General features: G+C 40.9%; 4 protein-coding genes, 2 long non-coding RNA genes and 1 pseudogene across 7 annotated transcripts; 3 read left to right on the top strand and 4 right to left on the bottom strand.

The window, feature by feature from the left end:
* Positions 1 to 16,971: 16,971 nt before the first annotated feature.
* Positions 16,972 to 19,882, bottom strand: LOC115663834 (desmethyl-deoxy-podophyllotoxin synthase-like; annotated as a pseudogene).
* Positions 19,883 to 27,624: 7,742 nt separating this feature from the next.
* Positions 27,625 to 33,498, top strand: LOC115692559 (CBS domain-containing protein CBSX1, chloroplastic-like). The gene is made up of 8 exons (XM_030619458.2): positions 27,625 to 27,959; positions 30,050 to 30,137; positions 30,207 to 30,271; positions 30,802 to 30,850; positions 32,504 to 32,556; positions 32,937 to 33,052; positions 33,140 to 33,197; positions 33,279 to 33,498. The coding sequence occupies exons 1-8, from the start codon at positions 27,744 to 27,746 to the stop codon at positions 33,345 to 33,347; spliced, it is 714 nt and encodes a 237-aa protein (XP_030475318.1). The 5' UTR covers positions 27,625 to 27,743; the 3' UTR covers positions 33,348 to 33,498.
* On the top strand, positions 27,966 to 28,487 carry LOC130138195 (uncharacterized). The gene is made up of 2 exons (XR_008816617.1): positions 27,966 to 28,286; positions 28,386 to 28,487. It is a non-coding gene; the product is annotated as an uncharacterized LOC130138195 (long non-coding RNA).
* Positions 33,499 to 36,077: 2,579 nt separating the features above from the next.
* On the bottom strand, positions 36,078 to 37,458 carry LOC115692541 (ethylene-responsive transcription factor ERF008). The gene has a single exon (XM_030619428.2). It carries the CDS (start codon positions 36,921 to 36,923, stop codon positions 36,441 to 36,443), a length of 483 nt encoding a protein of 160 aa, XP_030475288.1. The 5' UTR covers positions 36,924 to 37,458; the 3' UTR covers positions 36,078 to 36,440.
* Positions 37,459 to 44,211: 6,753 nt separating this feature from the next.
* LOC115692540 (RNA-binding protein L) lies at positions 44,212 to 50,563 on the bottom strand. 2 transcript variants are annotated; one of them, XM_030619426.2, is made up of 10 exons: positions 50,103 to 50,563; positions 48,174 to 48,236; positions 46,794 to 46,875; positions 46,622 to 46,693; positions 46,346 to 46,421; positions 46,067 to 46,118; positions 45,178 to 45,269; positions 45,017 to 45,086; positions 44,647 to 44,732; positions 44,212 to 44,508 (listed from the first exon to the last, which is right to left on the bottom strand). In XM_030619426.2, the coding sequence occupies exons 1-10, from the start codon at positions 50,424 to 50,426 to the stop codon at positions 44,466 to 44,468; spliced, it is 960 nt and encodes a 319-aa protein (XP_030475286.2). In that variant the 5' UTR covers positions 50,427 to 50,563; the 3' UTR covers positions 44,212 to 44,465. The 2 variants fall into 2 exon arrangements, with proteins under 2 accessions (XP_030475286.2, XP_030475287.2); XM_030619427.2 differs by having other exon boundaries at positions 46,346 to 46,418; positions 50,103 to 50,560.
* Positions 50,564 to 55,889: 5,326 nt separating this feature from the next.
* Positions 55,890 to 59,417, bottom strand: LOC115692543 (SUMO-conjugating enzyme SCE1). Its single transcript, XM_056320255.1, has 5 exons — positions 59,254 to 59,417; positions 59,025 to 59,108; positions 56,943 to 57,095; positions 56,723 to 56,836; positions 55,890 to 56,317 (listed from the first exon to the last, which is right to left on the bottom strand). Exons 1-5 carry the CDS (start codon positions 59,317 to 59,319, stop codon positions 56,255 to 56,257), a joined length of 480 nt encoding a protein of 159 aa, XP_056176230.1. The 5' UTR covers positions 59,320 to 59,417; the 3' UTR covers positions 55,890 to 56,254.
* A 1,720-nt stretch (positions 59,418 to 61,137) lies between these two features.
* LOC130140227 (uncharacterized) lies at positions 61,138 to 63,293 on the top strand. The gene is made up of 2 exons (XR_008818246.1): positions 61,138 to 61,718; positions 62,680 to 63,293. It is a non-coding gene; the product is annotated as an uncharacterized LOC130140227 (long non-coding RNA).
* The last annotated feature ends 1,881 nt before the right edge of the window (positions 63,294 to 65,174 follow it).

Genomic DNA, 65,174 nt, shown 5'->3' with positions numbered 1-65,174 from the left:
ATATACACGAGTCAATCGCACACGAGATTCTAGGAAAGCAAATCCCAAAATAAATTTCCCTCAATTCTCAAACTAAATTTCTCCGTACCACCGTATCTTTGCCGAAAGATTATTGAGTCATCACCTCCTCAGTCAAGTCACTTTGATCACACCCCTTAAAATTATTTTTTGTTTTTGACATTTTACATTTATTTTATACTTTCAATGTCACATTTAGAATTTCTCGGTTAACAGGATCGTGGAATACTTTTTTCCTTATTATTTCATTTTTGTCGAACCTTCTATTCTATGTTGACTGTTGACACTCTTTTTTTTCTTAACATTTTAGTAAATATTATCACTTATTCATCTGAAGGTGTTTGTCATTAGTGATAGGATATTATGAAATGAACCAACTATATTACAATATCAGCTTTATCTTCCAATAAAAACTGGAGCCTTACGACTTTGAATAGCAATGACATGTAGAGGATTCGTGGAATGGGATCTTCTGCTTCAATGTCTCAGTTATATTATTTAGTGCATGCATAGCTGCCTTTCGACGACGTTCTCATTCAGGAGCTTTTGGACACTTCTTGCGATAAAAGGAATGTGAAAGGTTGAGATTTCTATTTTCCATGGGTTTTGACTCGTGGATGATGTTATGAGAACATGCAATCTATGAGTGATTTGCCTTTTTTTCACCTTTCATATCAGATGAGACTTACTGAATCCTTTGGCATAAAGTTTGTGCATTCTCTCCCTTGGGTTGAATTGCTGAATTCAACTAGTACCATTAGGTGCGTTTGGTTGTCCGGATTTAAACATGATAGATCTGATAGATAGGATAAAAAATCATGGGATTTCTTTATATCCTATCTATTGTTTGATGGACTACGGATTTAAAGTCGGATAGGATAATTTTTTTTTGCTATTCATGGGTCCGGAGGAGTCGGTGAAGGAAAAAAAGCCGAGAAATTTTTATAGCGTTTTGGTGCTCCGTAGAGGGCCTTATGGAGAGTTGAGATGTGGCTCATTTGACGGTCGCCACCTCACTTTCGTTTGCTTTAATTTATTCTTTCCTCCTTTTCTCTTCATTTCCAAGAAATGGCTTATTAACAATAAATAGTACTTTGTCTAATATGTGGATGTTGAGATACACGTGATGAGTCGTGTTAGAAAGGTTTCATATAAGAGAATTTGTATGTTGTTGAGTAGTTAATATATCATAATTAATATATTCTAATTGGCTCATAACTCATTTGCTCAAGCTAATGAGTGAAACTGGATCCAATTAGATATGTTGATGGGCTCGGACGTGGACTCTCTCTTGGTGATCTCTCTAGCTAAAGGTATCCGACTTCTACTACGGCCCAACAAATGGTGTTAAAGCTGTTGATTGATTAGTGGCCTGCTCCCAATGTGTATCAATGTATGGTGCATATCTCAATGAAAGAATCTTGTAACTAACGTGGTTTCCGGATAGTCTTCATGTTCCAGTTTGGTGAAAGAAACTTAGAGTGAAGGTGAATGTTATGGTATCGTCATGCAGTTTTGATGGTAGCTTTTATGGTTCGGTCCAGAGAAAGAGACTAGGGATGAAGGGGTTGTCGGAGATTTAAGTTGAGATATGTTGAAGGATATTTGAATCTAGGGGGAGTAGACCTAATATTGAATTCACATGCGAGGGGGATAAGAACACCGATTGTTTGCGATCTCTCGGAAAGTTTTCGAATGCTAGAAGTCCCAAACTCACGAGAACTTCGTGGAGATCAACTCCCTTTGGAGAAATGCTACTAACATTGTCACCCAAAGGTGCCATCGTTTGATATGACTTGCTCGTTACCAAATAATATGCTCCATCAACAACACAAATGTCTTGGGTATAACAAAATGTTAAAATATGTCTCGAGTTTGAGTTCAAAACGAAAATCTGAATATTTCGAATTGATATTTTGTGGACATCCGAAATCGAGCGAAAGGAAATATTTGGAAGTTTACTTTCCTAATGATCAAGAGTTGGCAGCTAACAAAAGAAGGAAAAAAATAAACGCAAAAGGAGAAAAAGGAAAGTTGACTTGTTGACCGAATTTTAGTGGGACTCCTCGGTAGGGGTGTGCAACCAAACCGGATTTACCCGGGAACCGGGCCGGCCCACCCAAAAAACAGGTCCGGGAACCGATTCCTGTTTGAATCGGTCCGGGAAACGATTTTATTTTTTCGGAACTGGTTGGAACCGGTCCGGTTCCCGGGTCTAAGTGAAAACCCACCCGAACCGGTTTTAGAACTGGTTTTAAGTTACTGTAAAAAAACCCTAGCATTTGTTACTCTCAGTCGCTCCCTCCTTTTCCAGTTTGCGAGTCCCCTTTCTTCTGATCCTTCTCAGTCTGCTCGCGAGAACTCGTCGCTGCAACTGCTCGCCGCTCATCGCCGCGGCTGCTCGTCGCCTCTCGTCGCTGCAACCCAGCTCGTCGTCGCGGTTGCTCATCGCAACCCAGCTCGTAGCATCTCGTCGCTGCGGCTGCTCGCCGCAACCCAACTCGTCGCCACAGCTGCTTGCTACCTGAGTCGCCGTAACGCCGCTCGTTGCCGCTCGTCGTCGGAACCCAGCTTGTCGCCCCTCGTCATCGCCTCAGTCGCCACAACCCAACTCGTCGCTGCGGCTGCTCGCCACCTCAGTCGCCGCAACCCAGCTCATCCAACCCTTACGCCGCCGCGAAGGTCAGCTCACGGTTCCTCCCCCCGCCGATCCCGCTCCCACTACTACTGTTGTTTTTAGAGCGCGCGATTTCTGTGTGACGGCGAATCGATGTGGAAAAGAGACGAGAACGATCGAATCGCTTGTGACGAGAAAGTGTCGTGAAAGAGCTTGAAAAGGGAAGGGAATTGAATGTTCTGTGCACGTTGCATATTGTATTTCGATACTTTCCCCTTGCCTAAGTTCGAGTTTCAGTGACCCCAGACCTTGGATTATTTGTCGCCGCTTGAAATCTTGTGCTCTGGTTATGTTCTCAAAGTGAATCGGCAACGGTGGCTGATGTTCCCATCTTCCCCTTTGCCAAAAAAGCAGTTGAGATGACCTTAGACCAGCCCCTTCTTTGATTAACCAAGCCTTGTGTTTGAATAGCCTGGCTGGTGAGGATGATTTGCAGGATTGGAGAGGGACAACATGGATCTTTAGATCTGTTGTCACTGCCTATCGTGTCCTTCATCAAAGCCACGCTTTTACTTCGAGAAGTTTCCGAGGGGATGGGTTGGGATTTTGGTGTTTAGGAAGAAGGTGCTTGTGGATTGTTTATTTTGCTCCAAATTTCTGAAACCAGAAAAAAAAAACAGGTTATCGGGTAGACCTTGGAACTGGACCGGAAAAACAGAGTAGGTTCTAAAACAGGGTATAGAAAAAACAGGGTAGGTTTCAGGTTCCAAAAACTGGGAACTGGTTGTAACAGGGTAGGTTTCAGGTTTCAGGTCTGGACCCTACCCACCCTGGAACCGGTCACCCCTACTCCTCGGCCAAGTGGACTCCTTGCATAAATATATAAGAAGTTAATGTTTTTGTGCCTAGTGTGACAAAGGATTAGGAGATTTTTTTGCCCAATATGACCCTCTAACAAAGGATTAGGAGATTTTTGTGCTCAGTATGACCCATCTTTTGAATCTTTTGAAAAACCCAAATGCTCAGGAAAATGTTTTTCTAATCTTAAACAAAAGGATCAAAAGAAATCTTATAAAAAACCCTATAAGAGGAAATTTGATAAAAGGTTTTCTAAGAAAAAAGAGAATGAAAGTTTTGATAAAACCAAGAAACCAAGAAAGAATTTTAAAAACATTACTTGCTATAATTGTGGCAAGAAAGGCCACACTTCTCGATATTGTAAAATTAGCAAAAAGGTTAATGAGTTAGGTTTGGACGAAGAAACTATTAATCAACTCAACCAAATGATGGCCGAAACTGACAGTAGTTCTTATGATAAATCTAGTTTTGAAAAAGGTCTTTAAATTTGTGATTTAGAAACCTCTTCACCATCGACTTCAGAAAGTAAAGATGAAGAAGCCACCAATTTTGAAATAAATGTTTTAACAAAAGAAGAAGAAATTCTTTTGCAAATGATTGATCAAATCATTGATCCGGAAACAAAAATAAAATATTTAAATAGTTTCCAAAATTCCAAGCCAGTTTTCCATTCTGATAATCCTCATAATATTTCTACCATACTTAGTAAGGAAAAGAAAACAAGTTTTAAACCTATTTTTATAAGTGATCTTAATCACGAAATCAATAAACAAAAGCAAGAAATCCAAAATCTCAAAGCTGCTCGGATAATTATGCAACGAGAAATTTTAGATATTAAAATGAAGACTCTAAGAGGAAAACAAAAGGAAGAAGATTTTGAGGAAAATAAAAATTATGAACTCCTTTCTCCTTCTGATACGAACTTCCTTTTGATGCTTTCTGAAATAACATGTAATGTCCTGAATTCGACCCACTTCCGGGATTAATAATTAATAAAATAGATGATTATTTCTCATTTCATTTTAGTGAGTCTCGCCCGGAACTGATCATTCTCGGGATACTGACCATTAGGGAATGGCTAACTAGGAAAATGGTGCGTGGACCCGAAAACTCGATCGTGAATCGAACCCGATTCCGAGAAGCGACAAGGGAGTATTTTGTGCCGACAGGGGCCGGTCCAAGGAGAGTGACGGATTCGGTTCGACCGACGGCGTACGATCGGATAGCGGATGATTCCGCACGACCAAGAGTACGCGCGGCGAACGATTCCGAACTTATTCCGAACGATCGTGACCCTTGGGACTAGCGATAAACCCCCGTTCTCTTAGAAATCGAGACCGACACGACTCAGGTAGCCTTAGGTCGATACGCGTAACCCCTAAACAGCCGTCCGTTAGTAAGAGACGCTAAAACTGCAATTTGAGTCAAATCGATCATGGAATTGAGTCTGAACTTCGGTGTCGAATTTCGTGGGCATGCGCGACTATTTTTGCAAGGACGACGTCATTTTTATGTGGCCACTCATATTTGGGATCAGTAGAGCCGAAAATTGGAAAATTGACACGGGACCGGAAAATTACCGTTTTGCCCCTAGGCCTAATTGAAGTGTTCCGAATTTTGGGGGTTATTTGGGGATTATTTTAGGCTCTGTTCGTTTGGCGAAAAATATTCTCCTTTTGGAAAATATTTTCCCGAAAGTCATTTTCCTCGAAAATATTTTCCCGGAACATAATTTTCTGGTGTTCGGCGATCAATATGAAAAAGTTTCGGAAAATAATTTTTGTCGGCGGCGGGCGGGCGACGACCAGCGACCGGCGGCGGGCGGCGACCAACGTCCGGCGGCGGCGGTGTCCGGCGGCGGCCGGTGGCCGGCGGCCGGCGTCCGATGGCGACCTTAGTGAAGAAGAAGAAGAAGCTCCGGAAAATGATTTCCGCTTTTGAAGAAGCGGAAGTCATTTTCCATAGACTTAGGCTATTTTGTGAGGGGGGAAGGAAAATATTTTCCCACGGAAAACGTTTTCCGCCCCCCGAACACCGGAAAACTCGGAAAATATTTTCCGGGAGAATATTTTCCGCCAAACGAACGGAGCCTTAGAGTTTTATATTAGTGTATCTCAGCCCAATAATGCCGGTTATGTTGGTCCATAATGCCCCCAAGAATTTTAGCAAGCTTTGATTTTAGCCCTTGGATTAGGGGCAAGATTGTCCTTATTGCATAGTTGGTCACCAACCCCACTCACCACTTTGGTTAAGCCTTCCACTCACTCTCTCTCTCCTCTGATTTTTTTTTCACCATTTCATCCGGCCATTTCCTCTCCCCCACAACAACTCCCCCCCTCTTCCATTTCCTCTTCATTTGGCCGTGAAAGGCCAAGCTCGCCGGAGGAGCTCCGCCGCCGCCGGAGCCGATTCGCCGCCACCACCACCTCGCCTAGCACCATCCAGCCGTCCCACTCCCCTCTCTCTCTCGTCCATCGTGACCAGAACCCCCCTCCCCTTCGCCGCATTGGATCGCCGTCCGTCGGGGAGTCGCACGCCGCCGCCGTTAGCGCCGCCGGGAACCGCCGCTCGCCGCCACTATTCAGCTGCCCTCGCCTTCTGTCCAGCCTTGTTGGGAGCTTAGGAAATCCAAGTGAGTACAACCCTAAACCCTAATTAGGCTAATTTACATTTCTAAATGGGTTTTAGGGGTTAATTAGGGTAATTTAGGGGTTAGCGTGTGGAGGCTATTAGGGGCTGATTTTGTGGAGCATTTGGTGACCGAGAGTGATGATTTAATCGAGGTTTAGTGGTCTATAGAGTGCTGTGATGTGGCGAAGCATAGATGCCTTGATTTGGACGAAATTGTGGACTTGGCGGATGAAATTTGTGGACCGTATGGTGGCTGATTTTGTGGCTATTTTACGGGCTTAGTGTGACAATTTAATTGAGGTTTAGTGGCCCGTAATGTGCTGTACGATGGCTGGAAGTATTGGATTGAATTGGCCCGAGTTCGGTTAAGTTCGGGTTCAATTGTGGATCATAGTGCACGCCTAGTTTGGTCCTCATGGTGGCTGATTCGGGTGATGCTTTGGGGAGTCTAATAGAGTATTTTGAGGATATTTATTGGCCTAGAATGACCTGCTTGGTGGCTGTCCATACCGGGATTTAATTGGACAAGGCGCGATCAATTTGAGGCTTAATTGTGTGATTACCGGGAATGGTTGAATTAACTGATGGACTGGCTGAATTGTCATTGGTTGTGATCAATTTGCGATGCCTTGTTGAGTATTTATATGGTCGAGAAAGGGTAGACTTGGTGGACCTTAGACTTGTGCGAGTTTAATGGCTTAATTGCGTGATTTCCGTGTGCCGATGATGTACCATGGCTGAGTTGAATTGATTGACTGATTGGGCATATCGATTCATTAAATTGAATATGTGTGGTGTACGTTGGGCATATTGCGTTGTGAATTGAACAAGTGGTGTTGTGCAATTGAATGCTCATTGTGAATTTCTTGAATGCCCAAGTGTGAACGTTATGGCCATGAGTGTGCATCTCAAGCATTGGCACGGCATGTGCATATACGAGTGTGCATGAATGATATGAGCATGTGATCACCTAAAATTCCCTAATGCGTTTTACGCGGGGTATTGAACCCGTCCTGAGGTGTGTTATGCGGGATGATGCCCGGACTACCGGAAGATGGCCAAACCTGATGCGTTTTACGCAGGTGTTGTGCCACGAGCCTGATGCGTTTTACGCGGGCTAGAGATCGATCTTGAAGTGATGGACCTAATGCGTTTTACGCGGGTCGGACCTAATGCGTTTAACGCGGGTCGGAGGAGAATTGATAAATTGCAAGTGTGCAAGAGTGCAAGCGTGCGAAAATGCATTGATGAGACGTGAGCACGCGTATGAGCACGAGCATAAGCATGACATGCGTTGTGACCAAGTGATGTGTGTATGTACCTTGGTTGAGTTCTGTGCTATTGTTGCAATTATATCGAATATGCCTAACCTGCAGGGTCAGTTAAGTGTTGGATTTGGGCCCGAGGGCCTAAATCATTCATTATTTGAACTGTGTGTTGTTTGGTGCTCGTCATGAGGTGTATGTTAGCCTAGCTTAGATTTAGGGAACCTACTCGCTGAGATTTATTCTCATTGTCGTTGAAAATCAATTTTTCAGACCCCCGGCCTTGAGATGTCGACCGTTCCTGTTCGTTTTGGGATTCCTTACCGGATAGACCGGGAGGAGTCGGTGTACCCCGCAGGGAACGGGGATTTTTGGGTTAGATATCTGTCTACAGTTCGGGTGGATGCGGGCGAAGATGTTGACCAGGTCCATAGATATATAGTGTGGTGTATCAGGGACTATGAGGGGACCTACGGGCCTCTTCGATCTTTTGAGGTTCTGCTTATCGATGCCGGGGATGTGGACCCTCAGTGTCCCGATGGTGAGTTGCTGAGCCCTGATCGTGTACCGGAGGATGGGGATTCAGGTCCGGAGCCGATGGATTCAGAGGGCGAGGAGCCAGAGGCCATGGAGCAAGATATGGAGCCGGAGGGCGAGGCCGAGCCGATGGATTCCGAGGAGGAGTCAGTTGGGGCCGAGTCCGAGCAGGATTCCCTAGACTCGGAGGTTGAGATGTCTGACACCTCTTCCGAGTCATCGGGATCCGACTCGGACTGGGTTCCGTAGGTTTAGGCTTGACTTTAGATAGAGAGGGCCAGTACCTTTTTGACCGGAGCCCTTCTAGTCTTAGTAACCCTGATCGCCCGGGCCACTTACCCCTTTTTGTTAGTAGTGGCCATTGACCCGCTTTTGATTTTTGAGCAAGGGTTGTAAATGGATATTGTATATGGTTCCCAGTATTAATGCAAGTGTATATTTGTTCAAGTTGGTTGTTGTGCGGCTATCCTTGGTCATGTGTTATTTCATTGTTCGAGTGTTTTATTACTTCCGCATGTGCTTGTTTCTCTGTGTTGGGCGTTGGGTCGGCGACGCGTCTTGGGACGTCGCACTTAAAGTCGACCTTTGCGAGGGATGTGGCGCGCCGTAGGGTGCGGGGCGTGACATAACAACCAGAAAATGGATTATTAATATTACTATAAAAGTCCATAATGAATTTATTTTGAAAACAACGGCCCTTTTTGACACTGGTGCAGATCTCAATTGTATAAAAGAAGGTCTTATACCAACTAAATATTTTGAAAAAACTTCCTAGTCCCCCAAATCAGCATCCAGGAATAAGCTAAATATAAGCTTTAAAATCCCCGAAGCCGAAGTTATGAAAGACCAAATTTCTTATAAGACTCATTTTCTTCTTGTTAAAAACATCAAACAAAATGTTATTCTAGGGTCACCGTTTATTAATTTAATACAACCTTTTAAAGTTTCTGAAAAAGGAATTGAAACAAAAACATTAGGCAAAAGGATATGTTTTGATTTCATTTCAAAACCTCATACCAGAAATTTAAATAACCTTCAACAACATTCTATTTCTAAAATAAATTGTATTATTCAAGACAAAGAGACTCATCTTCAATTTCTTAAAGAAGATATTGAATACAAAAAGATTGACAAAAATCTCTCTGAACCAAGTCTTCGGAAAAGGATTTCTAGTCTTGAAAATCAAATCAAAGATTCCATATGTTCAAATATTTCCAATGCTTTTAGGTCACGAAAATGCCATATAGTTGATTTACCTTATGAACCAGGATTTTCAGAAAAAGACATTCTTACTAAAGCTGGGCCTTCTCAAATGAATCATGAAGTTCTAAATTTCTGTCAAAAAGAAATACAGGAAGTTCTCGAGAAGAAGCTTATTAGAAAAAGCGAATCCCCTTGGAGTTGCTCAGCTTTCTATGTCAACAAAAATGCTGAACTAGAAAGAGGAGTTCCAAGATTGATAATAAATTATAAACCTTTAAATACAGCTTTAAAATGGATAAGATATCCAATACCTAATAGGAAGGATTTGTTGAATAGACTTCATGATGCAAAAATCTTTTCAAAATTTGATATGAAATCAGGCTTCTGGCAAATTCAAATTAGCGAAAACGATAGGTACAAAACAGCTTTTATTATTCCTTTTGGCCAATATGAATGGAATGTCATGCCTTTTGGATTAAAAAATGCCCCTTCTGAATTCCAAAAGATAATGAACGATATTTTTAATTCTTGTTCTAATTACATTATAGTTTACATAGATGATGTTTTAATATTTTCTACATCCATAGAAAAACATTTTAAACATATCAATCATTTTATCAATATTGTGAAAAAGAAGGGTTTAGTAGTTTCACCTACTAAAATATCTTTTTTCAAAACAAAGATACGCTTCCTAGGACATTACATTCATGTAGGAACCATCATACCCATTGAAAGATCGATAATATTTTCTGAAAAATTTCTTGATGAAATCAGAAACAAAAATCAATTGCAAAGATTTCTTGGAAGTTTGAATTATATCATTGAATTTTTTCCTCGAATCAACATAATTTGCAAACCACTCCATCAGAGGCTTAAAAAAGATCCTCCACCATGGACCTAGGTTCACACTGATATTATAAAGCAAATCAAACGTATCGTCAAGGAAATCCCTTGTTTACATCTTGCTGATCCTTTTGCATATAAAATTATTGAAACTGATGCTTCCGGTATTGGCTATGGAGGAATTCTCAAACAATCCAAAGACAATAAAGAACAAATTGTTCAATTTGTCTTCACACATTGGAATGATTGTCAAAAGAATTACTCTACTATTAAAAAGGAAATTCTTGCTATTGTCCTTTTCTATTTCAAAGTTTCAAGGAGATCTTTTAAATTAAAAGTTTTTGCTAAAAATTGATTGCAAATCTGCAAAAGATGTTTTGCAGAAAGATGTTCAAAATATTGCTTCTAAACAAATCTTTACTAGATGGCAAGCGATTTTATCTGTTTTTGATTTTGATATAGAATTTATAAATGGTTCTTCGAATTCTCTCCCAGACTTTCTCACAAGAGAATTTTTACAGGGAAAATGCCTCCTAAACCTCCCAACAAACCCACTAGGAGAGATAAAGGTAAAGAAATTGCCGAACCATCCTCAGAACAAAAGCCTTCTGAAAAATTAACCAACATCAGGAGTTGGCTTCAAGCAACTCAACCATTGTTGAATATCACCACCATTTCTAACCAGGCTAAACAAGAACCAGGTACTTCTTTTGATATTACAAAATTGTCCCATGAAGAAGCACTATAACTTCTTCAACAGGCCTTCAATAATCAGCCCCAGCCTTCCATGGCAATGGTAAGTCCTGATCCTTCTCCCATAGCCACTCAAAAGGCGAGGGGAAAAAGAATTTCTAGTGAGGTGGTCATTCAATTGACACAGGCAACCCCTCCAACAACCAAATTCTTCCATAAAACAATATTCCAAAATATTTGCAATGTCGAAAATGGATTTTATAATGAAGACCCATACCTTTTTGCAAAAAATATGTTTTCTGAAAAATTTAATTACACTCCTCATGATATTTATAAAACAATGGAGTTTAATGAAAAAATTTTGACAGAAACAAAATCTGTCACCTTTCGACACTTTTCTGATAAGGGTCATACAAACTACACTACGGTCAGAATCCATAGGGTCATTCACCCTTCTCAATGGAAACCTGATCTATTATCCTTGAAAAAATTCGATATCAAGATGACTAAATCTCTACCGTACAGGTCATCTTTTTCATACTTTGACTACAAACAAGCCTGGTGGAACACCTTCTGGAGATAAAATGCCAATAACTGTCATACATGGTTATTTTTCTTCGAAAATTTTGATATTAAACAAGTTCCATACTGGTTCATCAGATGGTGGGAACATCTTGGACCCACTGATGAAATACTTCACCCAAAGATCCAGTTCAGTTACAAAATATTTCTCAGTAAATTTACTCCTCTTCCATACGAGAAAAATTTTCCTAAACTGATGCTGTTTTTCTACCATTTCGGAATATCATGGGTTTTCGGTTGGCATTTTAATTACCGAAAATCCATTGAAACAGGCATTCCCATTTTAATAAGAAGATTCAAAGTCAAATGGTGGAATGGCTTCAAATTCTTTGATAGAGTGACTGAACAAGCCGTTACCCAATGGCTTATTTCTAGAGGATCGGAACCTATAAAATCCCATGATATTACCTCATTCTCACATGATAAAGGGTTTGTTTTGTCCAAATTAGCATCTGCTAAATCCCATCAGTAATTAATAGGAATGCTAAAGTAGGCCCTTTCTCAAATTGAAGATTCTAGCTCTTCTCATTCTCATCACAGCGGAAATTTCAATGAGGATGACTGTTATGGCATCCCAAGAATACCACCTATTCCATGGGGAGATGTAAAGGATGAAGAAGAAGAAGAGGAGCCACCAGAAGATCTCTTCAAATTTTCCTAGCCAAAAGGCGTCGAAAGATTCATGCTCATTTCATAATTTGATACAAGACCAAAAGGAGTCTGTCTGTCCTTTTACTTTTCTTTTCATAAGCTTTCATAATTGTGTCTGTTCACTGTAACACTGTGCACTTATTATTATCTGTTATAGTGCTACCCGTAAATCATTTCTACATGATGCCAGTCTGCTTATATATTCAGACATCATTCCTTGGTAAAAGACACACAATTCTTCTCTCAGAACTCCATACCACTCAGAAACCTATCCAATCTTTTCGGATCTCTCCAATCCTTTCTCGAATAAATAAGAGATCATTCATCTCATAATTTTTTCATATCTCTTGCATAACCAATAAGTCTCAATACTTCATGGAGATTCTATAACATCCCCGACTCACCTTATATTCCAGATCTTGCTCATGATCTGAAAATACAAAGGCTTTTATTTACTTTTGCATTTGTACTTCAATATCTATATTTCAGTTGTAATCTTTCAATACTGTTATTGTAATCTTTCCATCTTGTTTAAATAACAGTAATCTCTTCTTGATTTCTTTCTTGCAATTCTAATTACATACTCCACAATCGGCAGGTCGAACCGCCTGTAGTTGGTCTGTCTTTTACTTTAAGGCAATTTACTGCATTCGTTATATATCCTTACTGTTTTGCCCTTTTCATTTCTGCTTATCAATACCACCTACATGGTTAGTTTAGTGATTCTACTTCTCGTTTTATATATTGCTTATGGTCTCTAAGCTATCTTATAATGCTCGCTATTTTATTTAATTTCATTTATAACATAGTCTTTTGTGTAGAAATAATCACTTTTATATTAGAATTTGTTGTTTCTATTGCAAGATCAAGAGACTTACTTGATATTTCCATAAGAATTTCTCAATATATAGATTACTTCCTCTATCTAGAATGGCGTTTAAGTGATATTTATAAACTCCTTGTACTCTTCTATCTCTATTTCTTCCTCCATTTATAATCCCCCAGATCCTAGGCTATTTATGGTATCAGAGCCAAGGGGTAGATAAAGGTATTCTTTATAAGATCATTAGTAGAAAAGGCAATTTCCTTCGTGGAGATCTTTTCTATTGATTTGTGGATGTGGTCCCGGCAGTGAAACCCAATGGGGTGGTGAGTCCGTTGGTGAGCATGGTCGAGATCAATTGAAAAGAAGAAAGTAATCTTTTGTAATGAACTTATTAAGAAGATCTGAGTCTTCCCCTAGTTCTTTATCACAAATGTCCTCAGATCAAGGACCTATAAATAGAGAAGAAATTAGCATAGAAGATTTTAATAAATCTATTGAAAATTGGATCATTCTAAAAATCAAGCTTAATCAAATTTATGAGCATTCAAAGTTTAAAATTTTTGGCCATAATGATTATGTCATTGTTACCGAAGAAAGAGACATACTACTTTCTAATTCTTTTGCTTCAATACAACTTTTGAATAAAGATTCTATAAAAAAACATTCCCAGAAATGGAATTATATGCATATAGGTTTGGTACAGGTTGATGCAAAACCTCTTACTAAAGAAGGTTTAGATACTTCTTTGCTCCTTGTTTTAAGAGATGTGAGACTTTTAAATATGATGAATCTATTCTTGGAGCCGTAGAAACAAGTCTTTGTAGTGGACCAATTCATTTTGATAATCATCCTGGTCTTACTGTTTCTTTCAAAGACAAAAATATTTAAAATCTCCGACTCTTCAAATTAAAACCCATAATTATTCTATAGCTGAAGGTTCTATCCCCATAGCTCTTATTTACAGAGTTTATTACAAAGTAATGAATTTTGCTTGTGGTAGCAAAGCTTTTAAACTAAATTCCAATGGAGAAACTCTTCTTTTATAAACGGATATTTCTAAAGCAAATATTACCATTCCCAGGACCATTCTTTGGAACCAAATAACTCTTCCTGATCAATGGGAATTAGAAAACCGAATTCTCCAGCAAATTATTCAAAATTCTGATCCTACTAATATTATTCAACACCTTGAATGAAGAATAACTATTTAATTTTCCAGAAGATCTGTTGATATTCCTAGGAGGTCTTGTGACATCATATCAATTCCTTCTTGGCATTCCACTTCTTCTCGAAGATCTATAGATACTATTCCTAATGTTCCTTTGAATAATCCTGAGGAAGCATATGCAAGTGCTCCCCCTCTTCCTAACATCAGTGGAATAGATAGCAGGTTATGAATTTCCAGGCCAGTTTATCAACATACTCCTGATTTCCCTGATCCAACTCCTTCTGAAATGGAAGATCCTGAAATCAACGTTTTAGAATTGGTTTTTGAACCAGATAAAATAATTTTAAATCAAGAACTTAATTCTTTTGAAAACAAACAAATCAAAGAATGGTTCTTTGAGAATTTTCGAAACCAAGCACTCAAAATCAAAAAAGAGTATTATGATTACATGTACCGACATGAAATCCAAGTATTCTTCTTTGATTGGTTTGAAAATAAATTTCTAAAAGAAAAACAAAATTTTGTTTTGGACCAATTTTACAAATGGAGATTAGACAATGACCAGGTCATCGAGTCTAATCATCCTCCTCTTAGGAAAATTAAATTTGAACATCGAGAAACTGAAATAATAGCTTTCAAAACGGCTTCTGAAATAGATGGCATAGGAATCAAAAAAACTGTTGAACAAAATAATTTTTCAAACCAACATCTTCATACTATAGGAAAACAATTAGACCGAATAGAAAATTTTACCCAAAATAGCTTTTCATCCTCTTCTATATTAACCCCAAAAAGGGATTTCAAACCACAACTCTTTAAGAATTTTGAACTTCCAAAAAATCCCAGCCTTGAATTTGCTAAAGCTTTAGAAGATAGAAGAAAACTCCTCAGAGGAAAAATAGTTTTAATTCCTAAAAATCTTTTGATTTTAGATACTCCTTTAATCCAAAACTTGAGTGTCAAAGACACTCCTGATTGTATTGAATCCTCTAATCAAATCAATCTTTTGGATAAATCAGATACAGAATCAATTCCTGAAATAAATCGTATTTGTTGGAAAGAGCCTAAAAAATTATATTATTCTCGTGCTTCTCCTCCTGACATTCTTACAGAAGAAACTTTTTCAAAAACCCAAAACAAATATTCTTCTGGTGCAATTTATGAATGGAATATAGATGGTGTTTCTGAACAAAACCTCATAAATGTTCTGACTCAAATGGTTATACTTGCTAATACTTATAAAACTATTCCTGACACTTCTGATCATTCTGTTGCCTATCTTTTAATAGCCGGATTTGCAGGCCAGCTCAAAGGATGGTGGGATAACTACCTGAATGATGAGCAAAGATCCCAAATTTTAAATGCTTATAAACTTGACCCTTTTGGCCAAAGTAAAGTTGATGAAAATGACCAACCCATTCAAGATGCTGTTAATACTTTGATATTTTCTATATTCCAACATTTTCTAGGAGATTCTTCTCATATTCTTGATAAAAACCAAGATCTTTTATCCAATATGAACTGTAGATTTTTAGGAGAATTTAGTGAATATAAAGAAATACTTTTATCAAGAGTTTTTCAAAGAACAGATGGTAACCAACCATTTTGGAAAGAAAAATTTCTTGCTGGTTTACCAAAACTCATATGAGAGCAAATTCGCAATAAGATAAGAGAAGAATATGGAAACCAAATTCCATATGACCATCTTTCTTATGGTGAATTAACTTCTTATGTTTATAAAATAGGAACACAATTATATGCCACCCCCTTATTTGTTTCGCTGGCTTAATGATTTGCTTCCTCAAGAGCTGCAATGCAAGTCAACACTACTCCACTTGCCACTTCCCATTTAATCTGTTTCACCGTCACTGGCTTCCTCTATTTCCTCTTTTCAGCGCGGGAGAAATTGACATAAGAATTCTCTTAACTCCGTTTCACAGAGTGAAGCTGGATCCACTAGTTGATCTTCTTCAACCACAACCTTCAAATCATCCTCTTGTTGCCTGTATCTAATCACATATCCTCACCTTTTTCACGGTTCCACCCGTAAATAATTCTTCGTCAAATTCAAAAAAATCAACTACTCCCTCCAACACTCCCCACAGCACATTCGGTTTGAGATACTGAACCCACATGTGATTTGAATCATATGAACCTAGAGTTCGTGACAACGCAATAGTGAGATTGTGCCCCTTACTGCGACCACCAGCACAGTTCTAGGGGATGAACTGTGCAAGCGTATTTTCTGGACGTTGGTTTACTTCTTGGGCAGGGGTTCTGGTGGTAGATGATAAACTTGAACATTTTTTGAAAGTCCGTCGTCATATTCTTGAGTCTATGATGGCCATTCTGTTAATTTATCTATCCTTCATCAGCAGGTTCTCTTGAATAGTATCCTGGTTTAATTGCATTAGCTTACCTAGCTGACTCTAGGAGATGAGTTGCGGATATCATGTTATATCCTATGATTCATTTGAAATGTGTTTTCTAGCTGCAGAGCAGTTGCAAGATCGACAGTTTATCTCTCTCAAGAGGTGACAGGGCCGAGCTGTACAGGGAAAACGTCCTTCTGCTAAACTCGAAATATGATGTAATAGTTTATTTATTTTTCACTCTCTCGTTATCAATAAGCACGAAGAGCAGGCTCATGATGTGACCAAGGTTAACGAAAGGGTTAACAGGGCTGCGGCAGCGGCTAATAGGGTAGCAAATGCAGCTTGAGTTGCAGCAGTGAAGGCCGTCTAGAAACAGATCTCCCCTGAAGTAGCAATGACAACATTCCCCGGCCAATTGTGTGAAACTTCAGCATAAGCATTCGCAGACGACATTTATGAAGTGAAACAAAGTGAAATTGCACACCATAAAAAAAGCTGGAAAGCTCCTGTAATTCATTTGAAATCACCATGAATTGCCTGGTAGACTCAACAAGTCAAATGAGACAGGTCGGATGTCACTTAACAATTTTTGGTTCAGAACTACAAACAAACTCAATCTTATTTCAGTTCAAGCTCACACCAAGTTTTTGAACTACATTTTCCCAACAAAAAGATTGAAGTACGGCTTCCACATGCCTTCTTTATCAAGCTGAAACGGAAGTACAGGGTGAGGCAATTACATACAAATGCTCCTTTCTTCCAACTGTTACACCGAAAACTTCAGTCATGTCGAGTTGTTCCGGCGCTTGCCTGTTTGGTAGCTTCCAGTCAAAATTATATAACAGTGATGCTAGTATAAGTTCAACGCTGGCTGTGGCAAATGCCATGCATGGACAGATCCTCCGACCAGATCCAAATGGAAGAAGCTGATAGTGCGTTCCCTTATAATCCACTGAAGATTCCATAAACCTCTCTGGCTCAAATTTCTCCGGATCTGTCCAATATCTCGGATCTCTTCCTATAGCATATGCGTGGGCAAGGACTGTCGCGTTCATAGGAATATCGTATCTGTTGATTTTGCTTCCTTGTCTCGGTGCTCTGGGGATCAATGGTGTTGGAGGGTGCATTCTGAGTGTTTCCTTGAAAATACACTTCGGCTGCGATTGGTCGTCCGGATTTCTAAACAGGATAGGACTGGATAGGATAGGATAAGAAATCCTGGGATTTCTTCATATCCTGTCCACTGTTTGGTGGACTACGAATTTAAAGTCGGATAGGATATTTTTTTATTTTTATTTTTGCTATTCACGGGTCCGGAGGAGTCAGTGAACGAAAAAAAGCCGAGAAATTGTTTTGGTGAAAGCGCATAAGGTGTGGGGATGAATATGACGGCGAGTGGAGCGTAGGGTTTATGGAAAAATAGGCATTAGAAATCCTATCTGGGTCTATCCCACCCTCCTCCCCCGGATTTTTTTATCCGGGCTATATCCGGTCTATATCCGACCTTATCCTATCCTGGACCACCACCAAACACAGGATAGGATAAAATGCTTTTATCCGGTCGACCAAACGCAGCCTTCAGGTAATTGAGTTCTTCAATAACTGATTCTTGAACGCGGTCCTTTCCCTTTAAGACCTTTAAGACCCGTTGTATCTCATCTTGTGCCTTCGCCATCACCTTTGGGTTCTTAAGTATTTCGGATCGTTGATGATTCAGTGCCAGCAGATATTAATTCCTGCAAAGATTGCATGCATTAAGCAAAAAAAGCGATGGATGGAGTCCATTAAAAGGATCTTCGCTTGGGTGAATTTTCTTGAAAGAACCAGCGATATGCCTTGAGAAGTAATTAGATGACTTACCAAGATGATGCCTTTAATGCTATCAGTGGAAAGATGAAATCCCATCTCGTTGGACTCTCGAAGACGTAATAGGACATCCACTAAATTTTCTTTATCTGGCATACCTGCTTGGCCACCAAGGTGTTCTCTTTGCATTTTGTGGTCAGCAAGAATTTAATAGTGTTCAAGATTTCATCAAAATTTCGATTTAACTTATCTATCTTAAGTTTCGCCCCACTGAGGTAAATAAGAATCCTGAGTGAAGGAAAAACCTCGGCTAGGCCGAACCTGCCCGCCACCGTCAGCGCTTCGTGAAGTGATGAAATGAACCCATCCTGTTGTTTGCACGTCTGGCCGAAACAAGCCTTGGAGACAATGCGGTTCATGCACGCAGAAATCCTCTTGCTGAGATCGAAAGGGAGGTCGGATGAAGACTCAATGTATCCAATGAGATTGCTTACCTCATCCTGTCTTATTGATTTGAATGACCGCACAGTTTTCACCCCAAGGAGTTCTAGTACCCAGATCTTTCGGGCTCGCTCCAGAGTTCTCCGTACGGAGCAAAGAAAATACTCGAGTTCTCGTAACCCATCATCTGAGCGATCGGATGCAATGGATGGTCCGAGAAGGCGAGCTCTTGGGTCTTTAGGACCTCATTGGCTGCATAAGGGGTTGTGATTGTTATAATAGGAAGCTTACTGAGTTGGAGATAGAAGACCGGTCCGTAAACCTTGCCCAACTTGTTTAGGCGATGGTGTGGCAATTCGCCAATCATCTGGTGCAAGTTTCCGATGACCGGCAACTTCCTCGGACTTGGAGGTAGCTTAAGATTTGAGCCTTTTGTCGCGAGTCTGCTGAGGATCACTTTACTAATCAATATTGTTGAGATACACATGTGAATTGTGCTAAAGAAGTCCCACATCGGATAATTAATGTGGTATTGAACAGTTAATATATCCTAGTTAGTTCATAACTCATTGGCTTAAGCTTTTGAGTGAAAGTGGGTTCAACTGGATATGTTAATAGGCTCGGACTTAAGCTCCGTCTTGGCGATCTCTCCAGGTGAAGGTATCGGGCTTCTGCTGCGCATTCCAAACAAAGTGTATTAGAGCCGATGATTAATTGGTGGGCCCCCCAATCTGTTCGGGTGTTTGGTGAATATCTCAACAAAGAAATCTCATGATCGATGCTTGTTTCGGGTGGAAATTGTCATCATGGTTGGTTTGGCGAGAAATGACCATGGACAATTGGTCTGGTGATGCGAGATAGAGACCATGGGTGATGTGCATAGTTGGAGATTCAAGTTGAGATAAACTAATGTAGAAGAATACCTAAATTAAGGTGTGCATAGTTGGAGATTCAAGTTGAGATAAACTGATGTAGAAGAATACCTAAATTAAGGTGTGCATAGTTGGAGATTCAAGTTGAGATAAACTGATGTAGAAGAATACCTAAATTAAGGGGGAGCAAACCTAACACTGAGTCCACACATGAGGGGGAGATTGTTGAGATACATGAGCTGTGTTAGAGAAGACTCACATCGGATAATGTATGTGGTGTTGAGCAGTTAATATATCATAGTTGGTTTATCACTTATTGGCTTAACCTTTTGAGTGAAGGTGGGTCCAACTAGATATATTAACAGACTTGGACTTGAGCTCCCTCTTAGCGATCTCCCCAGGTGAAGGTATCAGGCTTCTGCTGCGCATTCCCAACAAATATCAACAGAAAGAGAGAAGAAGGAAGGATCAAGGAAGAGGTAGAGAACTGAAACATCATTTGGAACTTTAGCAGACATTGGGCTTTGTAAGAGATATCGTAGGCAAGAATATGGGTTCTATGCCTCCCTATTTATTGGATCCCCAAGGTGGCAAATCATCCATTGTTAGAAAATTGTTTCAAGTTGTTAGGAAGTCGATTATCTAATAGTTGACTTTGTTTTTTCAAATAATTTAAAGGCGTAAGCATAGAAAGCAACTACAGGAGGTTTGTTAAGGTTGCGCATGGCAACGATTCTGTGCTCAGGAACTGATTCTGCTCAGAAATGATTCTTTTTGATTCCGTACCCGGAAACAATTTCTAAACATTTGAAGACATTTGGTAATTGCCCAAAATTTCTATTCTTAGAATAGAAAAAGAACATAAATGCGTTTGGTAACTACACAAAATTTCATTTTATTAATAATATTTTGAATTTTTTAATATTTTTTCTTTTATTTTTTTCTTTCTTTCTCTTCCCTTCCTCGCCGCAGACCTCGCCAGTCGCAATGGCGAGGTTGGCCTCGCCTTGGCTGGGTGAGGCCTCGCCGGCCCTGGCCTGTAGCCGGTCGCCGGTGGCCGATAACCGGTCGCCGGTAGCCAGCGGGCGACGGGCGGTGGGAGGCAGGCCGAAGAACAACAAACCAAAAAAAAGAAGAAAATAAAGAAAAATCAGAAATGGAAAAATTGTTCCAGAATCAAGAAGCTATTTTTGTTTTTGGCTTCTTGATTCTGTTCCAAAACTGATGGGAACAATTTTTTGCAAAATTGTGCCTAGGCACAAAAAATTTAACAAACGGATTTCTGTTCCCAAATTGATTCTGGGAACAAAAGAACATAAATTTTTACTATTTGGCAAGTTACCAAACGGGCCCTAAACATACTTAAAAGTCCCACGAACCAGTTCATTCGCGTCCCTTGACCTATGTAGGCGGCTCTAACTTGATTCACTGCAGTTTGTGGGGAGTTGGGAGAACTTGAATAGGCAATCTCTAATTCCCGAGTCGGAGATATCTAGCTCCCCAACTAATTTTGACTTTGGCCGTAAAGTTACTGACAATTCGTTAAATTTACGAAAAAATTACCAAAATAGTCCTAAACCTATAATTCAGTCCTAAATCGTTTTTTTTTTTTGTGCTACAGTTCTAAACATTTTGCATTTGTGCCAATTCAGTTCGTCTGACAAAATTTGGCCGACTTGCGCTAACATGGACGTCGGCCGACCAACTCTGACGCGGCATGTTTTTTAATACTATTATTATTATTTTCGAATTTTTTTATTTTCTTTATTTTTTCCTTTCCTTTTCTTTTTCCCCTCCTTTTCCTTTTTCCCTTCACTTCATCTTCAACCTCTAGTCAGAAAGGTCGGCCTCACCGGCCGCTGCCGAGGGTGAGCCTCGCTAGGGGCAGGATAGGCTCGACCTCGCGAGCGACGGCGAGGACGAGCCTCGCCATGGGCGAGGGCGACGCTTGTCCTCGCTGTCGCTCGCGAGGTCGAGCCTCGCCAGGGGCGGGTGAGGCTCGCCCTCGGCAGCGGCCGGCGGGGCCGACCTTGCTGGCCCCTGCCTCTGGCTTGAAGATGAAGTGAACGGAAAAAGGAAAAGAAAGGGAAAAAGAAAAGAAAAGGAAAAAGGAAAGAAAAGAACAAATAAAATATATTATTAAAAAATTGCCAGGTCAGCATTGGCCGGCCGCCCGGCGTCCACGTCAGCACCGGCTGACCAAAATTTGCCGGATGGACTGAATTGATACAAATGCAAAAGGTTTAGGACTGAATTGATACAAAAAAAAAAGGTTTAGGACTGAATTATAGGTTTATGACTGTTTTGGTAATTTTTCCATAAATTTACAGATGACACTTACCCAGATGTCATTGTCTAATCTTGCAGCTTGGTTTGATCCAGGGCACAGAATACGATTGATTCATCCATGAGCTCTCTTTAAGATTTCAAGTAAACAAAAAGAAGAGATCACATTATTTCGTCCAAATCAGTTGGCATAGAATAGAAAATTCAGCATGTAGAACTCATGATCGATAATAGTCTATAAGCGTGCACAATAAACTTTTAGTAGAAGTGATGCATGAAAAGGATTGCGCCCCGCCATCGTAGAAGGGAGCCATGGTTGAGTTGATCAAATCATCTACGTGCGCGCGTGTGCGTGTAAATGATATTACCAGTGCATCGTGTGCCATGTGACTTGACCAGATACAAGCTTTATTTCATTAAGTTGTTTTCATTTTCGCCGTAGCATATCCTACCCAACAAATTCATTAGGGCGTGTCCTGAATTTCACATCTTCGATCTTAACTAAGTCACGAATTGATGTTCCCAAAGATTGTAACCATTTAAAGGTATCGTGGATGAATTAAAGTAGTTTCATGTGTACAATAGAATATGGGGAAAAGTGCCAAAAAAGTCCTAAACCTTTTGCATTAGTGCCAATTTAGTCCTAAACTTTTTTTTGGTGCCAATTCAGTCCTAAACCTTTTGCATTGGTGCCAATTTAGTCCTAAACCTTTTTTTGGTGCCAATTAAGTCCTAAACCTTTTAAATTGATGCCAATTCAGTCCTAAACCTTTTATTTTTGTGCCAATTTAGTCCTTCCGGCTAATTTAGACCGGAATTTGCCTACGTGGGCGCCTGCCGGCCGGCGGCCGGTCACCGGCGCCGACGTGGACAACTTTAATATTTTTTAAATATTTTTTTGAATTTTTATTTTTTTTCCTTTTTTTTCCACTTTTTTTTTTGGTTGTCTTCCTCCTTCCTCTGGCCGGTCGCCGGTCCGGCGACCGGCCAGAGGCCAGAGGCCGGCGAGCTCGAGCTCGCCGGCCACTGGCGAGGGCGGCCTCGCCGGCGAGGCGAGCCTCGCCTTGGTCGGGCGAGGCTCGAGCCCTCGCCGGAGGCCGCGGCGAGGGCGAGCCTCGCCATGGTCGGGCGAGGCCCGACCTCGCCGGATCTGGCGAGGTCGAGCGCCGACCTCGCCCGACCAAGGCAAGGCTCGAGCCCTCGCCGGAGGCCGCGGCGAGGGCTAGCCTCGCCATGGTCGGGCGAGGCTCGACCTCGCCGGGATCTCGGCGAGGTCGAGCCTCGCCCGACCAAAGGCAAGGCTCGAGCCCTCGCCGGAGGCCGCGGCGAGGCGAGCCTCGCCATGGTCGGGCGAGCCCGACCTCGCCGGATCTGGCGAGGTCGAGCGTCGACCTCGCCGATCCGGCGAGGTCGAGCCTCGCCCGACCAAGGCAAGGCTCGAGCCCTCGCCGGAGGCCGCGGCGAGGGCGAGCCTCGCCTTGGTCGGGCGAGGGCGAGCCTCGCCTTGGTCGGGCGAGGGCTCGAGCCTCGCCCGACCAAGGCGAGGCTCGCCCTCGCCGCGGCCTCCGGCGAGGCTCGAGCCTCGCCCGACCAAGGCGAGGCTCGCCCTCGCCACGGTGGCCGGCGAGCTCGAGCTCGCCGGCCTCGGCCTACGGCCGCCGGACCGGCGACCGGCCGGAGGAAGGAGGAAGACAACCAAAAAAAAAAGTGGAAAAAAAAAAAGGAAAAAAACGGAAAAAAATAAAAACTCAAAAAAATATTTAAAAAATATTAAAGTTGTCCACGTCGGCGCCACGTCAGCGCCGGTGACCGGCCGCCGGCCGGCAGGCGTCCACGTAGGCAAATTCCGGTCTAAATTGGCCGGAATGACTAAATTGGCACAAAAATAAAAGGTTTAGGACTGAATTGGCACCAATTTAAAAGGTTTAGGACTTAATTGGCACCAAAAAAAGGTTTAGGACTAAATTGGCACCAATGCAAAAGGTTTAGGACTGAATTGGCACCAAAAAAAGGTTTAGGACTAAATTGGCACTAATGCAAAAGGTTTAGGGCTTTTTTGGCACTTTTCCCATAGAATATGTTTCTCAAAGATCGTAACCATTTCTTCTTACCCTTATAATGCATTTGCTTCGTCGCCTTTGCTTAGGGCGAACAAAATTTCTTACTCTGTTGCCTTTGGTACGTATTTGTTGTCTTGATAGCAAAGGCAACGAACGATTTTCCGCTTTTGTAATTTTTTTGTTGCTTTAGGTTTATTTTTTTGTGCTAGGCATTGTGATGAATATTTTTTCTTATTTATTTCGTCAATTTCTCTATCGATTGTTTGTTTTAGATTGAAATTTGATTGTAATCATTTTTCTACAATTTTTATATTTAAAGATCACATAATACTTCATAATTTCACTGCATCAAATCAAACGTGTATAATATGTTCTTCAACATAATCACAACAGAAAAGAAAAAAAAGATCATTGTAAGTAAATCCAGAGAGCGTCCTCTCGGCGCATTTGCTTCTGCATGCATTGCTCCCGCTCTGATGCATCTCGTATACTCCACTGAAAGAGTCGACAATATAAGTATAGATTCCTTCTTGATCAAGAACTGTGTAGAGATGACCTAGAAGTTGTTGCAGACATCCATGCCTCTGAAACTCAGGAACACATGGTAGTTCCTTTCCAGATTCGAAGTAGCCACCATTAAAGGAGCTGAAGGTTGATGTGCTTCCGCAGAATATTTACTATCTCATCGGGTTGCAACTCTACCTCTCATGAATATTTACATCAGCAACGTTGACTCTTTTCTGGAATAACTCATGACATAAGGAGAAACCAGCAGTAAGGTTGTTGAAGCCACTAGACAAAACTGGGATTTCATGCAGCAAATTGCAGCTAACTGCTCTTAGGAAACGTTTACTTAGAGGAAGCTCTGGAATCTCTTGTAATTGCTTGCATTTATCAACATAGAATTCTCGCAAATTGACATGTTTTTGGATGCATGTTGGCAGATGAGAAATCTTGATTTCTGAAAGATCTAAGCACGTCAACTTTGGAAAACTGGAAGAAGTCCCGAGAAACTCCACTTTTGATAGATTGCAGCCATTTAGGATCAGCCAAAATAGATTTTGGATTCCTATCGTCCTTACCCGTATTAGTTGAATCATCCTATTGTTTGGAAACATGACGGATTTCGAGCATCCTCCAAGATTCAGACGCACGAGCTTTTGCAACCTATAAATGCTAGATGAAAGCCTTACGAGGTTGTCACAATTTGTTAAATCCATATGCTTCATCCAGACAAGATTTTCAATTGATGTAGGAAGTTCTATAATAGTTGCGGCATCTGGTTTAAGATATTCAGAATTTTCCATTGTTTCTGGAACTTGAGGGTTTTAAGAGATTTTGACTTGAGCAGGCAAAGGCAAAATGCTAAGGTTCGAACAGCCATCTATTTCCAAAATCTTTAGCTTGATATCAAAACTACCAGATTGATCAACCTCAACCGATCTTTTACATCCAACAAGAAGAAAGCTCTCGAGATTTGGAAGTGATGAGAGGTCAGGAACGCTAGCCAGTGAATTGCAGCGACTGACAGACAAGTATTTCATTTCTGTAATATGCTGCAAAAACAACTAATGCAGTCGGTAAGCCTCAGAAGTCCTACAACCATGCGAATGTAAACATGTTCGTCAAGATGTGTAACTCCAATGTCCGTCCTCGTTTGGGATGACTAAATTTGACATCGGGTTCGACAGGCTTCTTCAGCCTCGAGCCAAATTCAAGATCTGATTTGAGTCATCGGACCATTCAAGCCATCTTAGCGTGTTGGGCAAACATATAGGTGCTTGTGTAGAGATATGCAGATTTGATGGAATGAGCAATCTAAACCTTTTCAGGTTTGTGAAAGCATCAGGACTGACAGCGATCTCTTCTGGTGTGGAGGAATCTAACACTATGGCCTCTGCTGGATTGTTCCCTAGGGCCTAGGCCACAATAGAGAATGTCAACATTATTCAGGTGTAACACAAAATATGTGCTATGATTTATACAGCCGAGCCATGTAATAGTTAGAGAAAAAAAGAACATAAGTAAAATTGAAATTAACTGATTACGATGTCTTTGGACAGAATTTCGACAACACCATCACAAAACCATACTCTACTGCGTCCGGTAGGATCTTTGGGATTTTCCTGATTGATGATATCTTTACCCATCAACTAAAACAGGTCATGCATTTGCAAGGACTAGTTTTCATATTTTATCAATGATCTCTCCACGAAGAATTTCTATTTCTATAGTTGTGTCAAAATCACAACTGTCAAGAATTTTTTCGATATAATCTATACTCTTCTCCTTGAAGAAACAGGCGACGTCGAGAAAACTCTTCGGGTTTGCATAGCAATGTTTCTGTTCCCAAAAATAATTTTTGATCAGAAATAGTTTTTTCTATTTCTATTTCTTTGAACAGTTTCTGAGCAAAAAATAACGTTTAATGAATCGCACAAAATTTCTATTCCTGGAATAGAAAAGAATAGAAACGCGTTTAGGGCGCGAATGATCCATTTCTATTCCATGGACGAGTTTCTCCCTTCTCGGGCTACCGGCGGAGGATGGCGGGTGGCGGTGGGGGCGGAGGACGGTGGTCGGCGGCGGCAGAGGATGGCGGCCGGCGGTGGGAGGCAGTGGAGCACGGCGGTCAGCGGCGGAGCACGGTGGCGTCGGGCGGCGGTGACGGCAGCGGGGGGCGGCGGCGGGAGGTGGCTGGCGGCAGAGGGTGCCCATCGTCGGTCGATGGAGCACGGCGACCGGTGGAGAAGGATGGCGGCCAATGGTGGGTGACGGCCGGCGTCGGGTGGCCAGAGGCGGGAGGTGGCCGGCGGCCGAGGGCAGCCATCAAAGCTTGTCTTGAGAACTCGATTGATAATTTGTTCTGGAATTAATCCAACCGATCAACATCATCTAGAAGAAGAAAAACTTTTTTGCGATGAAATCTTTCCTGCATCAAACTAATTCCATTGTCGACACTATACACAGTCAATTTTTTATGCAATCTCGTAACGGAACTAGATCCTTGCATTTGTTCCAAGTTTCTCTAACTCTAGGAAACTTGAATCCACATAATGGTCTTGATGTAGCATTGTATACTGCTTTTGCTAAAGTCATCTTCCGTATGCCTCCTCCAGGTCCCCATATACCGATCATGAGTAACATCATCATCTGACTTAGTATGTACTACCGATTTCATCTTTTCCACTTGATAATCTATTCCCTATGCCTCCTTCGTGTCCTCATTTACCCTAAACTTTTTTTCGGGATACCAAAAATCCCAACCTTCTGCCTGTGTGACACATTACCTTCCGTTAAGATTTCATCAATGAACACCGTTAAAAATCTACCTTTATAGATGCCGAAAAGCAAATGGCATTGGCATGACGTCCATGTAGATAACGTTATTTTGCCTGGAAAATCATTTGACAAAATATTGACGCAGGGTAAATATATCATATAGGAACAAGCTTGGGGCTTTTTATGTCATAAGAAAAGTTTATGGTAAATGTGTCAGAGTGGATATACTTTTGAGATTTTTTTATGATGAATGTGTCACAGTAAGCATAGTTTGGATATTTTGTTGTCTTTTCCCTTTATCCAAATAATAATCTTTAACCATGCATCCTATATGGGAACATCGGGTCTAATAATACAACGAAAGCAAAACAAAATTCGTGCATTTATTGTAATTTATCCATAAGCTACGATAAATTATTTGTGAAATGAAAGTCGTGACTTTTGGATAAAAAAAAATTGGGAGGCAGCATTGGCGCCGTCGCCACCGCATGGTCGGCCGCTAAAAATATCGTTTTTCTTCTCGGAGCAAAAAGAAAAAAGAAAAATCACCAATTATCGTAAAAAAGAAAGGAAAAAAAAAGAAATTTCAAAGAATAAAATCATCTTCGTCGGTGCTGCTGTCTGCTCTCTCCGGTTTCTCCGAACTCCGGCGGAAACCAGAGAACCCCTCTCTCTCTCTCTCTCGCTGACGTCATCGGCCTACGGAGCAAGCAGAGTCGCCGGCGAACGATGGACGCAGTACTCTCTCCGTCGCTCTCGCCGTCCCGCCCTCGCCTCCGCTCCGCCGCTTGCCTGATTCGTCCGCCGCCGCCGTCCGTCGTTCCGGCCTCCGGGCTCGGCCGTCTCCTCCCCAATCCGGCTTCGGTCTCCGCGAATCGGGTTCCAGGTCTCTGCAAATCCCCCGCCGTCGCCGCCAGCGGCACCCTCACGGCTAATCCCGTGCCGGTTCGTCGCTTTCTCTCTGTCTCTCTCGCGCTCTCATTTTCGTGTTTCTTGTCCTCCGCGCTTAATCGGTTTGGAAATCTCTTTGATGTTTTTCTGCGCTTTGCGATTCTTTGGTGGAATGTATTTGTAATCTCTCTGGGCGAGGCTGTGTTTGCGATGTGCAACCTCAGATGAATTTGAGGGCGCTGGTGTTTGTTAGGAAGTCGAGTCTCTTGTGCCGGTTATGATCGTATGACATTGCATTCCAGGGGATTAGTGAGTCTCATGTTGAGCAATCGGAAAAAGTTTGTTTCCGCTAGTTCACTGAGCTTGGCTCGACTTTATCCGGTATAAGATTTGCATCGTCAGTATTGCAAATGACTATACTAAGTTTCTCTTCTGACCTAGTTTAGTTACTCCTAAGGTTTCTACTGTGTAATTTGCTAGGACTGCAAGCGTTTCGCTCTGAATCATGGTCAGCTTTCATGGATGAGTCGGGTTTTGTTATCCCCCCCAACACCACTTTTAGAGGTGATTTAGTGGCAATATCGAGATGGGTCTCCTCTGGTAAATGTGGTCTGCAGTTGCTGTGCCGTGATAGCTTTAGCAGCTGAGAGCAGGAATATTTCTATATTGTGCATTGGAGCACAAATAGAACAATTAGCTACAGTTGATTTATGTATACTTTGTGATCAATTCCGGAAGCTTTTTGCAGCATGCTTTGATACCACACCAGAGCTTATGCCTATTTTTTCTCGGAAGAGGAACAGAATCGGTTGAATACATCAGTGTATTAGTTGCAGAATTTAGGACTATCCCAAGCGGCATTTCGTTGATCTTGTGAATGATTGAGCTGCCAGCTTGCACAGTTTTGCTAGAAATCAGTAGTTCGATGTTTTGCTCCAGGTCCCTCAAATCAATCAATCATGTGCATAGCTCACTTGGGTTAGGTGTTCCTTTTTTTTTTTGTTCATGTGATCAAGATGGATGCTGTGTGTCTGCATCCCTTTTATTATATTATGCCTGAGATTCTTCAAGGTATACATATGTTCTGCTTGTACCGTCTTTGGAAATGTAAAGTTATATTATTCTCCGTGACATCTTGTTACTGAGAAATCTCCTTCTGGTTTGGTTTGTTATTTTAGATTCCCCATTGCTCTTACCTTTGGCTTATTGGTTGGAGTTGTATCTTCAAACCTTTTAGGCATCAGTCAAGTTGGGCTTCTGATCCTTAGGTTGCGGGAATTGTGTAGAACTACCATAGTACCATGCATGGAGAATGAATGCAGAACTTAAAAGAGTTGAAAAAAATCGGAATATAGTTTTCCAAACACTCATTAACCTATTAAAGAAAGAAATTTTTTTTTTTTTTTTTTTTGATAATCGAGGTGTCCGCGCGGCCGGCGAGCTAGGGCTCAAACCAGCGGTGATGCCCGACTAGTCCTCGAGGGGGGCTAGCGCAGCATCCCACCGCCACGACCCCCCACTTAAATCACCGATGGGCGAGTTTTGAACCCAGGACCTCTCGTGAAAGGAACCAAGTGCAAACCAACGCGGCCACCGATGGGTGGGTAAAGAAAGAAAGTTTTCAAAGCATGCATCTTCCAAAGAGGCATCTTGGATTATCCATCTCTAGCTTTCCCATAATGACCTTCAGAGTTTCATGGAACTAGTTCGTTCATGCTGTTCCGTGGTAGGAGAAACTATGAAAACAGGAGAGATATGGGGATCTTCTTGCATCCTTTAGCTTTTGCAACATTTGCAAATGTTTGTGTATCATAATTCCATTTTTATCTTTGATGGTTACTGATGCATGAGTAAAGGCACTATCCTGCCTGTCAATCTACCTTGTGAGTTGTGACATGGGAAAAGAAGTTCCGCGAGTAGATGAACATAGCGAATCTCTTAAAGTTTTGTATCTGGTCCTCTTTCTGCCAGATATGAATGTTTTAATTCATATGAAGTACACTACATTTTCGGATTTCATATGGTTTCCCATGTCTTCAACAAGTGCATTTTAGAGTCATACTATTTAATAAGACGGCTTATGTCATGTATCATCCTAGAATTTCTGCATAGTATTTACATATTTGTTTTCCTGTTTCAATTAGCCAAAAAGTAGCGTATACACAGTTGGTGACTTCATGACAAGAAAAGAGGATCTGCATGTGGTAAAGCCATATACAACTGTAGATGAAGGTATTTCTGAATATCATGTTTCTGGAAATTTTGAAGATGTCAGGATTTTTACTCATCTTGTTTTATCAGCATTGGAGATGCTTGTGGAGAACAGAATCACTGGTTTTCCTGTAGTTGATGATGACTGGAAATTGGTATGCTTCTTGTTCTCTCCTTTTTGCTAATTGTGGCCTTGTTGATTTGAATATTGCTGCTCACTGATCAGAAACCCATAGCCATATGTTTTTAGAAAGGCAAGTTTTGAGATGCTTTAATCAAACTACAAATTGTGCTTAGTTGGTAGGGCTTGGCACCATATTTTCAGAGGGAGCAGAGTGTGTTGTATATCCTGATCCTGTTGACCCGCATGCCTACTGGTTCTGCTAGATTAAATAGGCTTCAAACATCGTTTATTTGTTCTCTGTACCGATTTTTTCTCCCCTCATCTCCCAAGTATGGCCTTAGCTGCTAGCTTCTTCACGGCAAATCTTCAACTTATAATTGTTGATCTATTTCCTTCTTTTCATTGTACTTAACAATCAGCACTTTTCTGTGAGTCTGCTGTTTTGCTACTATGTCGATCTGTCATCCAAGTTTGGTTGCTCATTCTGTGACATCCGTTCCCTGTGATGGGTAAGTCATTAGATTCCCATGATAAATGCTCATGAGTGGCTTTTTTTGGCAGGTTGGTCTTGTTTCTGATTATGATTTGTTAGCTTTGGACTCTATATCAGGTACCATTGATATTTTTTTGTTGCCTTTATTAGACATTTTAGGAAACTTCTCGAAATTCATGTGTATCGTTAGCAATTTCATGAGGTCCTTCTTAGTTGTTGGCGTTCTGTGTTTTCTCTCCTTATGTTTAACGTTTTAAATCTGGCAAGCGTAATAGCACAAACTGCATTTGGCATCGGTGGTGTTATGTCAACTCAGTATTGAGCTTCCCATTTTTTGTAATAAAACATTTTAAAGTCAACAGTATTTACTAGAAACTCGGTTGAAATAGATTCAGAGAACGTAATTCTTGCAAAAAGAATATCTGAAATTGTATTGTTCCTGCATCCATAATGTTTCTACAATACCTATACCTTAATTTGATCAAAGGAAAAATGGCAGGAGGTAATAATGCTAATGTGGTATTCAAGGGGACTTGGTGATATTCTTAAGTTAAGACAGAGAAATCAAAGCCATGAGATGATCTGTAAAACTATCAAAATATTTAACTTACTAGTTCCTCTCATATGGGTGTAATATTTGTACATCTCTATGGCCGTGCATAGATGCCCTCTCTTTGAGTTGGGAATGATTCTGCTGGACTTCTGCGATTATTGTTATTGGTGCTTAGTGTTTACTAGTTTTCTGCCCTGTTGTAAAAATCACCCGATTCACGATTCGAATGGCACGATTTGTTTGAGTGCACCCTTCAAACAATTCGTCTTGCATTCGTCAATCATAAGAGTGCATGATCGTAAGTGAATTGTACGATTCGTCTCTGATACGATGCAAATCGTAGGATTCTGCAATTCTCTACAATTCGGGAGAACAACCACAATTTGCACTATTAGGCTTTATAATAGAGGTTTGGCTCAAAAGTATTGGGTTCTAAAGAGAAAAATTTTCAAAAATTGAAAAGAACAAGTGAAGAGAAAAAAGATAAGAAAATGTGCAAACATGCCAGAAGACCTTTGTTCTCTCAGCCCTCTGGGTAGCGTAGGAACTCGAAAAGCTGCTAGACTGCTTTTCGTCGGTTCTTGACCAGCCGTCACCGGCTCAACACCAACTGTTGCCACCTCTGGCGACAATGCCAGCCGTTGGCACCTCCGGTGCTGGCCATCACACCTCTGACCATCCTATTTTGCTTTTTTAAATCGCATGCTTGGACAAGAGTCACAGATTGAGTATCTAGGATTAGTCTCGTCTTTTTAGCTGGCTTCGACAGACTATAATCAAGTCCTGATTATTTTGTATATGTTGAAGTTTTTAAATGTGGTTGACAGTTTTTTTTCCTTTTAAGTGTTTGAGGCCTTTTTTTTTTGTCATTTTGCACCTCTATAATATTCAGAAGTTAGAAGTTAAATTGGGTATTGACCATAGAGCAGTGTCAGTTTTGGGTATAATTTTCTCAACAGTATTTACTATAACATGCTTTTTATGTCCATTTTGCAATAAGTAGCATAATTTTAGTAATAAATGCTTATTTTTTTGGAGTTCTTTTACAATTCTTACCGAATGTAACGATTGGCGATCCAGAAAATGAGGTTTACGATTCACGATTCGAATTTCGACTTGGAAACAGTGGTTGTTTTTGGAAATGCTGACTATCTGCAGATGTTTCGATGCTTCATGAGTTTAATGAGTGACTGATGTCATATGCACATCTTCATTAGGTGGTGGGCGAGCTGACAACAGCATGTTCCCTGAAGTTGACAGCACATGGAAAGTGAGTAAGAGCTCTTCTTTTAGAGATGTAATTATGTAAGTTTAAGCATATAACAGTGTAGGGTTGTGTTAGATGTGAAATCTTTGCCGGGCGGTGAGAGCAGATAAAGATTTTGCAATTTTTTAGTTCATTAGGCTAAATAAAGAAACTTAGCGTCAAATTTCAGAGTAGAGTATTTAATTATAAAATTTTAATCGAGCATCTAGAAGTCAGTCGTGACGACTGCCCCCATCAGACCCTCCCTGGTTCCATCATTGATGTGGGGTATCCAGGAAGCACTTTTGGAGCAACTGCTGCTGCTAATATACAGAGAAACTGTCTTTCATATTTGCCTCGGGAGTACCTGATGATATACATACATATTGACAATGATCTTGCAGACCTTCAACGAAGTGCAGAAATTGCTCAGCAAGACCAATGGCCAAGTGGTTGGTGATTTGATGACACCGGCTCCTGAAGTTGTCCGTGAGACCACAAATCTCGAGGATGCTGCCAGGTTCTGTCTATATCTTTTCCTTCGATCCTTCTGCCTCTTGTCGGTGTTCTTTCCTGTTAACTTTTCCCTCCATGCATTTAATGTCAGGATATTGCTTGAAACAAAATATCGTCGACTTCCAGTTGTAGATGCTGAGGGAAAGCTGGTAAGAGATCATTTGTTGCCTCTCAATAAGTTGTATCGATTATGGTTTCTGGTTTTATTAACCCAGTTTCTCGTTACGAAGGTCGGCATCATCACAAGAGGGAATGTTGTAAGAGCTGCCCTTCAAATAAAACATGCCAATGAAGTGTAAGCGAAGTACCTGTTGATCAATTGAAGCATTTGAGGAAACTGGGGTTGGAAAGGAGGATTGGTTTTCTCTCGCAGGTTGAAAAGCAATGCTGCTTCTATTTATCAAGTTTTGCTTTGTATGACGGGAACTGACCTGATTGGAATCGTATAAATATATATAAGAGTATCAACCAGGAATTGATTAGTGTTAGTCACTGCCTTCAGCGTTCTTGGTTAGTATTCTTGAAAGACAAAAAGAAAGGTGAAGGAAAGAAAATGACAGATTTTAGCTCGAAAACGCTGCAGAAGTTGGTAGTGGCTGAACGGAAATAGGACTAATCGATCTTCTAGCCTCTGTCTGCTTGTTGAACTTAGGCATGAGATTAGCGAAATGGTTCTGAATCTTTTCTAAGTTGAAAGATGAACGACAGATGAATTTTTTCCCCAAGTTTTGAAGATTCGTGGGAGTACTTATGGAATTGGGAAGTGTCAGAGCCTAATGAAAATATAAGTCCATTATAGTTTATAGTTCCTAACACTGTTCAAACAAGAAATAGGGAAGGAATAACAATAGCGGCAATCCAATTAGATTTAACAGTCCATTAACAACAAAAACACATGAAATCGCTAATTAGCAACTTTAGAGCAAATCATCTGCCTGTTCTTTTATCCACTTCTTCATCAAGGCTGATCCTAAATCAATCTAGTTGAGAAATCGATAAAATCTCACTGTTCTGCACATTTTTCCCGATTTCATCGACATGACCGATTGTGATTTGACAATGATTTGACTAATTTTTCGATTTCGAGTACGAGTGAAATCTTTTTGACCAAACTTGAGTCGCAAATTGTACGATTCCATGATACCTTTGATGACATTGGTAAAGACCGGCAATATGCTGGTTGATTGCTCCGGGCCGTAAAAGTTTGGCAGTCTTCCATCAAATGACCAAATTCCCTAGGAAAGCACAAACTTATGCGTTTGGCCCCGCTCCAACTTTCAAATGTGCCAAAATCAAGCGCCAATTTCTAGTCGAGGTCTAACCTTGGCACCTGCTAAAGCTGCTGTCCATGAACGTCAAAAAGCTAACAACCTGTCCTCGGATGCACACTGTGCACCTCATGGACGTTGCTGAAGTGCACTATTGGGCTGGAGGCTGGCTGTCATTTCATAAAAACTACAATAGGACTGTAAGAGAGAGTTGTTCCAAGGAGCAAAGCTAGATGGTTATCTTCAATCCTAGAAAGAGTAACGGATCACCCAAATCCATAATTCTTTCTTGAATTTTCCCCCCATTGGCCTAACCGAAGGGCCTCATGGAACGATGTGGTCTCCTGCTCAGCAATGCACGTCAGCAGCGTCCGTGAGTTGCTCGGTGCACATCAGATGACGGGTCGAATTTTTAATGTCAAAAGTGAACGGCAGCTTAATAGGTACCGGCTTTGGATCTCGACCGAGAAATTGATGCCTTTTCTTCTCAGCACATTAATCATAAGTTGATGCTCTTTCCGGGGAATTTGTCCCCAAATCTATCAGAGGGTGTCGTGATATATGTTCCCATTTGTAAGCATTCAGCGGACGGCGGTATCATGATAATAACAATGCTCCAGTTTCAAAGACCTGCAACTAAGAACAGCACTCTGATCACTCGCACAGTATGAAGCAAATGCTTGGATGAAACCTTCCAAACTGGTCTGAAGCTATCCATTGTCGAAAGAGAAGCAAAGCATTTGTTGCTGCTGTCAATTTCGAAGCGAACAAATGACACACCAAAGGGGGAAAAGCCCGTTGTTTTCTTTAAATTATAAAAAATGATTCAATATTGCTTAGGTACAATGCGTTTTAAAGCAATTGCTCTTCATTTAAATACACTTCGGTCTTCTTTTTTGGTGTCGATTACACTTCTTGAAAGTAGAGGTTTGTCTCATACTCCATGTTGATTCATACTAAATACAATACACCGAAATTTCGGTACAACAGCAAAAAACAGCCAGAAACTTCTGTCACAGCTTAAGTTGTTGGATCTTCCCTCCAATTTAAAATGTGAGTACACACACTCCTCAAACATATTCTGAGAAATCAAGTCAATTAATACTTCCAAGGAAATGTAAGGTTCACATTGGACCCCATAGCAGAAACATATTAAGTCCGACGTTTGTTATAGTGCTATGGTGAGCTCAATCACAATCCTTTCCTTATATCTTTCTCCATATCATTTAGGTCAAGTGGCCCACAACCCACCCATCTGATGTTGCGATTGCCAGAGCTACATCTTCTAGGCATACCGAGTTTTCAATTCGAGCAATGCTATAGACACAAAGACATCACGAATCAGATCGCTATGGTAAATTTTTTGTTTTCAGTGTTCATATAGCCCGGTTATTCAAATTTGGCAGACATCCATCCCCTTTGCAAATAGGTCAAGAAACAAAAGAAGACAGACAATCTGGGGTTTGCAGTAGGAACACAGCCCCATGCACCAACCAGTGCCCACAACTCATCATTAGCAGCAGTTACAAAAGGTCTTTCTCACATCCTTTTCTGCTTTAGCAGTTTAAGGCGTGCCCACTTTGCTTCCAACTGCTCCTTAGTAGGCCATCTCTCTCTCTCTCTCTTCAGCTGATGTTTAGTCATTGCAATACCGAAAAGAAGGAAGAGAGAGAAATAGAACGATACCATCTAAAGAACTATGTACCACAAACAAAATTATGATCAGTGAAGAAAGAGAGAGGCATAGGAAGAAGATGGCTCTGCATCAAACCCAACTGATTAATTTACATTTCACCTTCTTTTTCCTCTTACACCATCGGAAATCTTTGATGATCAGATCCCAAAAAGCTAACTCAAAAGGGCTAATAAGATTAATTAGAGGTACTATGGACTATCTAACTCATCTGGTATAAGCCTCATCATTTCCTTAAGCCATTCACACAACCCAGTGAATTACTGGCAAGTAGCATCTAAAGCCCGTTGCAACCGCATGCAGAAGGCTGACCTGAACCGAGTGCATGCACCCGCTATCATAATTCGAGAGAGAGAGAGAGAGAGAGAGAGAGAGAGAGAGAGAGAGAGATCATCCTCTTGCTCTCTAACCCCAACACACCCTTTTGGTGATCATATTGAGTCCTCAGGATCATCAGGCATCTTGTTCAGATCAACCCTCTCCAAAACCCCAACACACTTCTTGAACTGATCATCGCCCCCCTTATCGTTACCCTCTAGCTTCAACTCGCGGCTTATCAGCGCGGCATCCACCCGAGCCCCGACCTCTGCTGCCTTCTTCCTGATGGTAGCCGCCGACATGTCACCCCCTCCTCCCGCCTCCTCCTCCTCCTCCGCCGCCGCCGCCGCCCCCGCCACGAACTCCGGGAAATTCAACCTCGCCGACGGGCCCCGGAGGTAGAACACCGCCGTGTCGTAGGCCCTCGCCGCCGCGACCGGGGTGGAGTACGAGCCGAGCCAGATCCTCGACCTCTTGTTGGGCTCTCTTATCTCGGCCACCCACTTGCCCCACTTCCTCATCCTTATGCCCTTGTAGGTCCTCTCCCTCTCCATCGCCACGCCCCTCTTCCTCTCCCCACCTCCTTCCGCTTCCATTTGAAAACAGCTTCTAAACAAGAAGAAGAAGAAGAAGAAGAAGAAGAAGCAGAACAAGGGTCTTGATATATATATCTTGCTGAAGGTGATGAAGAAGAGAGAAAAGGTGAATTTTCATGGAAAAGAAACGGCAGAGAGAGAGAGAGAGAGAGAGAGAGAGAGAGAGATATCAAGAATCAGAGACAGGCCTAGTTAAGAGGGCAAGGCTTTTGTTTTGGATTTCCTGCCATCTTGGCAACTAAGGTTGTCATCTGGGTAAGGCTCCACGTTGAATTCCACGAACCATATCCCCTCCTCATTTCTTAAACAAAACAAATCGGGCTACACCATTAATCAAAACAGGAGGGGGGGTGCGAGGTAAAACACATAAAAAAAAACTTCACCGACAGAATCTCGGTGATCTCTGTACGAACGCGGGGGGGTGGGGGCGGCTCGTGTTCCCCCTCTTTCCCTTAAATACGCGAATAGCGATCGCCCCTGACAGATCGTGTGGTCACAACAACACGGAGGAGGAGGAGGAGGAGGAGGAGTAGGGGGGTCTCTGGCCTCGTGCGGACTTCATCAACCATCGCAGTTTTTCTTTCTATCTTTTCTTTCTTTCTTCCTTTCTTTTTACAGCAGCGAAGTTGTTATATAAAAACGGGGGCGTGGCGGTGGCGGTGGCGGTGATGCTGGTCCTTGGCCTGTGCGGCTCCAGTGATGTGGAAAGATCGAAAGGGTTTGCGGGAAAGAAAAAAAAACTTAAAAAGAAGGGTCGGGTCAGGTCAGGTCATTCGTCATGGGAAAGGTAAAGGAAAGGAAGGAGGAGGAGGCCAAGAAAAGAAAAAAAGGAAAAAAGAATATTTTTTTCTCGGGATATTTTCTGCGATCTCGTGCGATTTCTTTATTAGGGTTTGATTGATTGATGCTCTCTCTTTCCTTTCCTTTTTTTTAACTTTTCATTTTTTTTTAATTTTTCTTTACTTTTAATATATTTTTTTAATTTTTTTTAATTAAGGACAAGGGAGGCAAAGACAGATGTTGGGCAGGTCGGTGGTCGGTGGATGGATACCGTTAGGAATTGACTTTTCCCCCCACGCAATAACGAGAATTCCTTTCTTTATTGCGCCGAATTCCCTCTTTTGCCCTTCGCGGGAGTGGGTCCGCCCGGGGGCACGCGAGGGGCGGTTCCGTCATTCCGTGCGGCGGGCCCCACCCCCCACCCCCTCACGTCGAATTTCTATGACGAGGTCCTCTTTGCTAATGGTCCGTCCGGATGATAATTATTGCGAATGGTGACAACATATGGACTGCTAATCACCAAAGGAATTCCCTTCCGTTTTTTTTATTTTATTTTATTTTATTTATATGGTTTTCGTGGGGTTCACATTAGATTACCAAATTGATGAGCAACCGTGTGTGGAGAGGTGAGGAAAATGTATCGAGATGAAAGAGATTGCTGACATAAATGGTGATTCCGACGTCTTCTAATTCGGACAAATTGGCCTCTGGCCGCCCTTGTCCCGGGCCCCGGCTATTTAAATCGATTTACTTTTTGGGGTAAGTGCACTGAAAGTTCAAAGTTTTGTTACGAAAGTACAATCGAGTTATAAAACTTGCAAAAAGTGCAATCGAGTAATAAAACTTGTCAAATTGATTCAATTGAGTTATTTGTTAACTCAGTCAAATTTGGCTAACGAAAATGCTAACATGACTTTTATTAAATATTTCCTCTCTCCTATGTAACGATGACGTGGCTAAAATGAACATAAGGTTAAAACGACGTCGTTTTGGTCAAAATATGATTTTTAAAATACTTTTTATTTAAGTTTAAAATAAGCTAAATTTAAAATTTTTTTAAAAAAGAAAAACAAGAGGGGTTAAGATACAGACGACTGAGGGCCACAAGCCCTTGCGTCGTCGCTCCCCCACCATCGCCGAAAAGGGCTGGAGAGGGTAGGGGATGGCCGACAGGGGTCGCTAAGCCCTCGGCAACCACGTCATCACTACATGGGATAGATAAAATAATAAAAAAAATCATGTCAATATTTTCCGTTAGCCAAATTGAATGGAATTAATGGGAGGACTTGATTGAACCAATTTGATAAGTTTTAGAACTTGATTGCACTTTCGTGACAAGTTTTAGGACTTTCAGTATACTCATCCCTTATTTTTTCAATGGAAAAGTTCGAAAAGTTTCAAATGATTTTCCTTCCGAATATTGGAAATGGTATGGGAATTCCTAAAAAACGCTCATTCAATTAAACATGAATGAAGTACAAGTATGTTTTCAAACAATTTGAAAGAAAAATTACGCACTATCGCAAAAGTTACGATGTTGAATAGATTTGGTGTCTTAAGCGTCGTGTCCTTTACCATGATTCGGATGATGGAGAGTCGTCGTCATTGTTCTCTTGTTCACGTTGGACATGTTTGATCGAAGTCAATTCTGGCAAAAACCAACGATACTTTTCGACAACCATTTCTAAGTTTTTCGCAAACAAATGACACTTATTGTCGTTCAAGAACTATGGGATACTTTTGAGCTTGGACTCTAATGGTACCATAGACGCTGATGGGGTCAATAAGTCACAAAGAATCGGAAAAAGGTGGAGTCCCTCTTCCACCATTTCCAAACATCGCCGTTATCTTTGCCAACTCAATGTAATTGCAGCATTTCATTACCAATTATATCTCCAACTCATTGGCATAGGAGGACAAAGAGCTAGCGGAAGGCTATAAGGTGTTCCTCTTCAACGAAGTAGAGACCATACATATTTCTGGGCACTGTTCAATGAGGGCGCCATCCCCGTTCATAAGATGGAACTCGTTGTATTGAGTCGACTAGCGTATGCAACATATATCTTCCGGAGCCAATTCCTCACTCTGCTCCCCCTAAACCTCCATACACCTACCACAATTTTAGTAATATAAAACAAGGAGAGTTTCAAACATATTAAACATTTGAGGTGAATATAATAATGAAATTTTATTATTGTGAAATTTACATATGATTTTACGTATTAATATCTGTGTATTTTCAAATTTCAAACATATTAAACATTTTGCATTCAGTAAAATCAATTTGTGTTGCAAGATGCAAAAAGAAGAAGAACAAAACGAAAATAAAATGTAAAAGTCTAATCATATATTGAGCTATGCTAGCTCAGCTTATAGCTAGGCTTCTCAAAGTGAGCTTGATTTTGTCCTTGAGCATCGAGTCGCATCGATTTTGAGCTTTAAAATACTAAAGCGCTCTAAAATATTTAATTTGTGTAGTCTGTGAATCTCAATTTAGCTCGTGCTAAATTGAGCTTGAGGATGTATGAGTTTAACTTGAGTATAAACTAAAATTGAATTCATTAACTCATTTACCAAGTTAAGCTCGTATTTGGAAAATTTAACCCAATCAAGTTTGGGTGAAGTACCAAATCGTATCTCTAAATATAGTCATAAAATCTCATAGAAAGCATGCATGACAGGTTTCCTCTTGGGAAAAGGGTTCGATCCCTCTCATCTCCAAATTGTTCTCATCAACATCGGCTATGTCACGTAGGACAGCCGCCGTCCACGTTAACGATTTCCGACTAAAATTGACCGAATGGACTCAATTGACAAATCGTGAAAATGTTTAGGACTTAATTGGTAAAATTAAAATGTTTAAGACTGAATTGGTCAAAATGTAATAGGTCTAGGATTTTTTGGACGATGTTCCCTTTTTGTAATCCACCGATCAAGAATGGAGGAAGACGTAGAAATGCAATAATAAAAAATAAATGAACTGAATATTACCAATCACATGGTTGGTTTAATGATCTATGATGTGGTTTGCAAGTCAAATGTCATAGGTCCGGTTCCCCAGTCTATCACCGATTTTAGGCTTTTGATTACTCCATGGATAACAGGTTTTGGTTTAGGTATACTGCCGGTTTTGGACTTCCCCACTCATACTTGGTGAGGCTACGGCGACACGGCTTGCCAAGTGGGCAGCTGGTGCTTCGTTGGTGCCTTGAAGCGATCTTCCCAGCAGTGAGTGAGATAGGTCTCAACCTCGTCTGAATCCTTTTTTTTCGCGAAAAAGCAACTTCAAGAATATAAAATGAAATCGATAGCCACCTTCACAGAGCATGCAACATCAAGAATATGAACAAACCCAAGAAAAAGAATAAATATGAATAACAACAAAAGCTAGAACGGCATGACAACCGATGTAGGATTGCAGCTACACTTAAAGATAAGTATTGCATTAGATGAAGACAGAAAACCTGCTTTTTTATATAATCTAGGTTTTCTCAATCATGCATCCCCAAGATTCCCTCCACAAATCATGTGGACGTGTTTGGTTACTTTGACAATCTTTTTTTAATGCATTTCCGAGGATTCGAGTTTCCAGCCAAACTTTTGTCCGCAATCAGTGACAATTGTTAATCAATTCCTCCAACAGCGAGAGAGAGAGAGAGAGAGATTACTAAACAATTGCTACGTCAAATCAGTTCCCTCCACGTTTCTTTGCTGGTTAATCTGTTCGCGGACTTCTTGCTAAAGCAAACTCGTTTTATAACACATCAATGAAACTCATGTTTCCTACAGAAATGTAGACAGGATAGTGTGTTGTACAGTTCTTGTACTGGTGAGTTTGTTCACAAACCATAGAACCAATAAGTCAAACTCTTCTGTGCAGCTGTGTGCTATGGGGGTTCAACTTTCTGTTGCTGCTCTCGACCAAGAAGATTTAGAAGAGCAACGTCAACTAACGCGATTCGCAATGTTTTGTGCCGGAAGGGTCGGGACCTTTCATATTGCTGTACGTCATTCGTTGAAAGAGGCACTTGCATCTCAAGGAAGGTGAAAAACAAAAGGAAGAAAAGGCGCATGATGACAACGGCAACCCATTAATATGACGTCGGAAATAATGATGAGACTCGATTGCTTGACTGAAGAAGTTACTTGTCTTTGCAAATGGTCTTATATCTGATTTTCTCTCCCCATGTTCCTAAGTTTTGTTTAAATTTCTGGTTGGTGATTCTAGACAGAATTTCCACTCTGAATTGAAGACTTTGCAAATGTCTTCATACTTCATTCGAGTCTTCTATGAATGATTTGCATACAAGAACGAGACGAGCAGTCACTTACTTCTTCGAATGTGACTTCATAGTCAACTTTGGCATGGATTTTTTTTTAGAGTTGTGGCCTACAATAAATAGAGTGGTTGGAAGTTGGACAGGAGTTTAGTTGGGCAAATAAGATTACTTGAATGAGTGTGTGCTGATTTTCATTGGTTGCAGCTTAGACTAGCAACCTGGAAATTTCATTTATGGCTAAGGATATGAGATGATGGATTCAGATTTTTGTCATGCAGTTGATAGAATAGTGAAGTTTTTCTGGGGTTGTTAAGCAGAGACTTTGAAAAGGGAGAGGCCAGTCAGCAGAAGGAAAGTTTTGTACTGATGTGCATCGCTTTTTCGTTTTCTCGATGGGACATTTCTCTTAAGTATAAACTTAACTATTGAACCAGAAACTAAAGAAGATAATGGGTTTATATCTAAATGCCACATCTAAGACTCATGCCAATGCAAGTCTGACAAAACAGTGGGTAAGTGTTCAAGCTGTGACGCTCAAAGTGAAGAAACCTAAGTAATAATAGCCTAATTTCAACCTTTGAATGCCTTGTTGCGCGAAGCTAATATACTTAGAACTTGGGTCAATATGAGTGATATTGGAGCGCAAAATCTGGTGCTTTAAAAGTCATGTAGCATGTATATTTTTCATGTATAATTTGACAGCTTAAAAAGGTGACAGCTAGCATGATGAATTCATATCATTAATTAAAAACACGCGTCCCTCACATCATATGCGCGATAAGTTAAAACTAGCGGGGGCCTGAATGGCAGCGTGAATCTCGGCGGCTTGTGACTCCTTAAGTCAGACATCATCGGAGTGGACACGAAACATGGAAATCTGGTGTCAAATAAGGCTGGGCATGGTTCACAGCTCTACAGACCCGTGGAGCAAATGAACCCACGCAATGCTAGAGTCACAGGGAATGGCGGCATCTCTGGTAAGACAGCACATGGGGGCAAAGACTGATGATCAATTCCAAACCATTTGAAACGACATCTTGACTTGAAACCGACTCATGAATGAACGTGGAAAAAGTGAGACAGAATTACTGAGTTTCTCAAATCAGATCAGCAGAAGAAAAGGGTTAGATGCATGAACGCATCCCCCGGAGGATGCGATCACGAATCACAAGTAAGTATCGCCGCGCACTAATTTGGTCGAGTAAGTCAAAGTAGATTTTGTTTGCTAGCGATGATTATGATATGTGGACTTTTCTGTGCGGTTTGACTTTCCATCAACACAGCACCACTGCGTTCATTGACACTTGGCTGTCCTCTCCTTGAGGATATCGAGGAGAGCACCGCTTACAAGTAACCAAATCATGTCCTTAATATATTTTTAAATGTAAATTTCAAGATTTGAAATAGCTTTCGCGAAGAATAGTACTATTTCATTTTTTCAAGATGTCTTGGCAAAGGAAAGGTAGTTCTTAGCATATTACGTAAGTGCACACAACATGAGATTTAAACATGTGGAATCCATGTGAAATTCATTATTGATGGGGGCAATTATCTTGATCCCCGGTCGTTGTCGTTGGATATGTTTATGTACCATGTTCCTAGGTAAGCTTTACAGTTTGAACCACGGTTCACTACGTTATCTTCCCAAGATATGCAATGCTATAGTTTTTCATCTCAATATCGGTTTAAGCATGTCGCAATCCATGGGTAGCCTGCAAACATGGCATATTAACTTGAGGTATTACATGATCTCTTCAATACTAATTTGTACATAGTTATTCAAGTCTAACACTGGAAAAGGAACAACGTCAATTTTAATCAAGTTTTGCGACTATGATCAATCGATCACCTCTTCTGAACATATTTTGGTTTAATAGGAAAATGTTTTGCGAGTATAGTATAATACTTCGTTGCTCCTAAAACAAAATGTGCACCAATACGGTAACACCATCAAGAACAGGACAGGCACATGAGGCTGTAGTTTGCATACTCAAGAGCGAAATAACATGCCCGACAGATCTTGCGTTGCACTTTGGAAACCTAAATAATCAACAGAAGAAGGTAATGTCTTTACAGATATAACCACAAGGAGGGGCACTTTCGCTGCGAATAACTACTTAAGGATCATCCAAAGGCTAGCTTCTCACTACGAGAAGATTTGTATCTACTTGTTTCTCCCTGGTAAAGAGGAGAGAAGATCAAAACAGGCACTCAATATATCCCTGATCTCCAAGCAATCAATATCCTGTATAAATTTTAATGCATAAGAAAAGGAAGCCTAAGCTCAGAATTCCTAGATTAGCCATTTCCGACATGGGAGCACTGTGTCGCACTATAGGCCAGTCAAAAGCTAAAATAATTATGAGCATAATACAACATAACCGAAAGAGCATGGCGAAGAAACTATTAGGCGGACGACAATGATTTTTATCGATGTGCATCCACCAACTTGACGGAAGCTCCAAGAAATCTAGGCCTTTTGCTACTTCCCCTTCCTGCGCATTCCCATCCGTGATTTCGCAAACCTGAATTCCCTATTAAGGAAACATTTCATGCAGTAGAGTCCAGCTTACTGAAAACTAAGGAGGTTTACCAACCTAGGGGCAAAAAGAGAAATAAAAGGTGCAGGAAGAGTAGGATGGAAGCAGCATTTAGAAGGATACTCCAACCGAATGCCGTCTCCAGCTGGTGAAGAAAGGAGAAGCGTGCCCTGAAGTTGATTTAGAGCTTGAGTTGAACAAGCAGTGTCCTGCACAAACAAACTGCGCTTTAACACAATCGATAGAGGTGGTGGCAAACCCATTTGTATGATATCCTTTGGTGGTATCATACTGAAAAAGTTACTGATTTATCATACAAAAACACTTCGGTTATAGGAACTCCCAAGTGTTAAACAGCATGCAGGTACCAAGGGGCAATAACTTGGAAAAATAGATATTATGCAAACAATGCATCTTTTCTATGTATGCAGAGGTAATACCAAAAGTTCGTTTCAAGGAAAAACACATTGGCAGCAATAGAGTTACGTAGTACCTGAAAGTCCACAAACGCAACTGGAGCACCATAAGTACTCTGCATCTTCAATTTCAAAAAACCAGAGCATCTGGTAGAAATAGGAATACCAAAAGGGAATTACAACTGTCTTCAGAAAAACCAACATATTGCATGTATAGATCATATTAATATCTCTTAACTGTGAAAAGACTTGAATAAGCTCCTGCTCTGTACATCTTGGCCCCAGATTAGCCACAAAAATTGTTGGGCATGGGGGTGCAGAAGAATTACCCTGTTAACATACAAAAAGAGAGGATTTATCAAAAAACCAAAGAAAGAAAAAACATTTCTTAAGCGCAGACTAGAATGATCCACAAAAAGGCTGTAAGTCAATAATAAGGCAGGTTACCCAGTCTAGAATGCGCAACATAACTGTAAGTGGAAAGATTGTCAAGGCAGTGAGCTCCTCAATGGTTTATGTGCAAAGGGGAAATTGCGATGCGATAATAAACTCACTTGGGTAAAACCCACAAGGCATTCGAGTTCTATACAATATAGAAGTTAAGTAGAACATCTGTCTTAACAAAGATCACCTTACTTAAGTAATCATTAACCACACTTGAAACCAATAAGTATATGGCTGCTTAGTCTCTATCTGTTTAGTGAAGTGCAAGTGGATGACTGCTCATTCTACTTGCATGCAAGCAAAGAACTGGACAAGATGTCTCACAATTCCAGCAACTCCTTGAACGTTATTGTGTTTTTGTCAAACACTAGATTGTTTGGTGAAATGTCAACTTCATCCTAAATATATAGGAATATTATCTTCATGATGACTGTTATTATCACAAGGATTTGAAAGAATGCAGTCACGCATGCATGCACGCACACGCGAGCGCACATATACACACAAAGAGAGAGAGAGGGAGAGAGAGAGTAGATTTCTATTAAGTTATAATTTATATAAGTGGCTCAAGAAGCCTTTGAATATAAGTTTAGGCTACAAGAAGTGTCTAAAAAACCATGTTACTTTGGGAAAGAACATAAATTCTGACTCAAATGTTAGAGCAGATATCAGAGTAACCTTACCATTTTTGCAGCTGTTGTCCCCTTTATGCCTCGGCCATCAGAACTTCCATGACTGGACATTTACAAATTAAAAATTTACACGACAAGATGACAAGGAAACAAACACGCATAAGCAAAAGAAAAAGGAAAAGATTGTGCTCCAACTTGCAGGGAACAGGGCATGCAGTAATGGCTTCTACGAAGCCCTCAACTTTTCCACTAGAGGCAATAATCTCATCTAGTGATTGCTGAAGTATACGATTTCAAGTAATAAGAATGTGCTCAAGTAGTGCCAATGACCTTTGTGTAGATGGATAACCAATCGTGCTGTAAGCAGAATTACCCATTCCAGGCATGTGAGTGCTGCCAACACCTGCTAGTGTCCAAGAGTGCAAAACATGTGCAATGTGAGCTCTTTCAGGAACATGTGCCTTTGAAGTGACCATGATAAATTGTACCAAAATAACATAACATTAGATTAAGCAAATCAATGATGATAACATCCAGAATAAAGGATTTAAGAGTGCAACTGCAGCTTTCTGCCTCCATTAACAGGTGAATCCATAGTCTTCTTACCAGAATCCAAAGCGCCGAAGGAATATGGGGATGATAATCTAGCTCTCTTGTCTGATCCATGTCTGTCTTCATCTGATTTTCAAAATCAACAGGCCATAAAAAAAATATTAAATCAAGCATACTGACCATCGACAGTAAAGTTTACACAAGTTTAAACCAATCATTATTGTACCTCTTGAACGTTTAGACCTGGAGTTGGATTTTGCAAGATCAATGTATAGTGTTGATCCCTTCTCAAGATCAAACACCATCCCCTGCATATAAGGTTGATAAAAGCAATCAGAGGACCATGTCATAACTTCCAATAAGCAGCAGCCAAGCATTCCCACTTGATAAACATTCACCATAGAATGTTTCATAATTCTGTTTGCAATAATCCAATTCTCAGATATGTAATTCTCTTTGACCATATCTTTCAATTGCAAGAAAAATTATAATTTCTTATATTCCTTTAATCATGACGTAACAATGACAGGATAAAACAAGGTACGGATTACCAACTTCATTATAACAACATAAACTAGAATTTGATACAAATACATGATAAGTTCGAAGATGAATTCATAACACGGAAGACAAGTTTTCATTCCTGAATATTACAAAATTATGCTTGTGCAAAAGCCCTAAAATTTTTAATAAAAAAAGTTAAAAGATTAAAGTTCATAAGCAATAGCAGATCAAACAATAGAAAGAAGCAATGCTATCTACTTCATTTACATCAATTGTGCTTTTCCTTTGAAAAAAAAATGATGTGCACGCATAGCATCATGTTGAAAGGTTCAAGGAACAAACATCATAAATTGGCTCAAAAGCTCCAATTTATAGTAGAAGGAAATTGGTGGCTATTGTAAGTCAAAGAATCAATATAAGTCACAGTAAGGTATGCTAAGGAGGCCACTCAACATCAGCTACTTTGGGCAATAGTAGATCTATTTTAAGGAGAAAGCATTGTCAGGATGGCTCTTGAGATGATATCAATAGGCATTAGAAATTCTCTCACTGTTCAGAAACAAACATTATAATTAAATCCAATAATCCAACACAGTTATTCACAAAAGGGCATGCCTGACAAAAAAATGGTCACTACACTAGACGAGTTCCTGAAAAGTCATTCCAATGAGTCAGGCCACAACACTGAGGGCCACAAACTGTGGAAAAGCATATAACTATTCTGCATTGAATGCATGGACCTTGTTTGCCAAGACACTAAGAAATGTCCTTTTATTCCACCAATGGATTGGAAGCTACCATTCAAGCAAACATTAAAATGTCATACCAAATAAATTTCCACTTCCTTTATTATGTTAAAGACTGAAAATTTTTGAAATTTTCACTTTGAATAGGTAACACATGAAAAATTCAAGTTATGCGCCATAAATGGCATTAAATACCAGGTCAGTTCTCAGAAAGTGAGAGTCATTACAGGGATATAGATTCTCACTACCTACACAGTACTTAATAGATAATAAAGAGTAAGTATCAAGTAATTTGGCAGAAAAAACCAACCATAAAGTAGAAGACAAAGCACAACAGGGAAGGCAAGAATTCTTACATTCAGTGCATGCATTGCTGCAACTGCAGATTGCTGATCTGTGAATACAGCAAAAGCAAATGGCTGGCATTACAAGGATACCATATCAGGATAGAGCACTTCACATAAGAATTTACTATTTTTATTTCAATAAGTACACATAAACACAACCACAATGCGCTCATGCATACACTCAACACACAAGCAGATGCGTATAACCACATGCTCAATCATACATATATATCTAATGAAGAACAAAGATCTCAAATTGGTTATCCTTCCATCAAAGAGAAGCTCGTCAGCTTGCTATTATGCAGTCTCATTGTTTATGAAAAGCTGCAATTCTTCCTCAATAAGATATTATATTGCGGAAATAAAACCATAACAGCCTTCGGGGAGAGATGTAGGAGACTAGCATACGACCCAACTAAATAAGAAATGAAAAAAATATTACATCACAGCCAACCAAAGAGAGTCATTGACCAGGATGGACCAAAACCTAAGGCCGATCCTATCACTAAAATCATTTCATCTTCCACAAGTTTTTCTTCAACACATTTCTAGGCAGTAGGGCCAAACCGATGCTTATGCGTAAAAAGATTTTCGAGCCAGCCCAAACCAGTTCCAACATTTAAATAGATTTTTCACTGTTTATGCATAACTAACAAAATACTCTCAAAGGAAGGTGATAGCATCATGGAGACCTCAAGCATCAGAGTCAATGGATCACAGAAATGTTATGGATTCTTGAAGATTTAACAGCTGTAAATGCTATGATATTCTTGAGTTGCCTTTTGTCATTATTTTGAGCAAGTGAGAAGGAAGCTGCTTAAACACAGAAAGTGGCCGCAGCAACAGCATTAGATTTTCAATCCATTTCCAAGGAAGTTTGAAATTTAATCGTCACATGCAAGACTTGAGAAACTGTTTTTTGTAGTGTCCACCAAGGTTCATTCACCAGATTGCCTTTAACCATAAGAGACCTATTTTCAATCCATTTCCAAGGAAGTTTGAAATTTAATCGTCACATGCAAGACTTGAGAAACTGTTTTTTGTAGTGTCCACCAAGGTTCATTCACCAGATTGCCTTTAACCATAAGGACGTAGTTCCCAGGAAAACGGCAAGCATAGTCTACGACCACCTCAACAGAAGTTGAAGCTTCGGAAAAAACATCTTTTTCAAAGGCTGCTTCTTTCCGCTACATAGCTGTAATCATTAAGCTTGATCTAAATTCTCAAACTTACAATTCCAAAACCCCCTTAACTAGATAGAGAAAACAAAATTCTTTGTATAAAATACTACTGACTGTTTAAACATAATCCCCTCAGGTTCTAGTAAGGCACTGATAGATTCCAGTTCACCAAAGGGAATCAGTATCTAGCTGAGGAAATCTCGATATCCCACTAAACACTCTCCTCCCCATCAGTAGAGTCTACTCCCATCCTGACCTGAGTGAGAAGACTGTATACCTCGACTTGAACAGACAAAAGCACTCAATTGCCCAATCCAAAGATATCCTATCAAGTCCCATTTCATCCACATACAGCACATGCCATACAGTATCTACTCTGATCGTACGGCTACTTAAGTCTTTAATTGGATTCAGGATCAATTTATCAAAATCCATTCGAATTTCATCGAATAAGCTCCATGGAAACAATAGAATAAGCTCAGAATGAGTACAGACAGATACTCCTCATCAAAGTTCCAACCTTTTCGCCCTTCACAACAGAGACAGTGGGATAATTACAGCTTAAACATCTCATAGTCATTGTTTTTAATCGCCCACAAAATTCCACACAGAAAATAAAGAGCACGCATTAATTCCAATCATCCAATCTGCTACGGCAAGCATAAAGTCACTCACCGTTCATTCGCTTCAATTCATACTCGCAGAAGAAATCAAACTCAATCACACAACAACAGCACGCCAGCAGAAGCTACCGCACCTGAGAATTCTTGCTAGGGCTCCTCAAATGCGAGGACTCGTAGCCGGGGAACTCGCGGAAGAGGTTGTAGATCTCGCGGGCCTTCACGTCCTCGGGCAGGCCGGCGACGAACAGCGTCCGGACCTCGTCGTACGCGCCGTGCGGGACGACGACGGCGGGGGCCCCGTAGGAGGGGAAAGGAGGCTGGTGATGGAGGTGCGGGAGGTAGGGCTGAGGCGGCGCCGCCGCCGCCGCCGGAGGCTGCGGGGGAGGGGGCGCTTGGTAGTAAGCGTAGGCGGGGAGGGTCCCCGGCGGCGGAGGATAGTAGGCCGCCATGTCGTCCATCGGAGACAACCAGCGGCGACGGCGGCGGAGGAGGCCTTCGGCTTTAGCAGGAGGCCGCTGCTCTTCTAGCGATCATTGGGATTTTGGGCGTGCGCGCTCGCTTAGTGCAAAAGATTAGGGGGGAGGGACTAACCGTTTGATTAGTTCTAATCATCGTTGTAATCAAAATTTTCACAGAAGAAGATTGAAATTAATAAGCTCTGCATTTTGCAATGAAAAGTCGTGTGTTTTTTTTTTTATGACAATGAAAAATTTCCATATGGATGTTTCGCCACAACAATTGGTGTCCTTAGAATGAAAATTTCTCCAAATTGTTGGGAAATAAAATTAATGTCTACCTCTAAACAAGCTTTGGCTTGTTATCGTGGGCCCTTACTGTAACGGCTGTAAATAATACGAGTCATCGTTTCCGGTTCGGTTTGGTCCCACCCAGAAATCGGGAATCGGACTGGTCCAATCTGGTTCTCGGGTAATCTAGTGAAACTGGTCGAGTATTATTGAAACTGGGAAGATCAAGTACTAACAACTAACAACTAGGATCAAGGAAGGAAAAGGAAAAGGCAAGGACCGTAGAATCAGTCACCTCATTTCTTGTCAGTGGAAGAGTCGTCGCAAGAATCGGTGGCGCCAATGGGACCAACAAGGGTCGAGAGTGAGAGACGGTATAGAGAGGGAATGGGAAACACCAAAGGTGATGGAAAGATCAATTACACGCATGGGGTTGCATTTGCTGTGCATTTTATAGATAAAAAATAAAAGGGAAAATTTCGATTTAGGGGCCTAAAGTGCCAGCCCATTTTACTCGAAAATGGGCCTCAAATATGTCGTTAATCGATGCCTCGAAACGGGTGTCTAAGTGTCGTCGATCTCGATTTAGTACTGAGACTGGATTGCCACAGTAGTAGAATGAGTCACGGCGGCGAGTATGTATTTTACTTTTTAATTTTTTTTTTTTTTTTGCTTTTTCTTTTTCTCTTCCCTCCGCATAGGCCCAGGCTATGGCCACGGATGTTTGCCCTCACCGAGCGTCGGGGCCGGCGCGAGGGCCGCCCAACGGCCTTCATCGACGAGCCCTCGCGGCGTCACGAGGTGAGGCCGAGCCCTCACCCCGAGCGAGGTTGCCCTCGCCGGCGCCCACGCCGCGGGCGACCATGCTCGCTAGATCGGCGAGGCACCACGTCGACGCCACGATCGACATGAGCTAGAGCACGCTTTGAGAACCGAGATCCCGAGCCCGGCTCGGCGGCCCGTGGAGAGGTACGTGAGGCGGCGAAATTTGGGCGGAGGTGAAGAAGGAGGGAAGCCCCGGAGAGGAGAGGAGGAGGTCGGAAGAGAAGCTGGCGCCAATGGGACCAACAAGGGTCGAGAGTGTAAGACGGGGATAGAGAGGGAATGGGAAACACCAAAGGCGATGGAGAGAGGAACGGGGTGATGGAAAGACCAATTACACACATGGGATTGCATTTGCTGTGCATTTTATAGACAAAAAATAAGCGGGGCGGCGAAGAAGAGAAAGAAAAAAAAAAAAAAAAAAATTAAAAAATAAAATTCTTGTTCAGACCACCGGAACAGTAGAAAAACTCATGCCGCCGGTGACTATTTGGCCGGTCGGCGAACTCGAATCAAATTGAGACGATTGGGCACTTGAGACCCCAGATTTGAGACCGATTGCACTTGGGACCCCATTTTGAGAAAATAGGCTCACTTTGGGCCCCAAATTAAAAATTTCCCAAAATAAAAAGAGGAATTTTTTATTATTATATTTATATTTAAAAAAATAAAAATTAATCGGTTCGGGCGGTCCGATTCGGTCCAGTCCCCTCCTTGGAATTGAAAGTGGATCGCTCGGATATCGATTCCACTTTTAGGAACTAAGAATAGGATCGGCACCCCGAAAATTTGATCCAATTGGGCGGTCCTCAATTCGGTCAATCTTTCTTGCTTATCCCTAATAAATAAACCTAGATAATATCACATGTGAGTTGGGAGCATTGTAAAAATTGAGAGAAGGAAGAAAAGAGATCTGTCTCTAGTTTTTTTTTTTTTTATCGATCTATGTTGGAGTGCCCAAATATGAGTTCATTTGTGATAATATCACACGTGAAAAGTTTTAACATGCCTTAGGATAAATATCTTATATAAAAAATTTATATTACCTTTTTTTTGTCTATCGTTCAAACTTAATAAATCGAAAGTCACGTTAGTGGATTTCATTCATTTAAATTAATGAAGGGATGATATCGAACTTCTTCATATAATCCAGAGATTTTATTAAATATTTAGCGATAAATCATGGATCACATTATATAAAATGATGGCATTACACATTGGACCAAGTTTATGGACTATTAGTGTTGGTTTTCCATTTCATAACTTATGCACTTTGACTTTTTTCTATTTCGAAATACTCCAAAGCTTTCGTAATATATAAATATTGACTAGTAAATGTAAATATAACTTTTTTTTTTCTAATTTTTAAAATTTAGATAATATTTTAAATTTCGACATGACCTTTTGCTTTTGGTAAACAAACATGCCGGCAATATTGATTTATTTAGATTGAAAGTGGATTTTTATCTCCCTAATTTTTCCGTACAAAGTGATTGGCATTACATCATAAAACAAGGGAAGTAGCATCAAGATGCAACCCGTCCAATCGCCTTTCTACCATTGCTCGAGCTAACGATGTTTCATATCACAAACATCATGATCTACAACATCTGGACCCGGTAAGGAGTATTATCGTAGACAGAACGCGGCGCCGGCTGTTTCTTCGCTATCTTTGCCGGCCGGCCTATCCGCGCATAACTTAGCTTCACCAAGCACATGCCTGATTTGGTATCCGTTGAAGCTCTCTGCCAGTGTCCTGCACCCCATCAAAATGCTCCAGATCAGAGGATTAGCAAGAGAAACGTCACGCCAACATTTGATAAGATTTGTTGAAGTATCTGTTCCGATCTCGAGGTTCTCTATATTGCATTTTAAGGTAAGCATCTGAAGATCTATCTGAACCAGAATACACAGCCCAATGGGAAATGTACTCTTCGATGGACATGTGGATGATAATACCAGATTTTCAAGGAAGAATAGTTTTCTTGATCCACTCATGTAGATGCTCGTTGAAAGATGCTCGAAGCAAAGAGGGGATTCGGATTTCATCCCAGAAACTTCTTGCTTTAGGACAGTCCCTTAATACATGCTCAATAGATTCTTGTCCTTGCTGACAATGTTGCAAGTGGTGTCTGATATTAAAGTCCTCTATAACAGAGCAATACCCTCTTTGAGACATTTCCAGATACTATGTTACGTTTTCGGTGGCGTCTCCATTTTCCAGATCCACGATCATATCACCCTAGAAGACTTGTCTAGACTATCTTCGCATGCAATTTCATCTGCTGATTCAAATCTCCATTCGCTGTATCATTACAACAAAAGGGGTTGGCTATGTCTCCCGTTATAGAGTTCGGCGTTAAATTGATGCTGTTGGGAACCCCTTCCAGGAGAACAAAGGGGAGATTTGGAAGATCATATATCTTGCAACGATCCCAAACCAGTCCAGTCATGTTTCCAAAACAGCACATTGTCACTGTTCTGAAGAAAGGTGTCTAATGCTTGTCTGAGAAATTCTATCTCCAAAGTCAGTTTTATAAGCTCTCAGAGAAAGATCCATCACTGTAGTACTTGTGGCGGATTCTACCTTTCTTTGCAGACCTGCCACCTAAACTTGGCAAGAAGAGCTTCTTTGCGGGTTCGGCCCTTGCAAGGCCGAGACCCTCCTTCCCTCTTTACTTCCCGCGACGTTTTCCGAATCAAGAAACTGCTTCTTTTGTTTCTCATCCGTGCTTCACCGCCAAAGTCCTTGTTTAACTTTATCTAGATCAAACACCTCAAACGGTGACTTCGTATCAGCCACCATCTCAGGGCAAGAATCCTTCTTGTGCCCAACCATTCTCCAATGAAGGCAAAGCTTATCAATGCCCTCAATGTTTGCTTTTTTAAAAAGGACACGGCACAGTGGTAAAGAAAACAACGTTAGATAATTTAATTATCCACCTAATCAAACTTATTAATCTAATTATTAGTTCACCAGGATATTTTACAAGAAAGGACCGCAGAGTGCACAATTGAGAATGCACAATTGATGTGTCATAATTGTTTTGTATGTCGGGGGCATTTGTTTTTCATAGTCAGAAGTGAAATTCTTGGATTTATAAAAAAAAAAAAAAAAAAAAAAAACATCCCCCCCGGGGTTGGGGTGGTTGGTGTGCGGATCCCCCTTCCCCTCGAAAGGTTGAGTGTTCGAATCGGGGGAGGTGACTTAACCGGTGCACGTGTGTGGTGGTAACGTGCGCCCCGGGGTTTCCTCCCATGGCGACCGTGCGGGGTTCCCTGGGTCATCAAAAAAAAAAAAAAAAAAAAAACAACTGCAAAAGCATTTGCCAATAATGTTTTCATTAATCAAGAACGAAAATTAAAGGCTCGAAGACGATTATATACCATCCTAGTCTTAACCATAAACGATGCCCGATCATCGGCCACGTCCCATGCACTCGGCCATGATGCTCAGGCACGACGCACAGCCATGAACGATGCCGGGGCACAGTGCACGGGTACGACGCTTGACCACGAACGATGCATCAAACTGGTGTTGGTATGAAAAGGCAAAAATTTTATTTTATGTGACAGATAATTGAATCATGACAAAAAGCGTGTAGATTCGTGTCTCTTGTGACAATACAAGAGATTAAATGCATCTTTCATGTCTTGTCATGTTCGAGTTTTCTCTACACTATTCGTGATTTCCCTCCTCAGGTCATGCACACTGCAAACCCACCGTGTCTATGGATCTAAAAGACTAGAGAGTGACGGTCGCCCATCCTTACACTCACAAATACTGACTTCTCATGATCCTATGAAAGCAATTTGAAAAGGAATAGCATCAAAAGGGACTTTCTCTTTGGAGATCTGTCACGATTGGGGATTTTCGAGGGATTCAAAAATTTGAGAAGTACGGTTCTCTATATGACTAGAAAGTCAGATCAATTGTGGGCATTGGATCTACATGAGCATTAATGTAAGAGCGGGTTAATGTACTCTAAGTAGAGAAAAATTCCATCTTTTCGCAGGAGGAGCTGGCTGTATATGATGTGCAACACATGGAATTCTATCGACAAAATTGATAAACAAACGATATAAAGAACTCCCTTGTAGCACAGTCTTACATCGAGTGCCAACGCAAGTCAAATCTCGATTTACAGTCTTCTTGCTTAGAAATGAAGACCGAGTACCTAAGCCTTTGAGACAGCAGGTCGGTGAAATCTCTCTCCGAGTTTGCTGATAATTCCTCAGCAAAAGTAACCAACTTTGCTATCTTTCTCCCACATGGTGCAAAGCCATGCAAAATATAAATTAGTCAACCACATGGGAAAAAGGCATAACTTGTCTAGCGAAGGCAATAACATATTTGTCATAAATCGTTCTTGCATCTATCATAGAAATAAAGTTTCTCCTTGAAGCTCATTGATTCTCATCCATAATGAGATCCACTAAGCTAGACAAGGAAGATCTTCCAACATTTGATCCAAAGACAATAAAGCCACCTTTCACCGATGTGAACAGAATGAACAGTTTGTTTATAGCAGTCATCTATAACAGTTGAAGCCCCAGAACTATGTAAAAAGATGATAGAATGGTTCCGAAGTACCAGTCTAGATATAACGGTAACCAACAATTACCAAGTACAGTCAGTCTGGAGTAAAAAGCAGACAAACATGGGCGAGAAATTGACAGAGATGAAGAACCACCAATCACCAGATAGCAGGCCAATGTCAGATAAGTGACGGATATTGCTTGGCCTGATTTCGAACTCTCTTCTTGTACTCGGTGGCATCCTGCAAGAGATCAAATACTATGTTGACAAAAGTTGCACTGGCATAACTAGAAGTCAACTCCTTAAGATCATTTTTCCTCAGAAGGAACAAGTAAATACAGCAGTAAGAGTAACAGATATCCTAAGCGCATCATCAGTCATATGTAGAACGAAAGCATATTCCTATGTATTTCTTGCATTATGCTTTATCAGGAAGAAGGGACCCACACTAAAGGACTTTTCTATCCTCTTATAAAAGCATATATGGCCGCTTCAAATAAATTTTCTCGTACTATGTAGTATCTGAGGTGGTTCAGACGAAGGTTTTGCCGGCATAGAAGGGTGGCGTGACCAACTGTTGAGGCTCTTCAAGGATCTGGCAGTTATTTACAGATTGGTTGAAATAAAAAGAATTATAGGAGAATACCTGGATGAAGAGGTGATACCCTTCAGTCTGTGCAGGATCTGCAGGATTTGGCTGGTCCAGTAAGTCCTGAATGCCAACAAGAATTTGTTTCACTGTGATGGCCGGTCTCCAACCCTGCACATAAGTTAAATTATTATATGAAACTAAATGGAAAGTTGTGACATGGTATATGGACATTTACATGAACTACGTTTTGATCAAAAGAAGCAAAATGACTCACGCTGTCTTCATTGAGGATTGATAAGCAGACAGTTCCAGAAGGGTACACATTCGGGTGGAAGAACCCTTGAGGAAATTTACACTTTGGAGGTTTGCTTGGGTAGTCTTCACTAAAATGAAGTGTAAGCGGGTAGAAACCGCCCTCCCAATCAGTCTGCAAACAACAGATAGAAATTCTTCATATCAGCTACAAGATATAAGTACCAGAAATAACTTCTCACTGTCTGTCACGTTACTTTTACAATATAATATCTACTATAAACCACAATGAATAGAGCTAACAATTCTCCTTTACCACGCAGAGAAATATTTCCCCAGTATAAAACAATGTCAAAAGTGACCTGACAAAATCCATAAGCATATGAACTATATTAGCAACCTAAGCTACATCTGCAAATAAGTTACAACAAAGAGCAGGTAATTACTTATTTAACTGACAACTTAATTTGATAGCTTAAGCAAAGGGGGTTCTTTGTAGAGCCTAAAAAATTCTTATAGAAGAGGTTAGTGATCAAGGGGATGCCCCTAGACACCCCATACTATCAAATAGCATAGTGTTCTTTAAGAACAAAGATACATAAAAGAATGAGTATACTATCCGATCCCATGCTTTCAGTCATGTCACTCATGGTTGAATCTTTTACTGCTTAATTGTGTTTTCTGCTATTGAGAGTGCATTAGCTTTGCAGATTTGTAGCAATCTAGATGTGTAAGGAAGAAATGCAATTTGAAATATGCTAAAACTTTTCTTAGAGTGTGCTTGTTTCACTAAAAACTTTATGATAAAGGAAAATATTTTCCATGGAAATCATTTTGAAAGAAATAGTTAATTTTCATTCTTTTGGTGACTCATAGAAAGTGATTTCCTTCTTGCCAGAAGGAGAAGTTGATTTCCCCCGTGATTTCCTTCTTGCCAGAAGGGGAAATTGTTTTCCCCCAAATCTAAGCTTGTTGATTTCGATCCATGGAAAATGTTTATCGTAGATCAATTAGTTTTCCGTCATCCAAACACCGGAAAGTCAGGAATAATTTCACCAAAACAGTTTTTAAAAGAAGTTACTTATGCATGTTTCTGATTATTACAATGATCTGCTGTTGATTGAATGAGGAATGAATTTATCATGTCTTGAAAACCACGTTTTTAGCGACAGTTCGAGATTGGTAGAGTACATGAGAATTTTTTGCATGTTTGTGGAATGGAAAAATAATGGCAATTGAACAGGTGGAATTTCATACAATCTTTAAGAACATAACAAACATCTAACTCACTGCCACAGGTTTAGAATATCATTAAATTAATCCACATAACCTACAAAATAAAATATTTTAATGTTTAAAGCTTTGGTTACAAGCTAAATGTCTCTTCCTAGCTAAGTCACAGTGGATTCATAGAAATAAAAGCTCACTTAAACAGGTGTTTGGGAAAAACGGGTGACATTTCAATGAAAAATCCAACTCGACAATATTCGCACTATGGAAAACAAAAATTGGCAGAACTTAAGAGGCAGATCGACCAATTCACAGTCGTGCTCACTCTGGATTCTGCATCAAGATGGCAACACAGATATTTCTCCCTTTCCCCCCTTTCTGTGAAGTGTGAACCTCCTCAAACGTGTCATTTTCCATCTGATCATCCCCCACAGGTGCTACTCTCTAATGAGAAGCAGTGCCTTACCCCCAAAAAAAAAATCAGGTATCCAACTGCATCCTATCAAACAGCAGCGCTCCACATATCGCATCCTAAGGCTACAGGTCCATTCAAACTGACAACAAGAAAGCCCAATCACAAGCAAACGCCTCCAGACTCCAAATTCCATTGACAAAACCCCCCCCCCCCCCCACACACACTCTTACACAACACGAGATATCACAGCAGACGATCTCTACCAAACACCGCAAAACCGGAGCCCGAGAAAGAGATCGCGGAACAACCACTCGCGCTAATCCAATTCACATCAGAGCAAACCTCACACGATCACCTCCATCCCATCCGCCAAAACAATCAAACGAAACCGAATCGACCCGAATCAGCACCCCCCTTTCACTTCAATCCGAGAATCGAAAGGCGAGAAGCGGCACTTACCCCGGCTTTACCAGGGATCACGCAATGCCACGCCATCAGATTGACCGTGCCATCGGGCAAAGTCTCCGGCTTCGCGACGAAACCCTAGAACACAAACAAAACCCACAAAAACCCATCGATTAAAATCCACACAAAAACCTAAATCATCGAGCAAAAACACCAATTTCAAGACGAGAATCGAAGGGGGCCCGGAAACGGGAGGGGGGAAACCCCGAAAAGGCGTACGGACATGGGGGTGGTTCTTGCGCCACGCCTTCCGCTCCTCCGTCAGACGGCCTCGAGCAATGCCAGACATCTTCTCCTCCTCCCTCTTCTTCTCCTTCGTCTCCTCCTTCCTCCTCCTCCTCCTTCTTCTTCTCTGTGCTCTGTCACTTGCCTTCCTTGTCGCGCTCTGTTTTCTCCTCAGCAGCAGCAGCAGCAGCAGCAGCGGCAGCTTCCCTCGGTGGGTTTTTCTTGCGAAGAGACGCGCAGGAGGAGGGGGAGGAGGAGGATTGGAAAAAGAAATTTGTACGGCCCAGATTTGATCGGGTACGGGAGAGGCCACGGGATGCGCCGACGGTGTGGAAAAGAAAAGGGGAGAATCATTGACCGGGGGAAGTCAATGGGGTCGCGCATTTCTTTTTTGGTTTTTTTTATATTCTGGTACTCGCGTGGCGAAGACGCTAAGGTTGTCCCCCTTTTTATTTTATTTTTTTAATCTTTTGGTTTTTTTGGGGGGCCATCGGAGAATCAAATTCCATAATTGATGACAGGAAAAACACACCGGTAGTACATCGTACATCTTTAATCTGTGGAGGGAAAAGAGGTCCTGCATCATTTTGGCTACAAGAACTTTAGCAAAAGTGAATGGTGGCTGGGTGGGTTTGGATGCCCCAATCCCAATATAGCCGGTTATTAAAATTTGGCTAAGTATTGGGCATGGGGAGGAAGGAGAAAGGAGATCGAACCGAAGATGTCGATCCAAGATTAAAGGATATCGAGCGACGGTTTAGTGATGTGGTGGCCTCGAGGGTTGTAACCGTCTGTGGATAAAATCGTTGTGCGGATGGGAAGCCCGGAACCTTGGAAGTGTGGTTGCAACCGTACTTGGCATGATAGTTGCTAAGGGGCGGTTGAAATTAGGAGTTATGGCGGCGTGTAATTATTTAGGGATCTATTATCAGGAACGCGTGTTCTCGATGTAATTTGATCAATTCATTGATGTTAATATCTTTTCGGTTTTCATCATTTGTAGCCTTTTACGTTTAAATTTATTGTTCTTTTTTCTAGTTCCGCCAATTGAATCCACCAAACCCATTTCGTAAAAGACCCACGATCGACTTTTTGGTGAAAGATTCGTCATCACTTGGGTCGACATCCCATTTTTTGTGAAACAACTTAACAATATTTAGGGACTTCGTCGGGTACGACCGGTTCGATTTGCCGAGTATGATGTTTGACATTCATTAAAGCTGCTTCGACCGCGACTTAGAATCAGATTCCAACTCAACACCCTGCAAACTGCTTCCTCAACAGCATAAGATTCAGCCTCAGTGTCGTGACCAACTCCATCAATTAGCGTATCCCAACTTCATCTTTGACCACAATCCTAGTTGCAGCAATATTACCTTACTTCATGAAAAGTACCATCGCAAATTGACTATAACACTTCCAGATTGTGGCTTCTTATATTCTTCTCCCTCTGATGACTGTGTAATCTTTCCTCCTGTAATTGACTACCTTAGCTTAATTTATTCCTCGAAAGCACAAGTAAGTCGTCTAACAATCTCAGTAGGCCTTGGTTCCTTCTTTTCATGGACTTCTTCATCCCCATCTTTCCACATATACCAGCATTAAAAAGCTACTTTTGTACACATTGTCCTGTTTTCTTCTTTACTAAGACCAATAGCTTGCTTTAGGATCTGCACTAGCCATCTATCAAAAGAAGTCATGTTTTGCCTGTCGATATACAAACACATTATTCCAAACCACACACATATTGTCTGTTGACACTGCAACAAGAAGTGTTCTTCTGTCTCTTCCATCCATCAGAAATGACATGTAGGGGTCTCCATCACCTCCCCTCCTTTAAAGATTTTTTAGATGAGGAAGAACACCAGTCCAGACTTCCCTTCCAATTGAATATGACGAGGAATGTTTCACGTTCCAACTACTACTCTGCATATCATGTACCAAATGGTAAGCAGATCCTACAGAAAAAGCACCACTCTTCTCAAAAGGCCACACAACTCGTATCTTCATAGAAAAAAATCTTCTTGAGGGAACTCTCATTATCATCTCCTTGTCTTCATCCTCCACCAAGCTACTCGCTAAAGTCAAATCCCACCATTGCAAATCAGGATCAATTAACTCGGGAACTTTTCATATTTTCATTGACATCTGCCCCGCAATTGAGCTTCACAAAGTTGCTACCGTGGGCTAGAAACCACATGTCATTCCAAACATGTATATCCCTTCCATTCCCCACCGGCCACAACATGCTTTTTTCAACCACTTCCCTCCCAATCAATATGCTACTAGAAACCCAAGAATCTCTACCTCCCATTTTAGCTTTCAGGAAACTACGTTGATGGTAGTAAATACCCTTCAACAATTGAGCCTTGTATGCCTGAGGATTTTGTAGCTATCTCCAAGCAAATTTAGCTAGCAAAGCATCATCAAAAGCTTCAAGCAAATTGCCACCCTCCACCATGGGTATGGTCTCTACAACCTCTCTCCAATGCTTTACTCCTGAAGCAGTAAGCAAGGCTTCATAACATTCCTGAAACATTAAAAAAATCTTCCTTTCATCCTCTACCCAATTTCCTTCAGCATCCTATTATCTCAGAATTTTATTTTTTCTCCTTCTTTGCAAAGTTCTCAGTATAATACCGCAGGTGTAGAATGGGATCATTTTCTTACTTAATAACTCAGCTCGTAGTGTTTGGTACTAGCCTCGAAAAACTTCATTTCCTCTCCGTTCTTTTGCTGACTTCTTTTCTTGTAAGGGTCAAAAACCTATCATGCACAAATTCTGAAGATGCTTCTATTGTCTTGAAGTAGTCATCGCTTTTAGGACTTATCCGTCGGGTGCTTGCTTTAATCTTTGAAGCATTTTAAATGATCATACCGAGGGCATTTCTTTGCCATGCTAGAACTACAAGGTTTTAAAAATTTAGATAATTCAGTTATATGAATCGAACCGCTATACCTTGGATATAGTTTAACCCATTGCCTTCGCTTTTCCCTTTTAATTTTACCATTTCTGCACCTGCGTCTGTGGTGTTGCAGGTGGCGGCAGTGTAGGAACTTGAAAGCAATTTATATTATTTATCCAAGCATTGCTTTAGGCCAAGTGAATGTCCTGAAGTATTGATCTCATGATAATCTTACCTTCCCAAGTTTGTTCATAATTAGAAAGTTCTTACTGCATGAGTGCATTGATTGGTTTTTTTTGTCACTATCCAATTTCAACTTTTGGAGCTGTTCTGGACATGGTTTACAAATTACAATCAGGTTATATTTCTCCCTCTCATAATCGATATGTGTGCAGTGCTACTAAAGTCATTGTTTTTGTTGAAGTGTGTCCTTAGTACTAGAAAGGTCAAGCGTTGTTCTTTGAAACCTTTTTATAACCTTTTTTCTTTTGCTTGATCTATCTTCTCGTCAATTCCAGGCGAAGCACTGCTTGTTTAATAGTAATTCTTTCAGAGATGTACTGTTAGTTCAACCACCAAAATCTCCTTGGCTGGAAGAAAAAGGGAATAGCAAAGTGTCTTTTTCTGATATTTTCTGCTGCAGATGTTTTATTAAGTAAACTAATCTGCAATTAGCGGAAGCACCTGTCTGTTAGGTGGATTCGTGTGCAGCCTGGTTTGATTTTCCTGTTATCGCTTGCACTAGTTATCACCAGCCATGGGCTCCAAGCCTCCAAATGTACCGGTTATTCTTCTCAATCTGGAATTCATTGACATGTTTTACGGCACTCCACGACTACCACTGCTTTAGCTGAAAAGTGAATATTCAGTAGTTGGATTGCAGTACTTTCCTGTCCAGGAAAGGTAGTCATAAGGATGTGAAAGTTGGCATTAACTGGCTTTTCAAAGCATATTACGAAATCGAATGCTCATGGCATATTGATGCGTGGCATGTAAAGGACTTTGATAAATTGGCGATTTTGACTGGGAATTAGGATAAATCATTTCTCAATTTCCTGATTCTTAAACTAAATGTTATCAGTGCTCTACATTATTCTGCTTGTTCGTGTATAAAAGCAAACCGAAGGTTTAATGGATTTTCCCAGTAAAGATCAGACATGTGACAATGTTTTCACTTTGTGTGGAGGCATATGCACTTTTGTCTATGTCCGAGCCTTGTTACCATCAGGAGTACTCTATTTATTAGACTGTCCTTCAATTACAAACGATCATAGACTGAGACAAGCCCAACACTAGACTTTGCGATATGTCTGTGATCTTGTGGGTGATAATATCTTTCGTACTTACTGCATTGCAAGTTTTAACCTTCCTAGGTCTCTTGTTTCCATCAACTGCCACCCGCAAATGAACCAATACACATACCGAGCCTCGCAAATTTAAGGCATTTTCTCTTATACTGTAAGTTTTAGCTTGTGAGATCAGTGCAACAAGTCCGATGCCCGTCTTGAGGGAGCTGACATTTACTACCTTCACATAAATGTGACCAGTTCACTTTCGTTTTTTCGTTTATCTAAAGCATTGTCTCATTACAGCAAGTTACCATTTTGATTAGGTCGTCTTGAAAGGGAAGGCCCTGAACAACAATCTTAAAAATTCTCAGCTTGGAAGGGATTTGCCGTCACGCGCACGCCATGGCAACTTAGGTCGAGTTGATTTAAAACTTTTATATTTGTTTTTAATTGGGCAAAGGCTTTCATAAACTACTCACTAATCTACACTGTGACTTAATGTGGAAACTGGAGAATTGCTGTTGAATGAAGATGTTGCGAATTGAGCATGGGGGATGTAGCAAAAGTAGCTACTTGGCTACAACAATTCACCCTGTCTTTGATGTCTGTCTCCGACTACGTTCCTATTGAATCTGTGTGCCATTCGATGCAAGATGTCTCGCTTCCCGACTATGTTTTGTGGAAAAGGTTTATACACTATGTCACTTTGATAGCATCGCATCTGCCGCTGTTACGAGTGAAAAAATGAGAAGTACTGCCAACCATGTCGAAACAGCTCATGAAAAACAGCAGTTCTGCAAACTTCCCATGTATACTGATCACAACCATCAAAAGCAATGCACATGAAAGCACATAGGTGCGTTTGGTTCAGCTTTTGGGAAAAAACTTTGGGGAAAGGCAAAGGACTTTAACTTGAAGGGTTTTGGGAAAAAGCAAAGACTCTTTTGATAAACTATAATTATTTTTTGTCGAAGCTAAACTGCAATTGGAAAGTGCCTTAGAAACAATTTTGAGAAAAAGACTATTTGCTAAATATATATTTAGAAAGTGTTTTGGTGTGATCAATTTAAGTATTTTAATTTTAATGTATAAAAGAGAAAGGCTGTTTGATAAACAAATGCGTTGATGATGGATTTTAGCCAAAAACACAAATCCAATCTTTCTCAGGCATTTTTAAGCTGCATAGGAAGCAAAAGATGCATTTGGGCTGGAAACAAATTGAGTCTTTGTCTGGCATACCTAAAGCTGCGTGAGAAGCTCCTAACGTCATGCTAGTAATCAACGGACGGATCAATACACTCTTGGCTTAGGTTGGCCCCCCACCTCGACAATCATCGATCCGCCTCACCGCATATCGGGTCGCCACCTCATCGATAATTTATATCATCGATCATCGTCGATGACCCTCAGACCTTACATGAGATGCCATTGAAGTCCATGAGGTCCCGACCTTGGAGCGACAGTCAGGTAAATTTAGAACATTAAATTACTATGGCTATACGTGACATGTCGAACACACCAAACATTCCCCAACCGAAAAAGAACATTGAACTTATCAAGCTGTTCCCCGTAGACCCTTATGTGCATATCCTTCAATTTATCTCCAAAATTGAGAGCATGCTACTTCTTATCAAATGAGTTACTCCTATTTGTCATGATATTCATCAATGACGTGATAAAGTCATCATCCTTACGTGCCTATAGATCTCCGCAGCAAACCAACC

The sequence above is a fragment of the Syzygium oleosum genome, unplaced genomic scaffold (assembly GCF_021117445.2).
Source record: "Syzygium oleosum isolate NSW1041296 unplaced genomic scaffold, Sole_v2.1 Sole_v2.01, whole genome shotgun sequence".
Classification (NCBI taxonomy): domain Eukaryota; kingdom Viridiplantae; phylum Streptophyta; class Magnoliopsida; order Myrtales; family Myrtaceae; genus Syzygium; species Syzygium oleosum.
The sequence above is the reverse complement of the archived record's forward strand: the minus strand, read 5'-3'. Positions and strand labels throughout refer to the sequence as shown.

Coding starts and splice junctions, on each gene's coding strand:
- LOC115692559 (XM_030619458.2), top strand. CDS start 27,744: ATGGACGCAGTACTCTCTCCGTCGCTCTCGCCGTCCCGCCCTCGCCTC. Junction 27,960..30,049: donor TCACGGCTAATCCCGTGCCG/GTTCGTCGCTTT, acceptor TGTTTCAATTAG/CCAAAAAGTAGCGTATACAC. Junction 32,557..32,936: donor AAGTTGACAGCACATGGAAA/GTGAGTAAGAGC, acceptor ATGATCTTGCAG/ACCTTCAACGAAGTGCAGAA.
- LOC115692541 (XM_030619428.2), bottom strand. CDS start 36,923: ATGGAAGCGGAAGGAGGTGGGGAGAGGAAGAGGGGCGTGGCGATGGAG.
- LOC115692540 (XM_030619426.2), bottom strand. CDS start 50,426: ATGGACGACATGGCGGCCTACTATCCTCCGCCGCCGGGGACCCTCCCC. Junction 45,270..46,066: donor GGACAACAGCTGCAAAAATG/GTAAGGTTACTC, acceptor GTATGTTAACAG/GGTAATTCTTCTGCACCCCC. Junction 44,733..45,016: donor TTGCGTTTGTGGACTTTCAG/GTACTACGTAAC, acceptor TTGTTTGTGCAG/GACACTGCTTGTTCAACTCA.
- LOC115692543 (XM_056320255.1), bottom strand. CDS start 59,319: ATGTCTGGCATTGCTCGAGGCCGTCTGACGGAGGAGCGGAAGGCGTGG. Junction 57,096..59,024: donor TGATCCCTGGTAAAGCCGGG/GTAAGTGCCGCT, acceptor TGTTGTTTGCAG/ACTGATTGGGAGGGCGGTTT. Junction 56,318..56,722: donor GGTATCACCTCTTCATCCAG/GTATTCTCCTAT, acceptor GATCTCTTGCAG/GATGCCACCGAGTACAAGAA.